Source organism: Nothobranchius furzeri, chromosome 3, assembly GCF_043380555.1.
Source record: "Nothobranchius furzeri strain GRZ-AD chromosome 3, NfurGRZ-RIMD1, whole genome shotgun sequence".
Lineage (NCBI taxonomy): Eukaryota > Metazoa > Chordata > Actinopteri > Cyprinodontiformes > Nothobranchiidae > Nothobranchius > Nothobranchius furzeri.
In genome coordinates, this window is record NC_091743.1 from 49,193,766 (window position 1) to 49,264,310 (window position 70,545).

Here is a 70,545-nt window from a genome sequence, read left to right on the forward strand (position 1 = left end):
ATGGTCCACAATCCAAACTCAAAACCAGATATGGTTGAGTCTTTGCAGTGCTGCATTCATTCTGTGGATTACTTTACTAATTCGTAATATTAGAGCTCAAAATACATCAAAATAGATCCAAGTCTTTTCATGGATGTTCTTGTGGAGCTAGAACTGCATTTTTGAGTTTTTTTTTAAGGGTTAACGCTTCAAGCTCACCAGGGATGTGTGGAAGGATGAGCTGGTCATCTGAATAAAAGAATAATTTCCATTTTGGCATTATGATGCCCCTAAAACCCATCCATCTCCACATGAATGAGCATTGTGTTGCACTTTTATATACATTAACATGCAAATTCACCAAGTATACAATCACAAATAGCAGAGGGACAGTGTGTGAAAGGCTTTATTGTTCAACCATCTTGCTAAAATTCAGCATCCTGATGTAAATGTAAAGTCAATGAGTTCATCACATTAAAATGTTTCATGTGGCACTTATGAAGAGCATTGTTTGATTCAAAGCCAGTCTCACAACTTGGTTGAGCCATAATAACACAAGAGTTATCTTCATGTGTCACTGTGTTGGGTCAGTTTGCTCTTTTGCTTGGTTAACGGTTGCTGGAATGATATTCTTGGGTGTAGTTATGTTTCGCTGACCTGTTTTGCATTGATCATCTGATCTTTTGGGTAAATATGTTTCTGATAAGATCATTTTCTGTGCTTTATTTACTGAACAGCTAGTCCCGATCACTGATGACTTTCTTATGAAAAAACACTAATATAATTAAGGTTTATAAGCTCCATTTAATACAATAATCACTTTATGGCTTTGTGAGTGTGTACTGCTCCAGTTTGACTAAAATGTGTTTCTGTACAAAAGAAATAAAAAAAATCACATGAGACGAATCTTATGATAGCAATTCTATAAAAATACAGTGCAACGTTTAAAGGCTTTATCCTTTGCAGCATAGGATTCATACATTATTTTAATATTAATTCAAAATAATCAGTATTTCTTTCAGATTTTTCCACAGTTTTCTACAACATACGCAAGTTTTAGAGTTTGTGTGTAAACAAAATAAAGTAGGAATAATATTAACAAGTGGAGCAGAAAAGAAGATGAGTGGATCTGAAATGTTGTGATGTTGAGAAAAATAAAAATTCCATCAAAGAGCTGAAACAAGACCTCAGAGGTCCATTGGTCGACCCTAACAGGGCATGTTTTCAGTTACTATCTCTTTGGGAATCACCTTTTGATCTGAAATAATGTGTCATATTTGTATATTTAATTTTTTTTAGTCATCACTAATTTTAGTTATTAACACACAGTTCTAATGCTACATTTAGTGGCACCATTTGTAGCAGGTTCAAATCCCGACTGTGGCCTTTCTGCATGGATCTAGCATGGTCTCCTAGTGCATGAATAGGTTTACCCGGGTACATTTTTCCCCTCCTCCAGACCAAAAACGTACATGTTTTTACTTGTGAGTTGCTTAAAAAGTGTCTGCTGAATAATCATAAATAAAACATGTTAATGGCGTAGTTATTCCTAGCTAAAAAAATCCTTTAAAAATAAATTATTTGCCAAGTTTTCTCCGCGGTGTCAGTGCAATACCGGTTTATCTCTCAATTTGGGAGCCTGCTTATTGTGTGAATCAAAAGATAGCGTTAACAAAATTAAAACACCCCTTTGATTCGGGACCCAAACTGAAGTTGTATCATTTTTTTTTTTTTTTTGCAAGACCATCAGAAAGCATGAAGATCTGTTGCCTAAAACAACTTTAAAAGAAGAAAAAAAAATCTAAAGAAGTGGACCACTTCAGACGTGTGACCAAGAGCTGAAGCCCTCCAAAGTAGCAGAGCATTTTTAAGATTTTACAGAACCAAAAACCTTCATAAGGGATAAAAAAAAAAAAAAAACAGAATCAAACAAGAACCAGAAGACAACTGGTTAGGTATTATACCAAACTTTAAATTAGCCTCACAAGAACACATACTGTAAAAAGTAAAGAAACATTCCTTAAAGTCAGACTTCCTCCAGCTGTGATTTCGACGACGGAAGGAGGCAAAGGGAGAACGGAATTAGCTCTACTGGAAAAGTCGCTGGTAAGAATGTGTTGGAACTTGAGGAGTAAAGTGACATCATGGTGATATGATTATGTAATGATAACAGCAGGCAGCTGCCCCTATCAGCTCATTCAGAGGGATTAACCTTTGACCCCAGGAACACTTTTTGACATCCAGATGTAAGGAATTCTCCACGCTGAGCCACGTCCACACCATCTTGTTAGGTTTGCCTCTGACTCTCCTGCAGGGCTTTTTGTTCTAATTAAGTTACATCACCTGTTTCTATTGTTTCGGATGGATTAGGGAGATTTGTAGTGATATAAAACATAACGGGTCAATGCACAGCTGCAAAAAGGGGTAAATTGTTGAATTTGAATTCATAATAAACTCCAAAATAGAATATTAAAAAAAGGATAAAACATTGGATTTGTGAGTTTTTCTTCATTTATTCACCAGCAGAAATGAACTTTGTTTTATTATTTGATGCCGTTTTTCAAACTTTGTTCACGTAAATTCACAGAAAGCAGATTCCTAAAAATCTGCAGAGATCTTCGATCAGAGCAGAAACTGGACACATTCAAAGGGTGTTCAGGTGTTATTTGGGTTCAGTGGGGTGACAGGTAGGATGCTTGTTGCAACACATCCTCTGGATGCTTGCTCGGACTGAAATCTGGAGAATTTTGAGGCCAGGTCAGTGCCTGCTGCTGTGTCCCTGGAGTGTTTTGTTTCTCGAGTGTGTCAGAGAGCACTGCTCTGCTGCCATCTGGGATATGGTTTCCATGGGAGCAGAGTGTTATTCCATCACCTGTCAGGTGTTTAAATCCTGTGAATGTTCTGATTAAGATTTGTAGAAAGTAGGAGCTTAGTCATGCGCTGGAAGTAATTTTACTAGCTGAAGTAAATTCAAACACACAAAAAAACCAAACATATCTGTAAATAGTAAAATTATTTTATAGTGAAACAAAACGACCAAATCTCAAGGGAGTCAGATGAAATTATTGGTAATTGTTACATGTCCCAGCGCTCCCGATACTCCTGTGCTCATCGTTTCCAGCGTCTGGGTTTCCACCATTAAGGCATGTGCTGTCCTGTTGATAATCCCTACAGCCTGAAGCTCTACCAGGGGTTCAGACCTGCGCCGTCCCGCTCCCAAACTCCTGACAGACCCAAAAATACCAGCTCCCCTCACACAATCAACACTGAAGCTACTGTTCCTGCTGCTTTGATTTGAACTTGACAAAGATAGTCTGACAGATAAAAGATAATTGTTCATCTCATTATGTTTGACAGATGCACTGCCTCTCAAAACAAACAGCATGTGACTGGTAAGCCTTTCCTTTATTTGGTGCTTTGTAGAAACAAAATGAATTCTCCAGCAAAGTTTCATCAGCAAACTTTCAAACTATTTAAAAAAACACCAAATTCTCAAATAAAAAAAAATATTTTCACCAGTGAGCTAAATAATAAAATGCATAATAAAAAAAGACTCAAAAGAAATCTTTTAGTTGATTAATACAAATTAAAGACAATAAGTGTTGCAGCTGGGTGAAAAACACTCATTTATGTACAAATGAATTTAATCTGAGTTTGAATCTTCAATCCTTCTGAAGACTGCGAGGTAATTCTTCCCACCGTTCCTCTGCACCTTCTTTCCTTCTTCAGTACAGGTGCCTAAACGACTTATAATGACATCATCAACCTGTAAAAAGAATGAAACCCAGCATGAACAAAACATGCAGACACTATAAAAACATGTATTCAAACATCATATTTCACTTCAGGTTCTTGAAGCTGACAAATGAGAGCCAAACTGGGCAAATAAGACAAAATATATAAAGATTTGTTTCTATTATTTTTCCTAAATCTGAGGTAGAGATGAGATGAACCAGGATCCAACCAGGTGACACACACACGTTATTTTGAAGAGCTCAGATATCTATGTTATAAAGGCCATCTAGAAAATGTTTAAACTTCACCAAATAACTGTACACACAAACAATGTGCAAGTACAGAAGACATGGGTGTGAGTGAACGTGGCGATATTTACTAAACCCGCTGCGAAGCACGGCGGTGCTACTATCATGGTTTGGACAAGATTGGGCTCAGAACAAGATGGCTACGCCACAAAAGTTTCCACTTGATGTCAAAATAATTCATATTTTCACAATAAATCCCCTAATAAAGCGACAAAGACTAAGCCTTGGCACAACTATTATGCATCTATTGGCCAGTTAAAATATTTTGATGACCAGTGAGCTCCTGTCTCATTTGTCACCTCACAAATGATTCGGGTGATTGTGTGTTTTGTTGTATATAATCCACAGTCCTGGGTCATGAGGAGGCCTACGATTATCAGAGCTGCAACTAGACTTCCTCAGTAAGCCGAAACTTTGACACAGCTGTTGACGAAGGCTGCATCCTATTTACAAGACGTTCTGCCCTTTTACTATTTATTATTACAGAAACAGAAGCAGAATGCAGCCCATTGAAAAATAACCATCCATGTATCTTGGTACCATTTATTTAAAGTTCATTTCACCATTTTTTAATAATGTGTAAGAGTGCTGGATTATGGGTAAATCTGACACGGTTCCCAAACTTGCCGAGAATGTGCAGAAAACTCTAGGGCAGGGTTGTCACCAACCTTTGTGAAGCTGTGAGCTACTTCTTTGGTACCGTGCCATATGAAGGGTTAGCAGTTTGATGCGCCAAGCCCAATGCCTAGACTCATGTATAATGGTGGTGACCCCAGATCTAGGGGTGTAAGTGCTAAAGATCTGAAGTGACATCCATTTGTGACTAAAAATGGATTCCGTTCATATCAGAAAAATAATGAAATACTATCGGTAAAAACACTTAGGATAAATTCTCCTTTTTAAAAATAAATATGATGTAGAAGAAGAAAGTTTCATTTCTATAGCGCCTCTCAAGATAAAGGAGGCGCTTCGCAAAAACAAAAAATGTAAAAATATAAAAAAGAATTTAGAAAATGTTTAAAAATATATTTAAAATGAGCAAAAATAGACAATTGTGATAAAAAGATGTTAAGAAAGAGAGAGAGTGAACAGGAAAGAGGGAAATCAGTGGATCCTGAGGAAGGTGGAATAGGTGGCGAGAGCAGAATAAAGAGAGAGAGGTTTGGAAGGTCACACAAAACAACAAGTGAGTCTTCAGCTGCTTTTTAAAGGAGACCACTGAGTCCACTGATCTCAGGCTCAGGGGGAGAGAGTTCCTGAGTCTGGGGGCCACAGCAGCAGATGATCTGTCACCTTTGGTCTTTAGCCTGGTCCTGCACAACCAGTAGGCTTTGATCACTGGACCTCAGGGACCTGCTGGGGGTGTAGGGACTAAGAAGATCACCAATGTAAGATGGTGCTTGTCCATGTAAGGTCCTATAGACCAGAACCAGGATATTGAAATGAACCCTGAAGTTGACTGGCAGCCAGTGAAGCTGGAGGAGAAGCGGGGTGAAGTGGATGTGTTTGGAGGACTTGGTCAGAAGCCGAGCACAGGCATTCTGAACCACCTGTAGACGGTTCAGGGAGGTTCTGCTCAGACACGTGAAAAGAGAGTTGCAGTAGTCTAAGCGTGAGGAGATGAAGGTGTGGAGAACTGTCTCAAGTTCAGAGCGGGACAGAATGGAACTCAGCTTAGCAACGTTCCTGAGATGGAAGAAAGAAGAGCGAACAAGAGAACTGACATGAGAATCCAGGGTGAGATCTGGGTCAAAGGTCACGCCAAGATTCCTGACAGAAGGTTTGGTGTTAGGAGCAAGCTGACCAAGAGAGTCTCTGACTTTAGGAACCAGCTTGTCTGGGGCACAGATGAGGATCTCAGTCTTATCTTCATTCAGCTGAAGAAAGCTCCCAGCCATCCAGGTTTTGATAGAGTCTAAGCAGGTGTGTAATAGGGGTTGCATGACTTAAATTTTTTTAAAGCCGACAGTCAAGTAATGAAAATCGAGTCGACCTCAACTAGTCGTTGATGTCATACACCAGAAGCGGCACGGGGGGGGGGTTGTTCCGCTGGAGTTTTTGACAATTAAAATTGCGCCCACATTTTAACACATTTCTTTTAACAACAGTAGTTTCTGCTTCAGCCCTCTCCCCCCTCCCCCCGCGCAGCGGCCGCAAACTCACTGATGCGCCTGCAGCCTCTCAGAGTTCCTGCTGCTCTAAACATTAAAATAATTATTTCACTTTCTGTTCCTCACTTCTGATCACCTTCAGTGGTGTTTGTTTGTTGCAACCAGGTACAAAAACTAACTTGTTTTTATTTGAATATTTTTCTGTCCTGCCTGTTTATTATCTTCCTGCATCTCCTCTCAATCCTAAAGAAAAACTGCTACCTGGGTTCATTCATATTCACCTTATGAGTTACCTTTGAACTGCAGTTCTAAAAGATCTACCGACCACAAAAACAGCGGAGTGCTGCTGCTCGCCGGCCGACTACAACGGGACCGTTTTTGCTGCGGAGTTCGTGCCGGAGCGCAGATAGTGGAATCTTGGGGGTGCGTCACCGGAGGACAAAACAGGTGATGCGCCTCGCTCCGCAGCAGCAAAACGCATCAGGCACAAATAACAGACAGAAAACATGAAAGGAAATGAGCCGACATGAACGATTGCGTGTTTAATTTGTTTTTGAGGTGGTGACACCTGATTTGGCGGTGCTCAGGACGCAGATGTCTGGAGCGCGTCAACGATTAGAGCTTTGCATGCGCAAACTGGTTAACATTAGGATGGGGGTGAGGGGAAGGTAAAATTGCAACAGGGAAAAGGTCACAGTTTGGTTAAATGTCCGTTTTACCGTCGGTGTCAGTACCGACGCTCTGGCACAGCGCGTCGCCTCCGCCTCCCGACGCAGGGGCTCATCACCTGCTGTCTTTTCAGAGGACTGCATCTTGTCAGTCATTATCACGTGACAGCGACTAGTCGATGACAGGCATAAAAAGTCACTACAGAGCAGTAAAGTCGACTAGTCGACTAGTTCATACAACCCCTAGTGTGTAACAGCTGCATGTAAAGCTGCTAAGACTTTTTTCTGTTCATATTTACTTCATTTTTAGTGATCAGATCAGCAGAAAAGGCTTTTTTCAGAGAAGTGTAAACACAAGTTGTGAAAAGCTCCACGTCAACGTACCAGTTCTTCATCCGAGACACGTGTAAACAATGGATGTTCGCTGAAGTGCTTCACCATCCAGAGGTGGACCTCCTCCACGTCTGTGATGGTATAAACCAAACCCTGATGGGACCAGACAAATACAGTTTAAGGAAAACGTTTTCATCAATATGGTTATTCTTTTCCAGAATTATTCTCTATTCAGATCAATCTTTCACCATCTTTTTGGTGGCGAGAGGTAAAAATAGACAGCAGACAGCACAGGGGTGAATCACCCGGGTCAATATAGTTGACTTTAGATACGGGAAAGATAAAATTACTAGAATGCCGAATTCTTAGAAAACGTGGCATTGGCACAGTGTTCCAGTGCGATTTATCACGTACGGCAGCTTTTTTTCTTTCACCATACAGGGGCAGGGCTACGATGAGAGGTCGTGTTAATCAGCACCTAATTCACATTTGGGATGCTGCCTGACCACATTTTGAAATCAAATAATAGTGAGGACCAATGACGCGCTGTGTAGCAGACTCCTGACAGCCTTCACACCAGCAGCGATGTCGTGGCTGAATGCCAGAGCTTTCACACACAAATCCATCAGACGAAAAAAAATCATAAAGGGAAATTTAAACACAAGCTCTCCATTGTTCTCAACCCCCCCCATCCCCATTCCCTACACAAACACATGCACACATGCATTTACAACCCCCTCATCAGTGCTCACACTCCATTCAAGTGTCCCTGAGCTGCACTGACAGCTCGGGGTGGGTAAACATGTCAACCAGCTGCAGGCCACACCAGTTACTCAGTTTTATTTCAGTGAATTTAAAGATTCCTTCAAAGTGCAATCCACTGATGAAATAGGAAATGAGCTGCCATCTCAGCTCCAACTACTACTACTCATAAATTAAATGTGTTTACTGCGACTGTGTTGAGACAAGAGGTACAAATCTACAGATATGATCTCAAACTTTTTACAAACGTTCCAATCGCCAGTTCCTCATTTTAGTCTAATAAAAGGTCATGTGCATTTTCCACAAATCAATAAAGCAAACTAAAAATAAACTAATAAAACATAAAGATGAAAAACATCACACAACAGCCAAAATGAGCAATTCGATCCTTGAGTTGTGTTTAAAACTTCAGTGGAGTCCAGCTGTGGCTAATTTAATGAACTGGACAGATCAGGACAAAGACATGTCCCCATGCTTGCAGGTGAGTCAAAAAGAATCAATGTAGGCCCAGTTCTGTTCACACAGCAGTTAAGTGGACCAATCACAGCGCTCAATCAGTTTGGTGGGCCAATCACAACTCTCTATCAGTTTGGTGGGACAATCACAACTCTCTATCAGTTTGGTGGGCCAATCACAACTCTCTATCAGTTTGGTGAGCCAATCACAACTCTCTATCAGTTTGGTGGGCCAATCACAACTCTCTATCAGTTTAGTGGGTATATCTCAGCGCTCAATCGGTTTGGTGGGCCAGTCACAGATCTCTATCGGTTTGGTGGGCCAATCATAGCGCTTAATCTGTTTGGTGGGCCAATCACATTGCTTAATTGGTTTGGTGGGCCAATCACAACTCTCTATCGGTTTGGTGGGACAATCACAACTCTCTATCAGTTTGGTGGGCCAATCACAACTCTCTATCAGTTTGGTGGGCCAATCACAACTCTCTATCAGTTTGGTGGGCCAATCACAACTCTCTATCAGTTTGGTGGGTATATCTCAGCGCTCAATCGGTTTGGTGGGCCAGTCACAGATCTCTATCGGTTTGGTGGGCCAATCATAGCGCTTAATCTGTTTGGTGGGCCAATCACATTGCTTAATTGGTTTGGTGGGCCAATCACAACTCTCTATCGGTTTGGTGGGTATATCTCAGCGCTCAATCGGTTTGGTGGGCCAATCACAGCTCTCTATCGGTTTGGTGGGCCAGTCATAGATCTCTATCGGTTTGGTGGGCCAATCATAGCGCTTAATCTGTTTGGTGGGCCAATCACATTGCTTAATTGGTTTGGTGGGCCAATCACAACACTCTATCGGTTTGGTGGGCCAATCACAGATCTCTATCGGTTTGGTGGGCCAATCTCAGCGCTCAATCGGTTTGGTGGGCCAATCACAGCTCTCTATTGGGTTGGAGGGCCAATCACAGCGCTCAATCGGTTTGGAGGGCCAATCACAGCGCTGAATTGGTTTGGTGGGCCAATCACAGCACTCTATCGGTTTGGAGGGCCAATTGCATGCCTCAGTTTGATGGGCCAATCCCAGCTCTCTATCGGTCTGGTGGGCCAATCACAGAGCTTTATCGGTTTGGTGTGTGGGATGATGCAACAGAGTGGCACGGCTAAAATGGCAGCAGCTCATTTGAAACGGATTTGGGATCAACTTTGGCCCACTTAGACTTGGGCTTTTCTTTGCGTTAAGAGCAGATAGAGGTACTTAGAAAAAAGGACGTATTTGCGTCTTCTTCAGCAGTGTATGGCAGACTGCCCCACTGACTGACATCCATAGAGGTGAGTATGTCACGTTGTTCGTTGTCAAATAGCATGCAGACATTTTGAAAGACAACTGCAGATTCTGCCCCTCGGCTGAGCTCTGGCAGTAGGTCGTGGCTAGACTATATATTCACATACAGGACATAGGATGGCTTGCCAGGCTAGCATTTTCCTGTCTCAGCTGCAAATCATGCTGGTCAGCCCAGTAGCTTACATCATTCAGCCACACTCCTCCCCATTCAGCGAGTCTTGAATCCAGATCCCTCCTACCCTGGGACCTCATTTATAAAGCTTGCTTACTCGTCTGAAAACTGCGTAACTGAATTTCCATGCAAAATTTGTGATTTATAAACAAGAACCGGACAGCAAAATGTACTAGAATTTCAGCAAACTTTGGACCTGGCATAAGCACATTTTGTAGACGGAAAACCAGGCAGCACAGCCGGTGAGACAGTAACGTTTAATTTAGGACACATTTAGACTTGTAGACGCTCAAACACACATAGCTAGCAGGGAAGTTTATCCCCATGGTTGTGAAGAAGGGATTTTTTTCTTATCTAGTCTGCACTTAAAATAAAGCCTAGAACCCAAACACAATTTTTGTCTGATACAGCATCTCTGTCCAGTCTGCTTGAGAAGAGTTTAATATGCAATTATGTAGGTGAGAATGATAAGTGTCACACCTCAGATCGTTCGAGATTCAATGCCTTCTGTAAAGACTGAACAATTTTAATCTGTGCAGGTCAAAGTTCACCTGGGTGACTTCAGATGGAGCAGAAGGAGAGTACATATGAAGGGAGCTACTGAACATCACTATCTCACTAATGACCCATGGGATATAAACAGAAGAACACTCTGCAGAGACAATTTTCTCTGATTGGAGCTGAGAAGACTAATTCATAATGCTGAAAAATACAGAGGCAACATTTTCATCCTTCCATGAAAAAAAACCAGAGAACCCCAACATAAAAACACAGGAGCTGCTTCAGTAAGTTCTGGTAAAGTCCCGAGGAGAACAAGCAAGAGTCTGGACCTCAGGATGCGGATGTGTTTCTAGAAAGACCTGAAAAGTCCTCAGCGCGAATCCTTCAAGGAAAGGAGCTGAAGACTTACGGCTGCCTCAGCTGCACAGCTAAATTACTGACAAGTATCACACCTTGTTAAAATATTCTCATACAGATAACTAGGAAAACTATCACAACTAATTGTACAAGTTTTTAGGTAAATTGTGATAAATCTCAGATTATAAAGACTGACATGCTCAAATGTACATCTACATGCATCAAGTACTCCAACTCCACAACGTACTACAGGAGAACCCAGAGGTGTGGACTCCAGTCACATGTTTTAGACTCGAGACAGACTTGAGTCATTATTTCAGTGACTTTTGACTTGACTTGATAAAATCGACTTGACTGGGACTTGAACGCCAATGACTTGCAACTTGAATCGACTTGCATCTGTTGACTTGAGCATATCTGATATTTTAGCACAAAAGTGGCACGACATGGACAAAAATCATAAATCATTCTTGGTTCTGGGTGTGATCTTGTTCTGCTAAATGCAGCAGCACTTTGTTTGAAATAACTTTCAGTTGCTCTTTCTGCTTGTTTGAGCAAACAAATGAAGCTTTGAGAAGCTTTATTTCTGGAATTTATTTATTATCATTGTCATTAAATTGAAGTTGGACACATGACTTGATTATGACTTGAAAATTCAAAGTTAAGGACTTGGACTTGAGTTGGCCTTCCACATCATTGACTTTGGACTCGACTTGGACTTGATTGTCTTTGACTTGGACTTGACTGGAAAGACTTGTGACTCACTTGTGACTCGCAAAGCAGTAACTTGGTCACACCTCTGGGAGAACCTTAGGGCTCCTTGGACAAACATCTGCTACGGTACTAGTTAGCCTGTAGCATGTAGCTAACCAGTTTCTCGAAAAATTAATTAATTAGATTAACATAGACTAGAGATCATCTAAAGGCTCAGGAACCCTTTGCAGGTGTTCTGGACCCATTAGCTGATTAGAGTGTGACACTTTGGGTCTAGAAAATTGAACCTTTTCACAAACCCTAAATGCTCCTCCCCCCTATCCACACTGAGGATGCAGCCACGATAAAGCGCTGTTTCATCGTGGCTGCAGGAGCTGAAGCTGGGATAGTCCCAACCTACCACCCCTCCTAGTGGACACTTATGTTGTGCTGTCTGAAGTCTGTTGCATATCTCTGCCTGAGGTGTTTTTTTGCAAAGCAAAGCTGCCCTCCTGCTGGAGAGTAGCTCTGAAGTGCCTCTTTTTTCCCTCCACCTGAACCAATCCTCATGTTACCCCTTATCTCTATTAAGGTAGCGCGACTCAGGGTTGCGAATGACCACAGTCACCAATTCTTGTCATGTGTCTTGCCCATGTATGTCTGATCTCTGAATTGTGTGTACTGAAACTCTAATTTCCCACTGGGATTAATAAAGTATCTTTGATTGATTGATTGAATACTCTAATTGTTTGAGATTTTGACATTGGGGTTTTCCGCAGCTTTAAGCCATAATCGTCACAATTATAACAAATAAAGGGTTGGGATATCTGGCTTTGCACGTAATGAGTCTATCTCATTATCTAGTTTCACCTTTCAGGTAGAATTACTGAACTAAATGAACTCATGCATCCTATTCTAACTTTCGAGTTTGCACCTACCTTTCTCCCACGCACTGCATCACAATGAGCCGATCAAAGCCTCAGTTGTTTATTTAGGGCACTGCTTTACAGCCAGTATTGTTTTTGCAGTTTTGTGATACTATAATCTGGTTTCAAGAAAATTCTAATTGGCAGATGCTATAAATAACTTTTATCAAATCCGCTTCCTGGAAACAATTTTATACAAATAAATCGGTACGGTTCTCCAATTGTTTTAAAATTTCCTGAAAGTGATGCTTCAAGGTTTGGTTCAATGAAAAACCATCTTAAAAATGTTTTTTTCTGATTATAATTGGTCACTCAGAGTTTTTCGTGCAGGCTGAACATGAAAACAGTCTGCTACACCTATCTGCTGCATTAGCTTCTGATGGAAAACTGATGCTGTACTCTAGGATTAGAAAATCCTGACAGATCTATGTCACAATGTGAATTAGTGTTCCCGTTATCCAATCTGGAGCGAGATGTCCAAATATCAGGAAATGACTAAAACCTGCCGTCTGAAGCTCAGCTGTGATGTGGGCAACTTTTAGGTCCGAGAAATGTTGCAGAGCGACTTAAAGGCATTCATTCCTGCTAGAGACCACTGCAAATGTACTAATTAAAGGAGTCAACAACTCCTTTAAGCCAGGCATTCACTGTGTGACTTTTCCAATTGAGCTCCATCTCAAACTGTGCAATTTCATTACAGGGCACAGCTCATGAAAGATGTTCTCACACCGTGAGTGTGGCATGCATCACATCAGATCTTCAAAACCCAAAATGCAAGGAATAAAAGGAAAAGAGGACATTTTTGTGCTGTCATTAACGTCTTGTCCTTGAGGGTTACCGTAGTTGTAGAAGGACGTGCAGTTTATGGGGGTTGGGGTGTGTGTGAATGAACGAGGTTTGGGGATCCGTTTTTATTTGACACAAGCAGCAAACATTACAGAAACACTCGCTCAAGAATGAGAGGTGCTCCAACAAAAGGAAACGTGCTTTCTTGACCATCCTGGTTATTGTGTGCAAACGAGATGACGTGTGTGGACAAGGAAAGGGCTGGGCAGACGCAAGGGGTGGCGTGAGCCGTTCTGGTACATTTGGTTCATGGCGTCAGAAGTGCGAGACCCTCACGAGGGACGGGCAGAATCTTAAACATGCTGGACTTTCGTGCAACTGCACGACTGCTGATCGTGAGGTGTTGATCTCACGACTAGCTCAAAATGGCTGGAAACTTGCACAGTATGCCCGGGTTTAATGAAGCCCCAAATAATCCTATGGTGGGATGACATTAATCTCGACCAATAGTGATGAAGATATCAGCCCTGCTGTGACCCAGGGGTTCCCTGAGTTGTCAGAGGCAGCGAGAAATGCACTTTCAGAGCCAAAATGATAAAAATGCGTTAACAAGCAGTAAAATACTCGTGAAGTAAATATCCAGTTAACAGAATAATACTGGGTTAACTTTTTCAGCCCTATATTAAACACAATAATACAAACTCCATTGCTCTGAGATGTTTTGCTAACAAGCACTCACAGGCAAAAACATTAGGTCCTGTCTTGCTAGCTAACCAGCAGCTCTCATACGTACCCCGACTCTCAGCGCATAGGCGTACTCTGCTAACAACGTGGGACTGATGATCCTCCATTTATGTTTGGTCTTCTTAAAGTGCGGGTCAGGAAACAGGAAGAACATCTTACTGAGCTGAAAGACAAGATCAAATGCTTGCAGTCAAGAGAACACACACTTATTCATCATACTGAAAACAGTTTAGGGATGTTCTTTAAGGTCATCGAAGGATGAAAGCGGCCCATTTCGTTTATTTAGCGTACACCTAACAGTGCGGTTTTCAGAGCATCCTGTGGTTGGCTGTTAAACACCGTGGATCTCAGGACTGGAATTTCCCTCCTTTATGTTTTGTTTCTGTAAATTTCCCTAAAGTTTCAGTCTTTGACTTGTGTCTGTGTGCAGGCTCTGTGGATGCCAGTGTGGCTGATTTATTAAAGAAAAGAGAATCACAGCAGTCACATTTTATTAGTTAATATAAATAACATCTGGTTATGGACAGAGATGGGGGGGTAATCATCGGGAACAGCTGCAGCCTCAGGGGCTCCTTAGCTGCTGATGGAAAAACTTCAATACGTTAAATTATTTTTAGTTTGCAAAACGAACCAGAGCGCCAGTAGAATGTGCTGAGTCATGTCTCCTGATTCTGATTATAAGCTGCTCAGAAAAGTAGTCATGAACCACAACAAAGCAGACGTCCACCAGAATCAAACGGTTTATGATCGATTCTGAGCCACTTTAGTCGTTGTAAGTTGACTTTTCCCCTCAAGTTTCATCCTAACAACCCAAATCTCAGTTTGGCAAAAGGCCTGGTCTCGACACGCTCAATTAACACTTTTATTATCTTAATTCAACCTAAACAGAGCAGTAAAACTTTAAAAGGATGCCACACTTAGAGGCTTCGTTTTCCATAAATGTTTCACTCTAACAGCTGCTCTTTTTCTGTGTTGGTTTCCATAACTTTTTTCCCACTCAGAACATTTTAGTTTGTTTTTATTAAATCGAGGAAAGCTAAATTTCCCCTGATACAACAACCAAACTGTGACATTTAAGACGAGTTTAAACAAGTGTTTGCCAGGAATTCTGCTTAGATGATGTTTTGTGTGTCAGCCAGTGGATCTATCATTATACAACCTGTAGATTTATTGAGGATCTATAAATCCAATAAATTCACCATCTATAACACAAATTACCTATTTCTAACAAGACACATAAGGCCTGTGTGTGTGAATATACATATATATATATATATATATATATATATATATATATATATATATATATAGATAGATAGATAGATAGATACAGTAGGTATACATTTATATATACATACATAATACATACATACATATATACATACATAAACCCAAAATTCCTATCTCAAAACATTAGTATATTTCAGCTGACCAATAAAAGAAAAGTGTTTTTAATTAAAAAAAAGTCAACCTTCAAATAATTATGTTCAGTTATGCACTCAATACTTGGTCGGGAATCATTTTACACACACACGTGTATATATATATATATATATATATACCTCAGGAATGATGTTGTGAGTAAATAAGCCATTGGGTCATACGTAATATACTGATATTTCTCTCAGTTGAGATGCGTCTGTCTCTCCCCTCCCTCGCTCGCTCTCACGGATATTGTGCGGGACATTAAGGCATTTCAACATGGCTTAGGGGGGCGATCAGCCAAAAATGGTAGAGCAAATTTGATCAAATTATTTAAAATGTTTCCTGGTTTTATCCATTTGTTTTTATTACTGGTGAATCGGAGCAACACTTACCCCTACTGCACACTGGAAGCATCAGCGGTGCAGAACGGTTTACTCGAGACAATCACAGCACTCCACTGCACACCAGAAGAGTCTCAGCAGTGAAGCAGCTTCTCTGCCATGCTCCTAGCTGGACCCGTGAGATCACAAGATCCCTCAGGACTTCAAAGGCTATGGTTTGTTTATGCAATCTGCCATTAAACCAAAAATCACATTATCGCTGTTTGATGTCATATGTGATGTTGTTCCTCTCCACTGCCAGGATTAAAGCCACGAAAACACACCGCTGCACCTCAGAAATGATGTTGTGAGTAAATAAGCCATTGGGTCACACGTAAGCTTCATATATATGAAATTGCATCACTGCAGTACTTTTATTTTGAAAATAATTGGGGATTTTACACTGAAACCGAGTTTGATTTCCTATCTAGCCCTATGTTAACTGCAGAAATTGATGCATCCTAGAAGCGGTTCGCAGAAAAAATTGAACCCGATCCTATCTTTATCGGATGTGCCTGAAAATGTCCGCGTTGCGGCTGGTTTGAAACACTCCATAGACTATAATGGATTCTTTTTGAAGCAGCGACGTTCCGCACCGCTGATGCTTCCAGTGTGCAGTAGGGGTAACACGTGTGACAAAATGCAAGACAGTTTATAGAAATAAGGGGAAAAAGGAGGTCCAAAAATAAGTATTGACATGCAGGTTTGTGGATCAGAGAGTAACTATTAGGTGACTGATTGTTTAAGTAGTGATCCAATAGAATCTGCCAAACTCATCGACTGGGCAAAGACGCCGTCCGTGATGATTCATGAATCAACTCTGAATGAGAAACTTCAGTTCTGGGCTGAAACATGGACCGGTATGGATTGTGAGTCACAAAAACAATTCACTATGTTCACATTTCACAACAGCAAACCTCGACCTGCTGAGGCTCTGTTTACAAAGATCTGCTGGCGCATAAACACTCAAATATCTTTTGTGTTACACACAAACACACACATATGCACGCACAGAAACTTACCTGCCCTTTCAAAAAGAAGTTGGGGAGGTACTTCATTGCGTTGCTGCGAAGGCAGGCAATGTTCTGGTAGCTCCCTGGGTTACCGCTACGCAGCGAACAGATGCGGTCCTGGACGTAGTCGGACACTTTGACTCGGATCTCCAAACCCAAAATAAGTTTATCTGGGAAGAGTGGAGACAATTCCACTGGACAAAGTGAAGAGAAAAAAAAACACAAGCATGTGGTCAACGCGGAGCTGTGCTCTGAGAAAAGTTCAGACAGACGCATCGGTGACCTGGTTACCTAAAAGCCCCCCGTAGCCACATCCAATGTCTGCAAACTCAACCCGAGGGGTCTCCTCCTCGGACAAGTTGCTGCTTATTAAATCTGGATACAGCTTGGACCAGTCCATTTCCTCAGGACACACCGGACTGAGGAAAGGAAACAGACATTTAGGGTCATTTTTGCAGCCTTAGCAACAGAAATGTTGCTTCTATAAGAGTCAAGTGAGTCAAGATTAAAAATATCTCACTGAAAAATGCTCCCAAGGGCTATTGGAGCTGAACTCATTCAGTGTGATTCTTAGTGACTCACATGCAGATTTGATCAGTGAGATCTTTAAAGCTGCTAAAGAAGGGGCTCACTATCTCTGACAATTGCACTAGAATTCAATATTTTTGAGGAGCAAGTCCAACGTTGTGTAAAAGAGATCGCTAGCATTGGATTCTTTCTCAGATGGATTCGTTGCGAGCTGACCCAATCTGGTGATTACATTTACTTTAGAGCAGGGGTCCTCAATTATAATGGCTCGAGGGCCACGCACAAAAAAGAGCACAAAAGAGCAAGAGGGCCGGACGGGGTGGGGGTGCTGGATCGCTGGCTGTACTGCACGTAACACACAAGCTTGCAATATAAAGGACAACACCTGTCCCCCTGCACTAACCTGTCCTGTGTGACCCTCACCATGTAACCCTCATGTCCATGCTGTCTCTGGAGGAGCAGATAGGAGACAAGATCTCCTGTAACCTAAAATGAACCAAAGCTTCCTCCCAGTTTTTTAAATTGAATTTAACATCAGTTTATCTCCATGAAACAAAAGAATAAATTGGAATAAAAACTTCTATCTTCTATTTCTCTCCCCTTTTAACATCTCCGTGTCCCTGGACAGATGATTACGCTGCAGTCGCCGTCACTGACCTCGCTCCCTCCCCAAGACCGGATCTCCCGACATCACAACACTCAGTCTGACTGAGCGCTTCGAGGAGAAATAATAATGAAATTATGAAAATAATAACGCGTGTTTGGAGGTGCATCCTCCGATCCTCTCTCTCTCTCTCTGTCGCTGATCGAGCGAGCAGAGCTCACCACGCGACAACCTGCTCAATTAACATAATTCACGACCCAAATCCAACAGAACCAATCAGGCTGATTCGGTTCGGGCTCGGTATATGTAACGGAATGAAATTACTGTGTTTTTTCCCCTCCTCTGCACAAGACTAGTCTGCATGAGATATGGTCTCAAGGTCTCATGCATCCCTTCTAACCTGCTTATTTTCAGCTCAACAGAAGAATGAAGAATGAACTATTTTCTTTTAATTAATCAGAGAATTCTATGTTAATAAAGCTAATCCATCCAAGTGTTAGTCAATGAATAAGATGTGACCGGCCTGTGAAATCAAAATATGAATTACTTTATTATAATCCTATAGAATATAAAGGTACTGTGACTTTAAGTGTTCCAACAGGACTGATTTCACGTAGCGTTAAAAGACATAACACATTACTTTCACTGTTCCAATCAGAATCTTACAGATCTGATGGAGGCGTGGTTCTGATGGTGTTTGGTAATTTTTCATTTGACAATAAACCATAACATCCGAAGTATAAAACTACGCCACGTCAGCTCTAACGCCAGTTCAAAGCGTTCCAGAGAAAGTGACGGAGTGGCCAATCCTGATCTATACTCTTTAACCGAAAGAACAACGACAAGCTGAAAAATTTGTTGCTATTCCAACAGCGGCAACAGTTCCTTTCAGAATAAAAGCTGAACCATCAAGACCCAGGCTTGGGTCTCACCAGACGCCAACAAAATTGCCGTGTACCCGGAAGTAACTCACAGACTGGACTAGTCGGCACCGCTGCTTTTCCTACCGGCTCGGTTCCAGAGAAGGTCAAGCTAGACCTCGACATTCCTGACCTAAAGGGGACTTCCACGAAGGGTAGGTAGACCGGCAAATGGTGTCTCATGTGTTTATGAACCTCCTAGCCAAAGCTTAATGTGAAGACATCACCTTCAGTTCCCGTCAGAACTAATCGCTTCTTCGCATTTGCTGGTTCTGATTAACATCACACGTCATCCATTCACCGTCTCATCCACTTTAGTTACACCACACATTTAGTTTTAAAATCAGTCTAGTTTAATTTGTTAGTAATAACATTCTTAACTTTTAAACTTGACTCGCTCTCTTCTGTTGTTTCTGAGTGAATACGAAGCGGTTATCTAATCCCTGCAATAAAAAGATCCAATGTTCTGGTTTAAATAACCTCACAGATCCGTAAGGTGAATTTCATATTTCCTATGGAATCCCACGCCTTATGGCTTATTAAATAACATGTAATCTAATTCATTACACAGGTTACAACTCCAGCGCTCAGCCCTGCAGTACCACATAAAGGCAGATCAAAGTTTCCTACCCGGTAAATGTGGACAACACCGCTCTGACAGATGTGGATGCTACGCTGGTGCCGCCGTAAAAATAACAAAACCACACTCCACTATAATTGATTATGGTACTCTTCTATGATGCAGAATCGTTTATGCCCGCATCTCATGCATTGATTATTTGATTAGTTTCCTCAGCTTTATCTATCATACACCTCCCGGTCGAGTGGGGGTGGGGGGTGTGGGGAGGGGGGGGGCACAAAGAGAGGGCTTGTGGTCCGGACGTGGCCCGCGGGCCGCCTATTGAGTATCGCTGCTTTAGAGGGTAAAATAGACAAAGGCAGCTCTCTTGTTAACCAGAATGGATGGAAAATGGGAAAAAAATGACTAAATAATTTTTAGTTGCCAGAAAAATTTAATATTTTTTGAGACTGAGGAAAAAACAGTTTTATTACTGCTGTTGAAGGGTTTAGTGTTTGAAACGTTTTAAACCATCCTAATTTATTTACAATATACTTTCGGTTAGTGAAGCACCGATATGACATATTTGGGCTGATACCGATATTAAGATAACTCTTATGGCTGATTACCGATATTTGCCGATACCGATATACCAACGTTAATGCTTCTAAAATCAGCCGGTTTTGTATAAAATGAAAATTATTAAAGCTGAATTTACATTATTATGTTTACACACCCACAGACATTTACGTTTCTGAGATGATTACATTCACTGTCACATGACTAAACAATTACACATCACCCCCCTCACCCTCTGAAATAGGCAAAGAAATGGAAACAAGATGGAAAAAATGTCGGTTGTTAATAACGGCCCGGTTTTATTTATCGGACCGATACCGATATGTTAAACAATGACTAACATTGGCCGATACCGATATTGATGCCGATATATTGTCCATCCCTACTTTCTGTTCTTTTAAATTTGCCCTGATCAATAGTTTTCCATGCTTTTTGAAGATCTTGCGTATTTACTATGCCGTTTTTGGACCTATTCTGTGTGTGTGCTTAAACAAAGAAGACAGAGGATAGCTGGGGGCAAGAGAAGAAGGGTTGTCTCCAGTTGATGAAAGTTCTGTCTTTGCAAAATAAGAAACTCGAATAAGATGATGACGAGATGAGCATCATTTTTTAGTTGATCACTGACTGTATTAAACGTTTTCAGGTAATATAAGTCCTTGGCAATCCCCTTGTTGGTGTTAAATTACAACTTTAAAAGTTATAAACTGAGCTATCTTTGGTATTTTCACCAGCTAAAAAAAAGAAATTGGAACAACGTGAATGAAATCCACTGAAACCTTAAAATAATTGAAGCATTACTGATTAACACCACCTTGAGTGATTGCCATAAAGTCTGGCTGTTAGCAATAAAAAAAATCTTAAAATGTAATTTACAAAGTTCTTAAACATTTGTCAAAATTCAAATTGCAGCACATTTTAAAACATTTCCACCAGAAAAGATGACTTTCACATAGGAGATGACTGGAACATACATGTTTAAAAACACAACTGAAGTTGTATTAACCTCTGTTCTAACTTTTAACTTATTTTTAAATCCAGGGACTTTTAAAAACTCTACTTAGATGGCAGATAAGTTTAGTTTTCGGAAGCAGAGGTGCACATCACTGGGAAGACAAAATAAGGCCCTCCCTCCAAAGCTGGATATGAACAATTGTTCTTTTGTTCATAACACAGTTTGTGTAATATTATTATACTTATTAGAGACAGAAAGTAAATGGCCCAAATCTATACATCTAAATTAGAACTGTACAAGAATCAAAAATTGATATTGGCCCATAAAATCAGAATCGGTGCAGGGTGCACAGATGGTGACATTTTAACACTTCAGAGGAAGTAACTACACTAATAAAGTTAAATAATGTCTGTCTGACACGCGCGCACGCACACACACACTGATGAAGATAAAGATGCCATATATATATATACACTTAATTTTAAAGCGCTGCATCACTTGACATTACCATTAATGTATCATAATAACAGAATTTCGTAGCTAGATGACCACAAAGTTTGCGGTGTGTGTGTGTGTGTGTAACTCACTAATCAAACGTGTGATGCGCCATCGGGTTTGAATGGGCTCTCTGTCTGTAAAAACGCTTCTGAGGCATTAACGAAGTCATGTCGGATTGAATTCTGACACCCAGCTCCTTACGATATTAACAGTGTTCCTGAAATTATTCAAGGATTACAAAAATACGCTTCTGAACTTTCAGATGTTTGCTTCCCGTTGAGTCGCGGGAAGTTTACGTCATCACCAAGCGTTTTGGGTTGCCAGATGTGTTGAAATCAGCACCAGAGACGGAAAGAGTGGAGAAAAGCGCGTTTCATTAGAATTTAGGGAGACCTTTTAATATATTTCACCTCCTCTAACTTGGAAAAAGTTGGTGTTTAGATACTTGAATTATTTTCTCAGATTCTCATGAATTGAGTGCAAAATACACTTAAGAGGGATTTGTTCTGAAGTTAATTATATTTATAAGTGTAATTTATGGTCCTGTTGAGCTGTTGCTTAGTATTAAAGTAGAAAGTTTCACCCCTCCTTGTGTTTTATCTCACCAGGCACCAATTTTGGCCCATTCCAATACTTAAGTCAATACGGGGAGCAAATTATTATTTTAAAGACAGACAATACTATGTTGATGTCCCTTTGAAAAGCACAGCTTTTTACTTTTTGAATTGATTTGATTTACTAAACCTATGAAGAAATTAAGTTACTATTATGGCCTAAATACACGATTATAATTAAAGGTCCTCTACTATGGTTATGAGAATTAGATCATGACTTAAAGAATGAGATCCTGGAGGAAGCTGAAAGGAAATTCCTTGTAGTCAGGCTCAACCTACAAGGAGGAGCTCCATTGTCTGAAGGGAGCTTGTATTAGAGACGACTCTCTTCAGCATCAAAAGGAGATTGCCGAGATGGTCCTGGCATGTGATTAAGATGCCTCCTGCCATCCCAGTGCGGAGAGGACCAGGACCCAGATCTTACTGGGATGATTCTTTTGTCTCGCCGAACTCTTTGGTATGTCTCAGAAGGAGCTGGAGAGTGTTGCTATTGAGAGGGATGTCCTGGACCTGCTATCTCTACGACCCAACCCTACATCAAACTTGGTTGCAAAATCACTAACAGCTAATTTCACTTTTGAGAATTAACAAACCCCTTAAAGTTGAACATATTTTTAAAGCTGTGCTTTAAAAGAAATTCTGTCAATCTTCATGACACTGGGAAGAGCAAGCAATTGCACCAGAGGGTTTGCACAAGAGAATTGCAAGTTTTCTTACACTTGCAAAAGTAGGTGTAAAATAAGCTCATTTCATATTTAAATAGGGGACCCAAAGGCTTTAACAAGGTAAAAAAATAAAATGGATTCTTGGTATTACTTCATTAGATGAAATTTAGTAGCCATGTTGCAGTGATGTGCAACACCTCTAGGTCACCAGTCTAAAACTAAATATTTGGGTTTGTGAGAAACATGTACACATAAAAACGTCCTTTGAACAATAAACTTAGATCCTTCTGGATCTATTTATTACAACAAGACACAACAAGCTGTTCTAAATCAACACACACTTTATTATAAATTATATTCTTATGTGTTTTAGCAGTTTTGTTATGTTCAAAACGTATTATTAGGCTCTCAAAAGACGGATCATAGTGTGCTCTTGTGTAAGTGTGTGTGTGTGTGTGTGTGGGGGGGGGGGGGTTGCCATGAGGTGGAAAGGAGAAGTACATCTACACAATAATTGTCATTTTTGAGTTTTTTCATGTTGATATAATGACAATTTTTATATAAAAATGAAGTAGAAACCACTCAGCTACATTTGGAAATGTTTGTCATGGTGATAAAAATAATGATAAAATTAATAATAACAGTTTTCCCCAGAACATTTTAAATACAATTGTAATGATCATTCACTCACTCAGAAGTACGTAGCTCCTCATAGCTCATGGACGATCCACGAACTAAATGAGTGTAACTATAGTTCCAGACACTTTTAATATGGCACGTGTGTGTGTGTGTGTGTGTGTGTGTGTGTGTGTGTGTGTGTGTGTGTGTGTGTGTGTGTGTGTGTGTGTGTGTGTGTGTATTAGCACTTTTGTATCCTCTTCAAGGACAGTAGCACTCAGTGTGTCTGACCAGGCTTCAAACGGTGGTCACTCTCATCACCACCTCCTGGTTGGTGCCTCTCAGGCTGGACGGCCTCAGCTGGCTGAGGATGTGCAGGATGGTGTAGCCACAGTGGTGGTTGAGAATAGTCCTGACGTACCGACTCGTTCTGCGGCTGCCGTTTGTGACGGAGTTAGAGAAGTTCCTCTCAACTTGAGCAGCGGCTTTTCCGCTGGAACTGTTGACGTCTCCTAAATCCTTGGCTTTCTCATAATTCAGCACTTTCCATTGCTGGTTCACTGCCCGCCAGCGCTTAAAGATCTGGTAAACAGATGATCCTTCGTGGATTATAAGGCCTGGGCGTTAAGGACAAAGGATTGGGGAGGTTTAGGCAGGAAATGGTTTTACAAAAAAGACAAACAGTTGTTTGTTCAACAAGAAGTCAGAAGGTACAGTGTGTACTCGGGCTTTTTGGAATTGAAAACAAGATCTAAAGGTGCTAGCATTAGCGATTAGCTTTGCTGCTTTGAAAAATAGACCCAAATGTAATTATTAAATAAATGTATTAAAAATATGTTTTTAAAACTAAAACCTCCTCAACCACATAACATGGCAGGGATTGAAAACAGCAGGTGGTTTAATAAATGCTCAAGGTGGGAAAAATAATCTGGATTTGAAGATTAAAACAAAAAGTACATGAAAAACACGTTCAAATGGAAGCTCAGCTCTTTAGAAGATGAGTTCTGTTGCAAAATAGAAAAAGTTTCCTCTCTTTTCCTCTCAATTTTAAGGAATTCTACAACAGACATTACTAATAACATCAGCATACTAACCCTCTCAGGCTCAAATTAAGTTTTGATAAAAAGCCGATCAACTAAGTCCTTCAGGGTCCTTCTGAGTTAAAAAAAATGCTCATGAAATACGTGTGTGGAGTAACCGGGTAGGTAGGTTTTAACTGCAAATCTGCAACGCCTGCCTCCAGAGGGTTAAATGCTCAAAATGGTGCACAAAGTTAAGATTTAACAGTTGGTTAAATTCAGAGCCCTGAAACTGATTCAGCTTCGGGAACCAATGTTATTAGTGACATTTAACATGAAAATATGGTGGAAAATGTCTAGATATCGGCCCAAAAAATCGGCAGTGCATATCGGGACTGAGAGTGAACTGTGATTAAAGAGGAGACAACACACAAAATGAAATGTACATCCCAGTCAAAGTGTGTTTTACCTATACAAACGATGTCCATAAACCCGTACATGCTGTAGCAAATCTGAAACAGAAGGTCCTGCCGCTGCCATTTGGCTGAGGGGCTGAGAGACGACCACACCAACCAAGAAATACTGGCAACAAGGAACAGGGAGCCCAGGATGATGGCTGCAATCTGCACCTTCTCTATGACAGTCAGGGAGATGGTCTGCCACTGGAAACACGCACGCACACATGCGCACACACACATGCATGCACAAACACACAAATATATACACACACACACACACGCACACATGCATGCACAAACACACAAATATATAGACACACGCACGCACACATGCATGCACAAACACGCAAATATATACACACACACGCACGCACACATGCATGCACAAACACGCAAATATATACACGCACGCACGCACACATGCATGCACAAACACAAAAATATATACACGCACACACGCACACATGCATGCACAAACACAAAAATATATACACACACACGCACGCACACATGCATGCACAAACACGCAAATATATACACACACACGCACGCACACATGCATGCACAAACACGCAAATATATACACGCACGCACGCACACATGCATGCACAAACACAAAAATATATACACGCACACACGCACACATGCATGCACAAACACGCAAATATATACACGCACGCACACATGCATGCACAAACACGCAAATATATACACGCACGCACGCACACATGCATGCACAAACACACAAAAATATACACGCACACACGCACGCACACATGCATGCACAAACACACAAATATATACACGCACGCACGCACACATGCACGCACAAACACACAAATATATACACGCACGCACGCATACATGCACACAAACCCATGTGCACACACACACACACACACACACACACACACACACACACACACACACACACACACACACACACACACACACACACACACACACACACACACACACACACACACACACACTTTAACACATGTTCAAATCACAGTACTCAATACTAAAGATGTTTACAATCAAAACGTCAGACTCAAGACTTCAAAATAAAAGCCCACAAACTAAAAGGAGATGTGGCACATTTCTCATTTCCTTCATTTATATTCAGTCTATGGTCATTTTAGGTTTATTGCTGAAAACCTTCTATTTTGTATGAGTCGATTTTGCTCAGTTTCTTCAAAGCTGAAACAAGTATAACTCTGCAAACCCTTATGTGAAGCTCTTGTGCTTCCTCCTTGGGATCAGTGCTTGAATCTTGCACACAAATCACACTTTATTGCTGTTTTTGGTTCATATAGCTCCTTTAAGTCTGAGTTTTTCCCAAACTGTAACCACTGAACACCGTGAGCGTACCTGAAGTGGGTTTTTGGTGCTGATGGCCAACACCTGGTACTTGAAGTAGCAGAGCTCACAGCTCCAGGAACCCCTCTCACTGATCCAGCGGATCAGGCAGGACTGGTGTGAGCATCGAACAGAGCCATCACAGCGACAAGGGCTCAACAGCTCCCCCTGCAGGACGATAACAAGAATGGATGTTTGCTTACAGTTTCTCTACATAAAACACTATTTGTCTGCATTAAGCTCCTCAGTTTCGTACTAACAGTTCTGAACCTAAAACTCTCTTTTTTCTATTTAATTAAATTTAAATACATTGAAATGATATAAATGGATACATATGTGTGCGTGTGTTGTGTTTAGTTAAAAATGTGCTACTTAACAGTTTTCACTTTGCATCTCATAAATATGCATCATGCCATTTCAGATCAACTATCTCCACCATGAAAGAGCAGGATCATGTAATTCCTGTCTCTATTTCCAGAATCCTTCGATATTGTCGACCCTTCATCTTCTCTCTGACAGTTTTTCATCCAACGCTTTGGAATCGTCCTCTTTTCTACAGATATGCTGTCACTTTAAACCACTTTGATCATCACTTGTTTTTCTGTGCTGTTTCTCAGACAGTTTCTGATGCTTTGCTGCTCCTGTTTGAAGTTATCTCATGTTTAGTTTTTTTTAAAGATGGTTTGAATAAATTAATTAAGATGCATAAATCAGTGAAGTGTAACTCCTCAGCACACGGCAGCACTGTTCTATATCGGACACGTATGCCTGTCTGTTAGCAAAATAATGAGCAAATCCTTTCTTGCATTTATTTTTCCCCCTTTTCTTTGTTCATGTAAATGACGGTAAAATGTAGGATGTTTTTGTTGCCAGTGATGTGCTTCAGTGTCTGTTTACTGAGCATCAAAGATACAGCAGAGTAAGATGTGTTTGTAACACAGTAGAGCTGTGTGCCAGCTGAAATCTGGACTCATCAGACCAGGGGAGGTTTCTCTGTTCTCTCTCTGGCTCTGGTTCAGTTCTGGTGATCTTGTGAGAACTGCAGCGTCCGTTTCCTGTTCTTGGCTGACAGGAGAGACACGTGGTGTGGTCTTCTGGAACATCTGTTGTAATTCAGAGATGCTATTCTGCAGATCTTGGAAGAACCAGTGGTTATTTGAGCCACTTTTGTCCTTCATGTGTGACATATTGGATGATAATATTGGTCGTGTCTGAAAATCCACCCCTCCAGCACCAATAACAACACCATGATCTTAAATCTTGCTCCGTTCCTGGTTTGAACTTCAGTGAGACACCTCTGCTAGAGTTCGTCGCTGCATGATTGGCCGATTGGCTCTTTGTGTTAATGAGAAACTGAACACGCATAAAGTGGCTAAACAGGGTGTATATAATTCACACCATTACCAGTTGGTTTTAATCATTAATGAACAAATATTAGCAAAAAGACACACTCTCTGCTGACACGCGTTTTAACATCTAATGAGGATTTTGGACACTGATCCCTTTTAATTAGATATTTCACTCAAGTAAATACTTAAAGAATGATAAAACACACAGTTGTGCGTTCAGTTAAAACAAAAACCATTTCCTCCTTAACCAATCAAATGAAACATCCTGCGCTGGAGAGGTGAAGACACATCTTTTTGCTGAAATACTACATCCCGAACACATCTGCAGCCTGATACCTTAATCTAAACACAGTTTGCACATCTTGTTCTACTTTTCTGCAGTCTCTAAAGAAATCACAGGACATCTGGTGCAGGTTTTAGCTGTCAGCTTGACTCCCTGAGGCTCTCTGTCTTTAACTCTTCTCTGTCTGCCTCTAAGCGACGTGCAAGGGCTTTAATTAGTTAGATACCTGTAGGGGAAAGAAAACTTTCTGAGACCAACAGCAGTCTGAATTTGGCTCTCTTAGATTAACTTGGTTTTTTTTTTGTGGAAAAAGTATAAGTAAAGGTTTGATTCCAGCAGATTCCTTTCCCATGAAAGACTCCCCTGTTTTCTATCAAATGCATTCATTTCTTTCCTGCATTGCTTTTAGGATTGTCGATTTTTAAAAAATAAACATTTTGTTGTGTTTGTATTACTGAGAGTTTAACATTGGTTGGTATAAAGCTGCATCTTCTCCTCAGACTATTCTTAACCGGTGCCCTTTGTGAGCCCACTGATATTTTTAGATCATTACTCACTTCACAACTTCACTTTGGAACCTGAGCCGACGTGATGGATTCCTACAGACAGCTCTGATTTTAATGATGCTATAAATTACTCCAGAGGTTCCCAAATGTTTCAGAATCCGACCCTTAAAGGAACAGAGACGGTGACTTCACAGTAATGGTTTCCTCTACCTTTATAATGAAAACAAAATAATAATTAGAAATCATTTTTGGAGATTACAACTTGGTGTTTAATGGTTTCTGCTGAGGTCTCGGCCCCATGAGGAGCCACTTAAAGAGCAAGTCACCCCCAAATCAACTATTTTTTCCTGATAAACTATATAAATGTGTGTCTAATCGTGCTGCAGACACGTGTAGCCAATAGTTTTGCACTTTAGTGCATTTTAGTTCAAATTTAAATTTTCTGTCTGAAACTGTCAGTGTTGTGCCGTTGTCAGGTAAAAACTCTGCACTGCATTTGAATTTAAATCTGCCACCGCTATTGGCTAAGAGGTATGCTATGATGTAAACTGGTACATTATGATGTCACAATGTCATGAGTGTGTGTATTTGTTAGTGGCTCCACCCTCTCGGTCTGCTAGGCAACAGCATTTGTTGCATTTTTCAAACATGAAGCGGGAGTGAAGTACGCTTCTTGTAGGGGGTGACTTGCTCTTTAAAGCAACAGGAAGAATCAGGATCTTTCTGCATGTATGAATTTTGACCCAATTGGGGCCTGCAATCAATAAAAAACAAACAAGTTTGTATTCTCTGTTGTTTTGGTTATTTTTCTGGTCATTTTTGGTGGTTTAGTAATCCTTTCTTGAAGTTTGAGACTTCTAGTCAGGAAGCTCAAACAAATACCCACTCCATCGCTGTTTAGACACAGAAAACATTCACATCAGGTCTTGAAATTCTGAAGTTCACCTTTTCTGGGCCCTGGAAGCAGATCCGGCACTGCGGCGTCCTCGTCCCGCTCTCAGAGAGACTTGGTAGGGATGCTGCATCCAGACATCCTTCCTGGGCTTTGGATGTTTCTTTATCCTCAAAAGCCAGACTGCGCGGCCGAGGTTCAGACCCATAATATTCCTCCTCATCATCCCGACGAGAGCATCTCATCTGCGGCCAACCACAGCCTCCGATGGTGAACCCTCTCATGCTTGGCCGTGTGTCTGTGTCTGTCCTCCTGCTTGAATCAGAATGCATCAGCAGCAGAACCTTGAGTTCATTGAAAAACATCTGGATCCGATACTTGAGCATGCTTCAGCAGCTTTACTACACAGCTGGGAACAAAGAAGCCTCCAGCCTTGGCTCTGATAGCTCCTTCTTCACCACATCATCACCACCATAATTGCCATCACCGTCATCATCATCATCATTGTGCACTTGCACCTTTTCATTCAAGCTCACAGATCACATCTTGTTAAAAAATACAACTATGGTGTTGAAAAGCATGCTGCAACATGATAGGCTGTTAGATCAGCCCACAGCTCTTTGCATATCCTGTTGTTATAGCATGTGCACTGCTGTCCAACCAATGGGGAAGGATTATTATTTTTTTATGCACAGAGGCGTTTTCTGACCAGATTCAATGGAGGCTCAAAACCAAAAACACTGATCCATCAAAGGGTGAAGTCGGAAGGGTCCAGCAGCTGAGGTACTGGGTCCAAACTGGTCCTTTTACTGGTTTAAATAAAGAACTGGAGCTGTCAGTGGTTTTACTCACTGTTTTCAGCCTCAAAGCCAAATTGAGGGAGGTGGAAGTGAAATCCTTTAAATATCCGACTCATGTAGGAGTTTTTTTATTTACCATTTAGCCACTGAGGAAATGAAACCAGGAGGTGAGGAGCAGGCTGCTCCTTTGTTGTCTCCTCTCAGAATGAACGCTCTTTGTCCCGCACCTCCTCCTCCTCCTCCTGAAGTAGCTTCTCGACCCAAACTTATATTTTACATAAGCGATGGGGAACTATTTATATAAATAAATCAATTTTACTTGCAATACCACTTTTCCATCAAACATCCCTGCGCTGCGCCACGAAACGGGAAGAGGAGATTCCTTCACACCTTTCCAGAATCCCTGCAGAAATTTCACAACAGAAGTCCCGTTTGTGATCTGCTCGGTTCGGGTGGTCCCAGGTCCGGTTTTCTCCGGGATGGAGCCAAAATCCTCCCCATCATCTTTATTCTAGTCCGTTTTTCCAGCCTCCACTCCAAGCTGCTGAGCAGGAATGTGCTCCGTGATCCACAGCGGGCGGTGTGCGGGATGGAGCCGCTGTCCAACGTGCTGATGCTCACGTGACGCGAGGCCACGTGCTCGTTCACCTGCCGATCGACAAGATCAGTAAAATCAGGAGAGTGTGTATGTGTGTGAATTCAAGAGACCAGGGTTTATTAGAATTTATTACATTTTCGGAAATCACTAATTGATTTTCTTTTTGTTGTTTGGTTGATAGGACTGCACAGTCTCTCTCTCTCTCTCTCTCTCTCTCTCTCTCTCTCTCTCTCTCTCTCTCTCTCTCTCTCTCTCTCTCTCTCTCTCTCTCTCTCTGTGTGTGTGTGTGTGTGTGTGTAAGTCTAATCAACTGACTGGATCCACTAGAGAACAGAATACTTATCCAAATTGTCCTAAAAAGTTAAACAATGTTTAAATAAACAATTTCTCCTCTTTGATGATATAAATTGTTTTTTATTTTTTTAGAAAGCCTGATTGCTCACGTTGACAACCAGGTCTAGTGTAAGGATGGTGTATTGTTCCACAGGAAGGCTTCAAATACAAAACTCAAACACAATGGGGTGAGATAAACTCTTTTAATAACTGAATCCAATCAGAAGCATCAAGACAGAGACATGACCCAAACACAGTCCATGATCAAAATCACAATAAAACAAGACAAACGGTTGCAGATTTAAATCTAAAATAAGAGGAGACAGACTGAGTAAGCATCTTTTGCAGCTAAATATCATTGTCCAAAAGATGTGCGGTTTGTTTTTAACCTTTTGAAATGCTAGAAGCGCACATCCTAAAAATAATCATGCATGCTCCAGTGATGCTTTTAACCAGAGGCGTGACCAAGTCACTGCTTTGCAAGTCACAAGTCTTTCAAGTCAAGTCTATATCAAAGACAACCACGTCCAAGTCGAGTCCAAAGTCAATGATGTGGAAGTCCAAGTCAAGTCCAAGTCCTTAACTTTTAATTTTCAAGTCATAATCAAGTCATCTGTCCAACTTTAATTTAATGACAATGATAATAAATTCCAGAAATAAAACTTCTTAAAGCTTCATTTATTTGCTCAAACAAGCAGAAAGAGCAACTGAAACTGTAGTGGTCTGTGTCTGTGTCTTCCCTTCTGTGTCTCATAGCGCCCTCATGTGTCTTTTGTCTGCGTCTCAGTTAAGTGTCATGTTGTTACCCTTTTTAATCATTCCTCCCATCAGCTCCAGCTTCTTTGTCCCCAGCTCGGTGTGTGTGTGTGGTTATGTGTGCTATGTCCTTCTCCAGCTAGTTTGTGGGAGCCCTTCCCGCTGTCTTTAGATAATTGTTGTTTAGTTTTGTGTTTAGGTATCTGCCCTCCTCTGTTTCTGCTTCCCCATTTAGAGAAACTGTTGTCACCTGTCTTCCCGCCAGCCCTCACTCCACACACCTGCTGCCTGTTTCCCTAATTGTTCCTCCCAGTCTATTTAAGCCCTGTCTTGTCTCTGTGTTGTTGTCGGTCCATTGTATTTCTTGGTCAGCGTTGTTTTGTCGCCAGTCTCAGTTCTCTGCTCAGAAGGTGAGCTTTTTGGATTTTTGTCTTTGTTTAGTTATTTGGTTTTTTGCCTTCGCCCCCTTGGAGTTTTGGTTCTCCTCCTGAATAAAGGAATTTTACTTTATACCAACTCCTGCCTCTTGTCGTCTGGGGTTATCTGCAACTTGGGTCCTAACCACCTCTGTGCTCTCGTGACATGAAACTGATTCTAAACCAAGTGCTGCTGCAATTAGCAGAACAAGATCAAGCCCAGAACCTAGAAAGATTCATGATTTTTGTCCATGTCGTGCCACTTTTGTGCTAAAATATCAAATATGCTCAAGTCATCAAGTCAACTGATGCAAGCCAATTCAAGTCGCAAGTCATTGGCGTTTAAGTCAGAGTCAAGTCGTTAGTCTTTATAGATTTTTGTCAAGTCAGTCATTAAAATAATGACTTGAGTCCAAGTCATGTGACTCGAGTCCACACCTGTGCTTTTAACCTCTACAGAAATCCTTAGATGCCACAGAAAAAGGAAACAAAACATTGCCAAGAGTGAAAACAGCAAGATCAGATGGTTCCCAGTTTTATTTTTTAATACTTAATCCCCTGTTTCTTCACTAATCTGGATGTGGCGAGTCCTCTTGTGAGCATTTGAAGGGTCTCGGGCCAGATTTTGCTGCCCTGATGGCAAAAGACCAACGTCCAAGGTTTGGTAGTGAGCTGTGCTTCATTACAGTTTGTAATATTCATACACTTTCCAGTTAAACAGACGTTAAAAGCAACACCACAGTATTAAATGTACACATTTTGAGCTGAATTTTTAAATTAAGTCAAGATGCTTCGGTTAAATCAGCCGACCGTGACGGTTATGGTGCACTCAGACGACCACACAGAGCTCAGGGGAGTGTTTGTGGTCATCTTGTTCATTAAGCTTGAATTTCATATCAATTAAAAACCAACAAAATGAAGTAAATTAAGCTGAAAGCTGCTTCAGTAATGTCTCTCCAGCAGCCGAACTAAAAGTCTTAAGTCCAAAACAAATGATGCTGAGATGTGGACGCTGCGAAAGTCTGAGAAGCTTGAATCGGAGGTACCATTAATTATTGATCAGTGAACTCAAACAAACCTTTCCTCTGCAGCGGAGGTTGTCTGAGGCCAAGCCTTGTGAGAGCCAGTTTCATCATGGTGTTTGGTGGCTTTTGGCCTTCATCAACCATCACATGCTGTCTTTTTTTAATTAGTTATGGTATGTTTATGGTAAATGTAGAGGATGAACATAAACAACAAAGTGTTTAATTTAGCTCTTGGCGCTTTCTGTTATGTAACGTCCAGCAGCAGATGGAGCAACCATTAAAAGCTGCCTTCAATGAAGTGAAAAGGGTCTGAAATGTCCCTAAAAGGGCTTGAAGTCTCGTTCTCAGAAACACCCCGGTCTGTAAGTGCTCGGTCAGCAGGGATAAAAGCTGTGTGGAAGTTTAACTTTAGAGAAGCTGTCTTGTCTCAGCTATCCAGACAGAAAGTGGAACCACTGTCAATGCTATAAGCTCCCATTATTTTTGCTCTAGTTCTTCCAGACGGCAGGAAGCTTGAGGCCCAGCTGGAGAGGAAACTGTAAAACAACTCAAAGACTGTAAATGGATTTTATGTGCAGGACTTGGACTATAACTCTACAAGTGTGATTTTATTTTTAGACGACTGAAAGTCCAACACAAAGATGTTCTGTGATCATATGAAAGCAGGTAGACTGTTCCTTCTGTGAACCTCACAGGGCTGCGAAACGTCCTTAAGAAACCAAAGTTGCCTTCATTTGAACACTTTTGGATTAATTGATTCTCTTGCGTTTGTCTAAAAATCTCCACCAATAACACGTTTCCGACTAAAAGCAACTACTATTATTGACCACCTCTGAAAAAGAGAGAAATCCTCATCCAATTATTGTGAATCACAATACATCCACCAAACCGTCATCTGACCACCCACCCCATGAACATGAGGCTCTATGTGCATGCTTGGTGTGTTCTTGGCTTGGAGCAGCAGAACAGGAAGTAAAACCAAAGCCAGGCTAGCTGGTATAACATACAAAATGCTTCCTCTTGCAAGTTGTTTTACATATTCTGTTTAGTCTGGCTTTGTTCTTGTTGGGAAACATTTATCCCCGGGTTTTGATTGTCAGTGAGGGAAGGAGAGATCTGGATGAACTGGGATAGCATATGCAGTGATCTGGTCTGTTGTGGTAAAGAAGGAGAATCAGAATCAGAAGTTTTATTGCCATATGTGTGCCAAGTCACAACATTAGGAGATTGCTGCGGTATTTTGGTGCAGAAGGTAAGATAGAAAAAATAATAATTAAGAGATAAGCAAATATAAGAACTAATAAAACACTCATGATAAAATTATTAATGTAAAAAGTGGCAAGAATTAGAGAAGCAGCTATCTACTCCGTGTAGGTATTAATCTGAGTATTTGTTGAATGGTTCAAGCACAGCGTCGGGTCACGTGACTGGGACCAATCAACTTGAGTGGGCTGCCCTAGGATGTTCATTCAAAAGTCCAACTGCAGAGGGGAAGAAACAGTTTTTGTGGCGAGAGGTTCTGGTCCGAATGGATCTGAGCCTTCTGCCAGATGGGAGCGAGTCGAAGAGACTGTGTCCAGGGTGACACGAGTCAGCTATTATCTGACCTGCACGCCTCAATGTCCTAGAGATGTACATATCTTGAATGGAGGGGAGTTTGCAGCCAATGACCTTCTCTGCAGAGCGCATGACACGCTGCAGCCTCTTCTTGTCCCTGGTGGTAGCTCCAGCGTACCACACGGTGATGGAGGAGGTGAGGATGGACTCGATGACAGCGGTGTAGAAATGCCTCGTTGACTGTGGTGATAGGTTGAATTTCTTCAACTGCCTCAGGAAGTGCATCCTCTGCTGGGCCTTTTTTCTGATGTTGGTGATGGTGGGTTCCCATTTGAGGTCCTGGGTGATGGTGGTGCCCAGGAAGCGACATGAGTCCACCATCGTGATGGGAGTGTCAGACAGGTTTAAGGGGGGGATGGGGTGTGTGTGTTTCCTAAAGTCCACAACAACCTCCGCTGTCTTCTGGGTGTTTAGCACCAGGTTGTTGTGGCTGCACCAGTACACCAGCCGTTCAGCCTCCATTCTGTAAGCGGACTCATCCCCATTAGAGATGAGTCCGATGACGGTGGTGTCGTCAGCAAACTTAATTAGTTTGACAGACTCATGCTTGGAGGTGCAGCTGTTGGTGTACAGGGAGAAGAGCAGAGGGGAAAGAACACAGCCCTGTGGTGAGCCGGTGCTGATGGTCCGTTGGTCCGAGACATTCTTCCCCAGCCTGACTTGTTGTTTCCTGTCTGTCAGGAAGTCAGTGATCCACATGCAGATGGGGTCAGGCACGTTCATCTGGGACATTTTGTCTTGGAGGAGGTCTGGCAGGATTGTGTTGAGTGCAGAGCTGAAGTCCACGAACAATATCCTGGCGTAGGTACCTGGGGAGTCCAGATGCTGCAGGATGAATTGTAGAGCCATGTTGATTGCATCATCTACAGACCTGTTTGGTCTGTATGCAAACTGCAGGGGGTCCAGGAGGGGGGCTGTGAGGGTCTTGAGGTGGGGGAGAACTAGGTGCTCAAATCAAATCAATTTCCCTCTGGGATTAATAAAGTATTTTTGAATTGAATTGAAATGACTTCATGACCACAGATGCAGTCCTTTAGTCCAGTGATTCTTGGTTTCTTGGGGACAGGGACTATGGTGGAGATCTTGAAGCAGGCAGGCACATGAGATTCCTCCAGTAAGGAGTTGAAGATGCTCGTAAACACTGGGGCCAGCTCTTCAGCACAGTGCTTTAGAGTGGCAGGAGCCACGCCATCAGGGCCCGGGGCTTTTCGTGTGTTAAGAGACCTGAACTGCTTCTTTACATCTGCTTCATGAACGAGTAGATTTGTGGTGGAGGTGTGTGATGTGAACACCTCGTGAGTGGGGGGGGGGGGGGGGGGGGGTGATGAAGGTGCTGGTGATGGCTCTGTAACGGGGAGTGGCTGACCAATGAGCTCAGCCAGAAACCAAAGCTCTTATAAGCCATTCTTAATCCCATTCATCACTCATGGTCATGAGCTTTGGGTAATGACCAAAAGACCAAGACCATGAATGCAAGCAACTGAAATGACTTTCATCTGTAGGGTGGCTGATCTCAGCCTTGAGATATGATGCCGAGCTCAGACAACTGAGTAGAGCCACGGCTCCTCCACAGAGAGGAACGAGCTGAGGTGGTCTGGGCATTTCATCAGAATGCCTCCTACAACGTCACAGGCGAGGAATTCCAGGAATGTGATACTGACAGAAGGTTCCCAGGTTAACTAAGTAAATTGTAATTTCTCATCCCTTGTCCGTTTTATCATTTTGGTGTATTTTGCAGTGTATCTGTAAAGTGCTTTGGTCAGCTGTCATGCTGTTTTTAAATGTGCTATGGAAATAAAGCTAGTATGGTATGGATTAGGGATGCGCCAATACCGTTATCGATACCAGGAATCAATGCCAATGCAGTTGCCTGAAAGTGGCTTCACTGTAACTTGTCATTTCTGTTCACCTAATATTTTAGTTTTGTGATCATTTCCATTAATATATTTTATTTTTTAATCTACCTCACACACTTTTCCTGTTGAAAGAAAAGAAAATAAAACCTGTATTCCAATTCATTGCATTTTATTGTGTGGTAGAAGTATCGGTGTAGGCGAGTACTCAGATCCAAGAATCGGTATCGTATCTGTTTGGGAAAAAGTATTGGTGCAACCCTAGTAAGGATCCCACCAGTGGAAATAGCTGGACAGAGGATAATTTGGACCTCTCTTCAATCCCAGCGACCCAAATCTAACTAAGAATAAACTATTTATAAACACTGACCTAAACTATAGTGCTCAGATGCTGATCTTGATTCCTTCACCCTTGAATTTCCTCACGGGACACCACTAACTTTAGAATTTAAAAACACACCTAAACATACTTAAACCATTAAGCTGTTATAATAAATCTGCAAACATGCTAGGTTTCGAACCCAAACACAGTCACAGAACACTCACCCCTTCCCTCGGGTATCTTCCCTGAGACGCAACCTGCGATACCATACCACTTTAATTATAGAGCGCTTTTAACACGGCATTACAACCGACCAAAAGCTGCACATGTTAATGCCGCACGAAACGAGACATGGCCAAACACCAGTAACCGTTTTCTAGGTCCAAACAGCTTTTGTCTGTGACATAAAATGGAGGGTTTTTTTTAGGCTCTGGCAGTTTGTCCAAAAGTTGAAGTGGTAGCAGCCGGCCGTTTCTCCTCCTCTGATACTACTGAGCCGCGAACCTCTCACACCAGCGGTGTTCTGTTGCCAAATATGCGAGTGCGTAACGAATAGAGGCCCCATGGTCGTGCAGGAGTTCAGCGGTTTGGAGACCAACAACTGATGGTTCAATAGTTGCTTCTGGTCCTAAATGTGTTATTTGCTGAGGTTTTTAGACAAATGTGAAAGAACCACTTTATTTATTTATTTCATCTCCACAGTTTCTTTATTTCTTTAACATATCAGAACTTGTTAAGAGGCATGAAAAAAGGTTTTAGACACATTTGTTTGTTTGTTTTAATGTAACTTTAAGTCTGGTGAAACCACATTTACAGTTTCCCCACTCTTCCTTTGATGATGTGTAACAAAGTTAAATGTTGGAAACGTTTAAAGTAAAGATGACTGCTTCTTGGAAGCTGAAACAGGTATTTTACATCAGCAGAGGCTTTAGAGGAGATGATGCGCTAAAGTTTGCGTTGCTGCTTTAGGCTGTAGCCCCGCCCCCTGAGCAAAAGGAAGACAGGCGGAAAAAAAAGTGCGACGAGAGGCCGAAATCAAACCGACTGACTTGGTTTCCCCACATCACAAGCACCCGTGGGCAAAGAGTCTGGGTCTGGACCCGGCCCTGTCCACCTCTGACCCGGTTCTGAACGAGTTAGAGACGTGGCAGGAGAAGAAGCATGCCTCGCTGAAGTGATCTCACCTGCCGCTGAAACACGGAGAGGAGAAACGGGCGAGGTAGGTTCGTGTTTCTGGACTCTCGGATACAGGAAACTACAGCTGGGTCGTGTTGGTCACCTTAACTCTGGACATCTGGAGTTTGGGCTGGACAGATGCGTTAAATAAAAGTTGCAGTCGGTGGTTTGTCCTCCGCCAGCGGCCGTAGTTGTCAGCTATCCCTCCGCCACGTTGGGGCACATGTCTGAGGAGGAGAAACTAGCCGTCGGCCTGCTGTTGCTCCACTTTTCTTTTAGTTTAATCAACAAAGAAGAGTCGTGGAGTAGCACCACGTGTCTGTCCTGGCCTGGACCGGCCTGCTGACTCTGCCCACGGGCCTGCTTCTCCGTGGGTCGGTCTGATAGATCCGTAAAAATGAATGGAGGTCAGCTTCTGTTGATCATTTAATTACTGATTTGCTGTTATCGGTATGCTGCCAGTTCAATTAAACTCCCAGCTGGGCTGAAGCTGGTCAGATGTTATTGAAAGAAGGGGAAACATAAATGTTTAAATTAAAGGTGCAACATGGAAGAAGGAAGTAGGAATGACATCCTATGGTCAAAATTGGTTACTGCAGCCCATTTTCAAGACACACTGGTCTGGTATGGCGTCGTCACATCTGGCCTGTAGAGCCCTGCACGGGCCTAAAATCTGAGCCCGTGTCCGGCCCGTGGAGCCCCAGCCCGACCCGGTCCGAAAAGGTTTTCAGGATTCTCTGGCCTGAGCCCAATTTTGTTTTTTAACCTTTCATAATGTTTTAGCGTGATAGAATGCTCAGCATTCTAATTATCTGTGAGAAGCATTCTGCAGTAAAAAAAATAAATAAATAAAAAGAAAAGAACAAAAAAACAGCATTCAATGCAGCTTTTTTTTCTAACAGAGCGTATTTTTTGAGCGGCAGATGAAATTTACGAACACTATATTAATTGGATGCGTTTGTAAATTTAATCTGCTCTGAAAATGCGCCCTTGTGCAATTAGAAAAAAAAGCAGCATTCTAATTTTCTAACTGCAGAGCGCATTTTCAGAGCGGCAGATTAAATAAACACCCCCAATTAATATAGTGTTTGTAAATTTAATCTGCCGCTCTGAAAATGCGCTCGCCAGTTAGAAAAAACAACAACAATGAATGCTGTATTTTTTTAACTGCAGAGCGAATTTATTCACAGAAAAATAGAATGCTGTCATTTTCTTGAGAATAAACAAATGGTTTCTGACATATCAAAGTGGACATAAAATGGCATATTAGAATAGGGGCACATGTTTCAGTCAGCCGTTTATATAGGCGCATTAATAAACCACACAGACCTTAACTGAGCTAACGGTGCCGGTGCGTGAGAAGCAGGCAGGTGCTGCTGCATTCAAGTGTTTCAATTTTTTTTATGAATTTGATTAAAAATAAAGGCGCCTGGCCCGGCCCGTGTCCGAGGTAATTACGCAGTCGTTGGCCCGAAGCCCGGCCCTCGGGCCGTCGGACCGGGCCGACCTGAGGGCCTAGGGCTTCATTGCAGGGCTCTACTGGCCTGGTCCGGTCTCGGTAGAGTCGGCCCACCCCTGCATGGCCAGTTTTTGTTCACATAGCCTTCTCAGAGCGAATGCCTCAGAGCACGTGGGCCAGGTGGGTGTTTTACTCACGTTGGTAAGCAAAAGTAGCCGTGAGCAGTGATATGAAGCACACCGTTTCCTACTCTCACGCCGATACTGCTGCGTGCTCCTCACAGCAGTCTGTCTGACCAGCAGTCAGAGATGTTTACAAATATGGGAAGCCTCTGCTGGCTAATTCTACCAACCAATCAGAGGCTCCCTCTATAGGTAGGTGTGAACTTCAGCTGGCCAATCAGTCGTATTTGGTGTGTTGGCTCAGTTTTCCATGAAATAGACTACTGGGGAGAAGCTCCAAAAAAAAAAAGCTGAGCATGGAAAACGACTACCCAGATGTGCCTATCAAGATGTGAAAGCCCAATTGCTCAGGGTCAGAGTTCACCCTAACCCATTCTCCTGCCAGAGAAAGAATGCTGCTGTTGTGTATTTACTTAAACCACCTCTCCTGCTGGTGGTGGTTGGAGGAACTGGTGGCGCCTAGACTCAGCAGCCCCTCCTGTCAGTAGCTACGTTGATTTTACAGACGTTGCGCTACAATTTCAGGTGTTGGCGCTCTTTTGCTCCGCCCACATGCTTATAGATGCGCTCATGACATCACAGGCCCCAGACCGCCTATGTTCTCAATCACATCTATATTCTCAAGGCAGTGTGGGACGAACACAGCCAGGCTGGGGTGGGCGGAGTGGAGTGGAGCTGATGCTAGTGTGTAAGTGGCACAAGTCCAACAGGTGGCAGCCCACCACACTGAAGTTGCAAGTGCGGTATTGACCCTGTGCACGTGACGTCACGCCACTCATGTGACCGCCCCCTTCACCATGATGGACGGCAAAAAGACCGTTTACACCCGTAGAAACTCCAGTGAAGCTAGTCAAAACAAGCCAGTTTGTAGCCTTTTATAGCTTTTATTTAGTTGATTCGACAGTAAAATGGTTTTAGCTTGCTGCGTGGTCGGCTGCACTAACAGACAAGGATGTAAAGTCAACTTGTTTTGTTTTTTTATTAACTTTGATGGAGACTGAGGACGGAGATGAACTGCAGCGATCAATCAAGCGGACTAGCAGGTCTCAGATTTGCAGCGAACATGTTTTTACCGGGTAAGATTAACGTTCATTTATTTGACGAGGAAGACGGGGACAGGGGTAAATGTGATGTGTTTATACAAGTTATTGATAATCCTGATGGACGGGTATTTCACCACGGAGGCTGCGCTCCGTCCACTGTAGTGTAAAGCGAGACGATTATTAACAATATTAAAGCTCCGATGTATGATTACGTGTGTTAAAATTACGTTATTTATTTATATGAGCGTCGGCGTTCAGAGATCTTCTCATTCCGGTGTGAAAGCAGCAGCTGAACCCGGTAACACCACCAGCAACAGAAGCTGGTAGGGATCCGGACTTTTTAAAAATCAGCTTTGGTGTAAAGTGAAACGCTGTTTATAACATAATTTTATAAATCCAGAGGGGTGAATTTAGGCAAAGTCAGCAACATGTTTACATCGGTGAACAGCTGCAGAGAGAACGTAAGCTAACGTTGGTAAGCTTGTTAACACACCGCTCTCTATGAGCCCCCGCTAGATGCGCTACTTCTTCTGATAACTGAACTGGGCCTGAACTAGTTGAAGGAATGCTGGAGGAGTTTTGTTTTTGTTTTGATCGCTAAAACAATTTCAGGCTCTACTTTTCCCTTTGTTTTGTAATCGTGTCGCTCACTGTTTACATGCTTTTGCCGTCCACGTGATTAGGTGGCGTCGGTGCAAAGGGTCAATTCTTGCCAGAGGGGGCAGTGGGGGTCTGAGTGACATTTAATGAACCTTGTAAAGGGTCTTTTAGCACATACTGGCTCAAGAAAATAATTTAAAAATATGATAAAGTTGCATAGTATCCTAACAAAGATCCACCTGTAAAAAGATTGTGAACTATCATACACCGTGATTTAGTATTCTTGTCATTAATAATAAAACAAAAATCGGCTAAAAAAACACAACATGTTTTACTTTGTTTACTTTGAAAAATACTGGATGCAACTTGCTGAAACAAGGCTCACTTCCTGTCTGGCTCCTGTCATTTATTTAACTTCATGACACTCTGCATGCAGTGTGCAGAAGAAAAAAAAAACGCCATGCAGAAACTTTCAGGAGCTCCACATCTGGACCGCACCACAGCCAGTGTGAACGTTCTGATTGGGCTCAATGATTTTTGGACTTTAAGGAAACTGGACCGTATCCGTTCATCCTTCGGTGTGAATGAGGCTTCACTGACTTGCAAGAATCTTCTTACATGTTTAATCTCATCTGTTTGTAACAAATATCTGTAAAGATGATCCAGACGGGACACAGTTGATCTGATTTGACTTTTATAGATGCATTAAGACATCCTGTGATCAGAATGGCCACTATTGAGCATGATCAGCTCCACCAGTGACTTGTCTATAAATACATCCCTGCCAAGCAGCAACCTGACGGCTAATAATCTCAACACTTGTCCTGGTCTGTGAATCCACCGTCACTAAATGCTACGTAAAGCTAGCAATAACAGAGCTGTGGGGGAGTTTTTACTTCTAAAATGCTAACTTTCAAGTACATTTCAAGTAAATAAGAACCCACCGACCCACAGAACCAGAATAAATGAATCTCTTATTAGATACTGCTGCAGCAGGTTAAATTCTCATCAGGTAAAATAGTTTAAATAAGCATTTTCTGCTCTTTGCAACATGGAGCAGAGAGCTAAAGAGAGTTTATCAACCAAATGATTGTTTTTTTTCTTTAAAGCAGCATGCCAGCCCCTCTAATTGTTCACACACACACACACACACACACACACACACACACACACACACACACACACACACACACACACACACACACACACACACACACACACACACACACACACACGCACACACACACACACACACACACATCAACCCCTCCTTTCTTTCCTTATTTGTGTTTCCTTATTTGTGTCCGTGTGCGCGCATGGTCAACAGACTGTATCATGAGATGCTGCTGCCTGGGAAAAAGCTCCCACACCCTGAAAGCACTTTTCTGCATAAAACATGAACCATCTCCTGGTTTGGGTCCCACACTTGTAGTGGGATTTGTTTTTCCTAATGGTTTTTCAGATGTTGGCAGATAGAAATGCTGTCAGACGTCTGTGCAGACGCTCTGACCCAACAGTCTTTGCATAAGAGGAAGACATTCGGTGTCTTCATGCATCCTTCCTCTCCAGCCACAAGTTTATATAAACGTCTTCAAGACTTGTGGTTCCGCTAAGTGTTATCACTAGCATGTGATCTTCTGTTGAAGCCACACATTCATGCAACAGATCTTCACTGTCAGATTTGTAGTAATGTTTTAGTTTTGCTCTAAGGAGCAATCAAAAACGGCTGATTAATTTGGGTATTGCTGTGCCTGATCAATATAGGTTATCGTTGTCAAGTTCACATATTATTACCTCAAATGACTGATTTATTTTATTAATTTTATAAAATCGTGACTTACTAATTTAGATTTTAGCTCATTTATTTGAACATTTGATGGCTCTTGAATGAGCAGCTCCCTTCAAAGAGCCCATCACTAGCACATTAGTGCATTTTTGTTAAATATTTTTTAAATTAGTTGTTTAAAAACACACAAAAATTAGAAAACTTTTAAGTAACATGTTTCCTCTTATTAAGCTCATTCTGATTTATAAGCGTTAACGTTTTAAAAAGTCTCACCTTTATGTTTCAAATAGCTCTTATCTAAAAGCTTCAGTATCTGAAACGTTTAGGTGCCCAATCCTGGTCCTGGAGGGCTGGTATCCAGCAGGTTTTGTGGTTTTTCTGCACCACCACACTTGATTCAATGGCTGAATTACCTGTGCTGAAGCTCATCAGGCTCTGCAGAAGCCTGTTAATCACCTGCTGATTGAAATCAGGTGTGTTGAAGCAGGGTTAAATTAAAACATGCTAGATACCGGCAGAAGAAGGATGGGTTACATGTATCCCATCAGCTTTTAAAGGACTTGTACAAATATCATAGGGTGGTGAAAGACTCTAAAAGTAATTACCTGTCTAACCTGGTGGCAACAAACAAGCATAATCCTCGAGTACTTTTTAAAACGGTTAACTCTGTTCTTCAACTTCCCCAGACTGATGATATAGAACCATCTATTGAACTATGCAATGACTTTCTGAATTATTTTGTCCAAAAGGTGGCTGATATTAGGACAGCTATCCCAGTGCCGAATTTGGATCTTCCAGAACCAGTGATTCCTATGGGGGTATTTGACAAGTTTACACCGCTTAGCTTGTCCTTATTGGAAAGGCTTGTCAATGACATGAAACCTTCTGGTTCTCCTTTGGATGCTGTTCCTCCTCACCTTTTACAGCAGGTTTCCCCTAGTATTGGGGTACTTATACTGGCTATTATTAATACTAGCCTGTCTGCTGGGGTGGTCCCTACGACTTTTAAGCATGCTGTTGTCCGACCCATGTTAAAGGGAAATAACTTGGATAAGTCGGTACTGGCCACCTACAGGCCGATTTCTAGGTTTGCCGTTCCTATCTAAAATTTTAGAAAAGATTGTTAACACACAATTAACTAGCTCTTTGGTGAGTAATAATATGCTTGAGGTATTTCAGTCCATTTTAAAAACTTACATAGTACAGAGTCTGCATTGTTAAGGGTTTCAAATGATATCCTCAGAGCAACAGATGAAGGGGCATACGTCATCCTCATCCTGTTGGACTTGTCCGCAGCATTTGACACCGTTGATCATGGCATTCTATTGAATAGACTTAAAGAGTCTGGTGTCTGTAGCACTGCTTTAAATTGGTTCTCGTCCTACCTTTGATAGATCCATGTGTGTGAGCCTTGCAGGTTTTAGCTCTGCTTCGTCTTTATTGACATGGGGGTTCCCCAGGGTTCAATTCTTGGGCCCATCCTGTTTTCAATTTATCTTTGTTCTTTGGGTACCATGTTGCGTAAGCATGGAGTGGCTTTCCACTGCTACACAGACGACACGCAAATATACTTACCTGTGAGAAAGGGTCAGTCAGTATCCACTCTCTTGACCTGCCTCCAAGACATCAAAAATTGGATGGCGCAGAGCTTTTTAAGCTTTAATGATAAGAAGATGGAGGTAATGGTTTTTGGCCCCATTAATAGTTGCTCACCTAGTGATACTGATTTAGGACCGATGGCATCACATGTGAAAAACTGCACTTCAATTCTGGGTTTTAAGATGGACAGCGATTATAAACTGGAACACCAAATTAGCTCTGTGGTGAAGTCTGGGTTTTTCCACCTGAGGCAGCTGGTGAAGGTGAGGTCTTTCCTGTCGAGGCAACACTTTGAAACAGTGATCCATGTTTTTATTACTTCTCGGCTGGATTACTGTAATTCGCTGTACTCTGGGGTGACCCAGTCTGCCCTCAAGCATCTCCAAATGGTGCAGAACGCTGCTGCCAGACTGCTGACCCGATCACGAAAGCGGGATCACATAACACTTATCTTGGCCTCCCTTCACTGGCTGCCAGTGACTTTCAGAGTGAAATTTAAGATTTTAATTTTTGTTTTTAAATCACTGAATGGTCTTGCCCCACCATATCTCTCTGAGCTTCTGTCCTTTTATAAACCGGCCTGGAACCTCAGGTCAGCGGACCAACTACTGTTAGAGGTTCTAACAGAGGTAGAGCATTCTAAATATGTGGACCTGCACTGTGGAACACCCTACCACTGAGTGTGCATCAGACAACTTTGCTGTCATCGTTTAAATCCGTCCTGAAAACACACTTTTATCGGCAAGCTTTTGACACGGTCTGAGACTCTGTCTTGTGTGGGTTATTTTTAGGGATGCACCGGTATCGGTATAGATACCGATATTGGTATCGGTATCGGTAAAAGTTAACCGATACCAGGAACTGATACAAATGCAGTTGTTTGAAAATGGCTTCACTGTAACTTGTCATTTCTGTTCACCTAATATTTTAGTTTTCCTGTTGAAAGCAGAGAAGAAAATAAAATCTGTATTCCAAATCATAGCATTTTTTGTGTGGTAGAAGTATAGGTATCGGTAATCGGTATCGGCGAATATTCAGATCCAAGTATAGGTATCGTATCGGTTTGTAAAAAAGTGGTATTGTTGCATCCCTAGTTATTTTATTTTATTTAAATTTTTAATTCTGTTTTGATCTTTTCTGTCTTAAGGATTTTAAATGGTTTTATGTAAATATTATGGTCTGTGTTGTCAGTGCTTTGACTCCTCATCATATAAAATGTGCTTTACAAATAAAATTGATCTGATCTGATCTCCAGGACCAGGATTGAGCACCCCTGCACATTCTGGAACGTAAACCACTTTTACGATTATAACTGTGGACGCCCTTTTAAAGAGTGTTGGATTGGTGCCAAGACGCGCTTCTTTTTACACCAAACTGACCTCAAATAGCCTCGGTCAGTTTTTGTTGCTACCCAACAGGATGGGTGGATCTGCTTTTATCTGTGCTAGGTTTACTCAGCAGAAATGCTCCTCAGTGATTAGATGAGTGAAAAAGGCAGGAACAAACCTGCAGAGTCACAAATCATGAGACTCGTTTTGAACAAAGCGGGAGGACGTGTGGCGCTGCATGCTGCTCGGGGTGAGTGAACGACTCTTCGTGCTGGATCCTTTTGCTGCTAAGCCTGAGTAGGTGGAAGATGTGCGACTGGATGGAAGTAGGTTAGAAGTTTGTCTGAACGGGGGAAGCCTACCAAACTGGTCTGACTTAAACTTTTTCAGTTTGAGCCTGTTTCCTGCCTAGAGACGTCAGGATGGAGGTCAGTTCAGAGAATGTGGGGTGGGGGTGGGGGGGGGGGGTCACACAAATCTAAGAGCTCTTAAGCACAGTGTTATGTTCAGAAGATGTCTCCACTTCTGAACTTTAACGGATTCTTTTATTTAGAAGGTAACTTGTGAATTTGGACACAAAGAAGAATGAGTGAACTGATGTGGAATTTGGTGAAGTTTTAAACAGCTGTCCTGCTATCTGATCTGAGGGTATTCTCATTCAGAAAGCATCTAAATTGTTGTTACTGTTCTGCTTTGCCTCTTAGTGTGATTGAATGTGGTCATGGCCCACTGCACCAGTTTCCCGTATGAGCCGGTGGCAGAGATCGGCGGTGGCGCTTACGGGACAGTCTACAAGGCCCGGGACACGGAGAGCGGGAAGTTTGTTGCTCTGAAGAATGTGCGTGTCCAGACAGACCAGAACGGCCTCCCGGTCTCCACGGTCAGAGAGGTGGCGCTGTTGAAGCGTCTGGAGCAGTTCGACCACCCCAACGTGGTCCGGTAAGTGGGTCAAAGACCTGCTTCTGGGTCGTAACATCTACTCTGCAGCCTGACAGGAAACATGTCGTTCTGTTGTCTGAAACCAGGCTGATGGACGTCTGTGCCACCCCAAGGTCGGACCAGGAAACCAAAGTCACTCTAGTGTTTGAGCACGTGGACCAAGACCTGAAGACATATTTGGAGAAAGCTCCGGCTCCAGGACTATCTTCAGACCGCATCAAAGTAAGACCCAAGCAGTACGTTAATCGGTGGGCGCCAAACGAACACATCTGATTCTTTTATGGTGGCTTTTGCAGGATCTGATGAGGCAGCTTCTGTGTGGCCTTGCATTCCTTCACTCAAACCAGGTGATGCACAGAGACCTGAAACCAGAGAATATCCTTGTGACCAGCCAGGGTCAGGTGAAGCTGGCTGACTTTGGCCTCGCTAAGATCTACAGCTGCCACATGGCCCTCACCCCCGTGGTGAGAAATGCGTTCGTTTGGGTTTCTCTCTCTGAACCTGTGTTTTTACAGCCAAGGTTGAAACTGAGGAAGACACTTTTCGAAGAACAAAACTGAATAAAGATGTGATTAGTGTCAGGCCAAAGCACACAAGACAACTGCCATGTGTCAACATAAATATTGTTGCATAACCAAAGTATGAGTAAAATAAGTTATCATTTATACATCATCAAGTGTGCAGCGGCTGGGATAAAGATCTTCACCTCCAGCTCTGTAGCCATAATTCTTATGTGGAGGGCCAACTCCAGGTCAAGGCAGAGGTCACGAGTGTAGGAAGGAGATCGAATGGTGGATCAGGGCAGCATCTGCAGTGATGTGGACGTTAAACCAGCCACTTGTGAAGAGGGAGCTAAGCCAGAAAGCAAAGCTCTAAATTAGGGGTGCACAATATATCGGTATCGGCCATTTTTTAACATATCTGTATCGGTCCGATAAATAAAACTAGGTCGATATTAACTGGTATTTTTTTCCATCTTGTTTCCATTTGTTTATCAGTTTCAGAGGGTGAGGGGGTGCTGTGTATTTTAGTCAAGTGACAGTGATTGCAATCATCTCAGTAGAGTAAGTGTGTGTGTGTGTGTGTGTGTGTGTGTACATAATAATGTAAATTCAGCTTTAATAATATTCAGTCTTTACAAAATCTGCTGATTTTAGAAGCATTAATGTCAGTATATCGATATCGGCCCTAACAGTGATATTAATATCGGTATCGGCCCAAAAATGTCACATCAGTGCATCTCTACTCTCAGTTTACCTGCCGGTCTTGATCCCAGTCCTCACCTGTAGTCATGAGCTTTGGGTAATGACAGAAAAAACAAGATGGCGAATACAGGGCGTACACTGTGCGACTTTTTCGTTGGTTGTTCGTCATCTGACACTGTTCACAGGGCACAGCCACGAGTCATGTTCTCACGCTCTGACCGCTCGCACTGTTGTGGTAGTAACACGCCGGTCCAAAGAATGTGTTTTAAGAGTTTTTTTCTCAACGGGTCGAACCTGTGAATCCAGAAACCTGAAAGAGAGGAGACTGTTGTGCCGTCATTGATGTCTGTTGTCCTTGAGGCCTGCCGTAGTTGTGGGAGGACACGCAGGGGTTTATGGGGAATAGAAGTAGAGGAAGAATGAAAGGCATGTAGGAACTAAACCGAGGTTTTGGGATCTGCTTTTACTTGACATGAATACAAAAGGTGCTTTCTTAACATTAACATGTGCAGAGAAAACTGTAAGTAAAAGGTGGAAACGTGTGTGGAGATGAATATGGCTGGCCAGACATTTTGGCGCGTGCGCTGTGTGAGCGGTTCTGGTACATTTGGGTCGCGGTGCAGCTTCAGCGGTGTCATACCCTCACAAGGGATCAGCAGAAATTTAAATATGCTTGATTCTCGTGCGATTGGGAGCTGGTCGGGGGGTCTTAACCGCCTCTCGTAACCCCTTCTATACTACACGACACAAAACTCGACCTGACCTCAAAGACTGTTGCATGGGTGGAAAATTGGCTCAAAATGAGCAGAAAATCACACAGCAGGCCTGGCTTTACAGAGTTTTAGGGATTATAGATTATAACAAAAGTAGCAGCATGAAACAAAAGAACAATCAAATGTCTAGTATAACATCTATTCTGGTTTATGTAGGAAGGCTCATCAGGAAGGTGTTTAACACAGTGGGCTGTTTCTACTCAGGATCTATTTAGTTTTTCACTTTCAACCAACACATCCTGCTGAAATGTGCTCACTTCTGCATCTTTACGTTTCTGGCCTGCTAGCATCATTTTTTAGTGAATTTTAACCGGTTGCTTAGTAATACTGTCACAGAGCACTATCAACTACATCTTACATTGTTGTCAGTGAACGCTGCTTTTTCTCGTAAGGGTTTGATGAATGACTGTAAACAGCCACATCTGCAGCCCAGTGAGGCACCGGCGTGCTCTCCTCAGGAGTTCAGCGTTCAGATTCATCAGCTGACGTTTACCAGGCTCACATCGAAAGCAAAACTCTGCTTCATGCGTACACACCGTGTGTTTAGCTCGAGTATGTGAAGGTTGGCTTAGATGAAGCGAAGCTTGTGCTGTTACTAATGCCAGTCTTGCGTTTGGCTCTCTTGGAGGTGGTGACGCTGTGGTACCGACCTCCTGAAGTTCTGCTGCAGTCCACGTACGCCACTCCGGTGGATATATGGAGCACCGGCTGCATCTTTGCTGAGATGTTCAGACGCAAGTGAGTCAACATAACGTTCAGATCACCGGTATCTGATCTTCTGTCAACTCGGGTTTAGCGGTTTGCTACGACTGGGATGTTTCCAGCTGATAGATGAGCGGTCTGGAAATCCGATAGAATGATTATCTGTGAAACCCGTTTGTTTTTAAAGACTTAGTTCTAGTTTATAACCCAACTTCTGATGATGATTTGCCTTTTAGACTAAATTTAGAATTTAAAAAAAAAGGGAAGGAAAAAAGCTCTGCATCCTCTTCCAAACAAGCCCGGAGATCAACGTTTTCTAGGATGTCAGCATTTGATTTCAGGCTGATGATTTTCAGGGACATAGTTTTACAGATTTTGACAGCTGGAGTTTAGTCTGGGAGCAGCCTGGGTGGACGTACCTAGAAGATATGAAGTTTATGTGTGATGTGTGCAGAGTGGCTCCATCTAGTGGTGGAAAACAGCATGACATCAGCAGCCAACAGGGTTGAAGAACTGTATTTGTTTTAGATGATTAAAATAAAAATTACGTAACTAATTTTACATGTATCGTTTTGTTTTTTAAGACCTTTATTCTGTGGAGAATCAGAAATGGACCAGCTTGGGAAAATATTTGAGTGAGTAACAAAGACTTAGCGGAACATCAGCAACCAGAACGACCAAGCAAATCATTCATTTCACTCATCTGCTTTCAGAGTTATCGGCTTGCCGCAGGAGGAGGAGTGGCCGACCGGCGTCACCGTGTCGAGGAAAAACTTTCCCGCTGTCAAAGCTCGCCCGATCACCGACTTTGTCCCAGAGATAAACGAGCAGGGGGCCAAACTGTTGATGGTAAGACTTGAGTTAACAACTGAAGGCCGATTCTTTTCTCACCTGCCAACGCCCCGGACCCCCGGGCTTTCCTGAACTAAAGCAGAATCGTACAGATGCATGACTTTTCAGCACATTATTAAAGAAATATGAAAATATAATGTAGAAAAGAAATCACACAGAAATATTTTCCTGCAGAAAGTGTCACAGCTAACCATGTGTGGGGGGAATGTTGTCAACCAAATGACTGTAAAAAAAAAAAATAAAATCTATTTTTTGCCTGTTCTCTTTCCTCCACAGCAAATGCTGACCTTTGACCCTTTGAAGCGAATATCAGCGCTGAACGCTCTAGAACATCTGTATTTCCAGGATGAGGAGACGTCGCCTCAGACAACCAGTTGAAATCATGCAGTAGAAAAAGAACCAACAGGATCCAGCGCCCTCTGAGTACAGATTATGTTTAGGGAATATTTCTTAGTTGATCCTGCTTCAGAAATCAGGATGAAACTCTGTGAGGATGAATTTGATGAGCACTGCCATGTTTTTGAGCTTGTACAAGTCACATGTAAAGATGTTATAGCAGCAGTTAAAGGGCAGCACTAGTGATTTTGATGTTTAGTCTTGGAGTCAACATGCAGAAATGTCTCGTTTAAATGCTGCTTTTGTTGCCGTACATTCTCCAGATAGGTTAGTGATGTTTGTCTTACACAGCTGTAACCCGTGTTGAAGCTGCTCGCTGTCTATAATGTGAGTGGCTGTATCTGAATCATGAACATTTTAAATGAAGTTTCAAACAGTTACAGATAAACGCACAAAAGCTTAAAAAATTGGAATTTCTTTTGAGTTATTGCACAAAAGTTTTTTGTGGAATGAATTTCACACCTTCAAATGTCACTAAACACCACACACTGAAATCTGAAATGAATAAAAGAAAGTATTCAATAATTCTGGGTCAGTTTGTTGTGTTTTACAGATGACTGTCTATAAAAATAAAACATCCTCTATCTGAACAGATGAAATATACTTTGTTCTCTAACCCATGTAAGTTTGTATTTGGAGCCACAATCAGAATTAAAGTGTAAAAACACTACAGGCAAATCCAACTTTGATGTAATGTCCTTAAAACAAGTCAAAATGAGGTTCAGTAGTGTGTGTGTGGCCTCCACGTGGTGAGGTGGTGGATGGTCTGAGGGATCTCCTCTCAGATCTGGACTAAAGCATCCTCCACTGCCTGGGCAGTCCGTGTATGATGATGTCCCACATGTGCTCAATTGGATTCAGGTTTGGCGAACAGGCAGGCCAGTCCATAGCATCATGCAGGAACTGCTGACACACTCCAGCCACATGAGGTCTAGCGTTGTCTTATATTAGAAGGAACCCAGGGCCAGCCGCATCTGCATGTTATAGCATGTTGAGGGCCGTGCCACCCCCCACCATTGCTGCCAAATCGGTCCTGCTGGAAGATGTTGCAGGCAGCAGGAGCACGGTGTTGGGCTAAAACACAACCCCAGCTTGTGGATGTCAGGCCCTCATTCCACCCTCTTGGAGTCTGTTTCTGACCGTTTGAGCACACACACGTGGCAAGGTGGAGAATTGTGGGCTGGTTAGAGCTGTAGCAACTCTAACCAGTCAGCCAAAGGAACAACTCCTTGGTCAAGAAGCCAGGGCGCATGATCAATCGGGTCACAGTGACGGGACGCCCACACTGTCACACACATGCACATTGAGGCCTGCTGGAGGTCATGTTGCAGGGCTCTGGCAGTGCACAAAGGCAGCAGTAGCAGTCCTGTTGCTGGGTTGTTGCCCTCCTACAGCCTCCTCCATGTCTCCTGATGTTCTGGCCTGTCTCCTGATAGCGCATCCATGCTCTGGACACTACGCTGACAGACACAGCGAACCTTCTTGCCACAGCTTACATTGATGTTTCGTCCTGGATGAGCTGCAGTACCTGAGCCACTTGTGTGGGCTGAAGACTCCATCTCATGCTATCACTAGAGCGAAAGCACCACCATCATTCAACAGTGGCCAAAACATCAGCCGGAAAGCAGGAACTGAGAAGTGGTCTGTGGTCTCCACTCACAGAACCACTCCTTTATTGGGGATGTCTTGCTAATTGCCTATAATTCCCACCTGTTGTCTTTTCCATTGACACAGTAGCATGTGAAACACAGTATTTCCACACAACCCAGTTCTATTGGACCACTTATTGATAACTTTTGAGTTCATCATAACCGAGTTCTCCTGACGGGAAATTAAATTTCACTATAGTCGATCTCTAAATGACAAAGCTGTAGCAACTCTTCCGTCTGTCTTCAGCATCGCAGAGCAACTTAGCAGAGGGCATCACTTTCATTTCTAGCCCTTCACAAATTGATGGTCTAGTTCATAGTGTTACTATACGTGTTGCGTTAGGTAACGTTGGAGGTAATTAAGCACGGGAAGTTGGCTCCCTGGTTTATTTCTGAACTGTGGACTTTAAAGCAGAACTCTAGGAAACTGGAGAGAACATGATGCTACACACACTGGGAGGAGTCCTACTTATCCTGGAAAAAATGTCTAGTTCTTTATAATAATAGGCGTTGACAAGCTAGAACCCCATGCTCTTTATTTCAAATTGAGGATAATATGAATAATCCTAAATTTATTTTCAGTACAGTTGCCAAACTTATACAGAATCATAGCTCTGAACCATCTATTCCCTTAGCCCTCAGCAGCAACAACTTTATTTCACAATTAAAATTGATTCTATTAGAAACAAAATCATTAGCATCCTTCCTAAGGCAATTTCCTCTCTCAAGTCAGCTTTTACGGACAGGATTTCTAGCAGCAGCCAAAGGTGTTGAGGAGATCCTTTTTGGTGGCCCGAGGATCGGTTCTCTGCTTTTTGTAGATGATGTGGTCCTGTTGGCTTCATCGGAATATGATCTTCGACTTCCCAGCTGAGTGTGAAGCAGTTGGGATGAGAATCAGCTCATCTAAATCAGAGACCATGGTCAATATTCAGAAAAGGGTAGAATGTCTTCTCCAGGTCAGGTACGAGGTTCCCCCCCAAGTGGAGGAGTTGAAGTATCTCGGGGTCTTGTTCACGAGTGAGGGAAAGATGGAGCGTGAGATAGATAGGCGGATCGGTGTTGCATCTGCAGTGATGCGAGTGTTGTGCCAGAAGGCGAAGCTCTAGATTTACCGGTCGATCTACGTTCCTACCCTCACCTCTGGTCATGAGCTTTCGGTAGTGACCGAAAAAACGAGATTGTAGATACAAGCGGCCGAAATGAGTTTTCTCCGAAGAGCGGCTGGGCTCTCCCTTAGAGATAGGGCGAGAAGCTCGGTCATTCAGGAGGGGCTCGGAGTAGACCCGCTGCTCCTCCATATCGAGAGGAGCCAGTTGAGATGGCTCGGGAATCTGGTCAGGATGCCTCCTGGACGCCTCCCTGGTGAGGTTTTCTGGGCACGTCCAACAGGGAGGAGACCTAACGGTAGACCCAGGACACGGTGGAGGGACTATGTCTCTCTCCTGCCCAGGGAACGCCTTGGGATTCCCCTGGAAGAGCTGGCCCTAGTGGCTGGGGAGAGGGAAGTCTGGGTCTCTCGCCTTAGGCTGCTGCCCCCGTGACCCGACTCCGGATAAGAGGAAGAAAATGGATTGACTAATTTACAAATGAGTTTAGATAAAGCTGATCTGGTGACACGTCCAAATTCATTTGAATCAATATTTTGAAAAATAGTGAATAAAATGTAATTATTTATCCATCGAAAACACATTCTTGACAGCTAAGAGTTAATATTTTTTGGTTGAAACTGTTTATTTAATGAGTTGATGCACTTTCTCTTCCTTAGTTGATCCTCACCTCCTCTTTACATGCTTTTGTATCCCTAATCCTCGTTAGTATTTGCTCTGTTCCCTTCGATTATCTATTTACGGACCTTATTCTGAAGGAACATGTAGAACATAACATTGGGGGTGCAGGAGGTACCTTCAAAGAATGAGGCAAGAGAGAGAGAGAGAGAGAGAGAGAGAGAGAGAGAGAGAGAGAGAGAGAGAGAGAGAGAGAACAGATGCTCTGGCAGGAACAGAGCTCAGGGTTTCTCTCTCTCTCTCTCTCTCTCTCTCTCTCTCCCTCCCTCCTCCCTCCTGCTTCGTTTGTTGTGTCGGCTCAGATAAGAATCTGACAAACGTGGGCAGGGACCACCACCACCATTGCCACCTCACGGTGAGCCCCTGGCTCCTGGTCTGACTGCTGGAGCTGCATCCTGTGCAGAGCTGGTTGTGCAGCAGTGTAACGGTGGGATAGAGGAGAGCTGCAAGGCTCAGAGACAGCGAGAAGAAGAGGAGGGGGAAAAAGGAGGAGGGGCAGGCTTTGGTGAGCTACTGGGCTTCCTCTGCCTCACAGACACATTTTATTGACTTGCTAATTGGATGAGGCTATCGGAGGAGAGGATGCAGTGACCGAGAGGAGCTGCTCTCCAGAGGAGGGACACAGGCATCGCTCAGATCCCTAAATCTGGGTACTTGATCTTCTTTTCTCGTTTTTTCTTCTGCAGACAGAACAACAGATGTTTTTGAGCATCTCTCAGTGACCCTCTCGCCGTGCGCACAATTTTGTGCATGACATTGTCGAATGGAGGCTCCACTTGCCAGACGCTTCGTGACAATTGAATGAATCCCATTTTTGTTCCATTCCCTTTCCTCCTTTTCTGTTTAAATCAGAGCCTCATCAGCTGGAGCTATTTTTGTCATCCGTCTTTGATGTGAATGGCAGCCTGAGGGAAGGATAGATTCTTCATCAGATCAAACAGTCGAGGAGCTGTGAATGGATATTCTGCTGGGGACAAAAAAATGAAGGTATGGTATGAGCGAAAGCCCAGACACATCCTGCCTTAAAGTGGCAAAATTCAACCTGCATGAATACAAATGGAGTCTGGAAATGGACCAGCCGAAGGTACAGACTGTTGCATAATTCCTGGCTGAAATCTGAGTCACAGACACCTACTCTGAGTAAAACAAAATGTCTTTTCTATCAGTCTGCACGGTAGATTTCTGCAGAATTAAAGATGGAAAGCTCATGAATGAATCAGAGGTGGAGAGCAGTAGTAGCAGCGTGCACCGAGGAGGATTAATGAAGGCATCTTAAAAAACAGTCTAGACTTATTTGAGCACCGGGTCTGCTCTCTGAATATATTCTGGAAATTTGCAATTCAGTGTTGCCTCGTTTTCCCTCCAGTTCATGCAGCCTGATATCCCAGAATCAGTGTGATGGAGCATGTTTGATCCTGATGTCAGGTTCTGTTTTTCCTCCACTTCAGCCTTGTTGCCATGACTGAGGTGTGCAGATCCTGTGAGGTCAGAGAGCAGGTGCCACCACTCCGAGGTCTGCTGTCCCAATGAGCACGGCAGGCAACACGCAGAGACGCACCACCTACCTCATCTCCCTCACTCTGGTGAAGGTTGAGGCCGTGCCAGAGGATGTTGCAGGGAACCAGACGGAGGGCCTTCCAGAGGGGGAAGGGAGCCCTACGAAAGAAGAGGAGGAGAGGAGGAAGGATGTGAGCATTGTCCATGAAAAGAAGGAAGAGCCTGTGTGTGTGGAGGTGGGAGAAAAAGAAAACACACAGGTGGATGAGGAAGTGGAACAGGTGCATCTCCAGTATGGAAGCCCTGCTCAGAGGAAGGAGGTGGTCCAAAGGGACGCTGGACAGGTTGGCAGGAGCAAAGACACATCTTTTGTCCATCCGCCTGTCAGGCAAATGGTCAAAGTGTACGGAGGAACATCATCTGAGGGACCCGTGCGTAGAGAGGGCCCCCGCTCAGAGGCCTTACGCCCTAAGACGGAGCGGTTCCGGGAGCCTCCCAACATGTTCCTGAAGGGTGAAAATGGAGCAGAGCTCAACAGTTGCTCACGCTCCAGCCTCCCCTTCTCCGCCCCGCAGCAGCCTCCTCCTGTTGTGATGAGGCCACATGCAGGAGGGAACGCCTCATGTTGGCGGGAGCTCAGAGAGACCAACACAGGCTTGTATCACTTTGCTAAGACTTTGGATCGAAGGGACAACCAGCCTCCGTTAATGGCAGCTACGTCTCTGGGGCCTTACAGGGCATCCTGGGCCGACAGCGACGGCAGAGGAACGCTCATCCGGCCTGGCGCGCCCATCAGTGGAGGCTTTTCTGGCGTGAAGACCCGAGACAGCCCTCAAGGGGAGAGATATAAGGCGGTTTCTGTGTCTTTACCTGCACCTCCTGCCTCCGATGTAACCAGGCCTCCGAGGAAAGGTACAAGTTGTACCCTTGACAACAGTGACTTGCACTCTTTCTCTGAGGACCTGAAGAAGGGGAAAGAGGGTCAGGGAGGATCCATCCAGCGAGCTCCTCCTCGTGATCGCAAGATGCTCAAGTTCATCAGCGGGATTTTTACCAAAAGTACAGCCGGCTCGCCGAGCAGCAGCTCCGCACCTCCATTCTATCCTGCTATGGAGAGGGGCTCGAGTGAGGAGGAAGGTAAGAACATCTCACGCATGCATATCAGGAGCGCTACTGGCGCGTCCTCCTAAAGAGCTGCAGACGTCATCACACTTCCTCCACAGGAGCCATGTATGAACCCCCTCTGTCACACATGCATGTGGTATGAAAATATATGATCACGTGTGAGGGTCTGGCTCCATAAAAGCTGTTTTTGTGTTTGTTAGAATTTTATTTTCTGCTTCTGGGGTTTAGTCAACTCAAACCTATTAATGTGCTGAAGAGTCTCGTGAGTCATGAGTCTGTTTTATGACCGGGGAGATCCGTATTTCTAAAGCAAATTTATATGTATTGTTGCAAAATGAAAAGAAGCATCATCAGAGCTTATTGTTTAGAGAACACTGTGATAATTCTATAGATAAGTATAAAACTCTGTAACCTTCACTTTCTCCACCCTGATCTCTATTTTTTCACTTCTTCGTCAGATTAAACAAACTCTTGACGTAAATCTAATCAGAGATGCTCGTCTTTAAGGTTCGTTAACAATAACGAAGCTGAACTATTTGCTCATGACAGGAAAACGGATCAGTGATAAGAACTTATTTATTTGCTTCTCGTTTTCAGCTATTTTTTGTGCAAATATCAAACACTGTCGAGTTTAAGGAGCTTATTTGTGTTGATTTGCCCTTCATGTTGTTGCTCTGTAATGTTAATTTACAAATTTCCCAGATGCTAATTGCTTCGGAAAGTAAGAGAAGATGGATGACGCTGAATCAGAGATCCAGGTCTAGAGATATTTAAAAATAAAAGCAGTCAGATATGAACGTACTTGAAACAGGGAATGCAACGTCATTCTATTTGAATTCCAAAAACAACGATAATAAAGTTAATAGTTTTACTCCTAGATGATCTTTTGACACGGCGTAAGATTTGGGGGAGCTCTGAATGATTTGTCAGGAGAAAGTGGGACGTGAATAATTAAGGTTGGGGATACACAGAGCTGTGTTCATGGCAGGGCGAGGGGAGCGGGAACCTGCCACTTCCTGCTCTGTGCGTGGAGTTAATCACTCTCCCAATGGGCTCTATTCATTTGTCAGAATCACATTGTGTTTAAGGGTTTAAGCGTGTTTCTGGGAGCAGCAGCTCGGCCAGATCCGCGCTACGCCGAAGCCGTGCTCATACGGTAAAATTCAGGCGACGGTTATCAAGCATCAGGTTTGTGTCTCAGAAAGTGGGTCAGCTCTGAGACAGAGAAAAGAAAATGTGTCAAAGCGTGATGTGTGCACAGGTGGACGTCGTGTCTCAGCGCCTCCCTCACACATCGCTGTATCCATGAGAGACCGTTTCATTGTATAGAGACCCAGGCTGGAGACTTCTGGAAAATGAAGTTGCCATGGCAACAGCAAGCTGTGAGAGATGCTGCTTGGTCTTCAGCATGACGACAGAGGGGATCTGGGTGTGGGGATTGCCCGAAGATGGGGATTAAGGGGGTGAAGATGGTGTTGGTGTGAGGGGCGATGGTGGTGGGGATGTTAAAGGAAGAACCTGCATCCCTCACCACTGAAGCTCCGCCAAAAACAACATGACCCAACAGTGACTACGCACACTGGGTCTGTCAATTTGTGTATGTGTGTGTGTGTGTTACATACTTGTTTTAATAAATCTGAATTCACCAACGGCAACCATGAAGTGTTCCTGACTTCTGAGGTTTTAAGGAAGGAAAAACATGGAAGAACAGAACACATCCAGAAGAATCTGGACAAAATCCACGTGTGGATAAAAGAAAGAAGTAAAAATCAATGATTAGAATCTGAAAAGCTGTTTTTAGTTTGTAATTCAGTGGATAAATCTGTCTTGCTTCACATTTTCAGCAGAGATTATTCTTTGTAACAGCCTGGCCGCAGATTTCATTTTCTTGAAGTAAAAAGTTAGAGCTGAAGATGAAAGTGAGTCATGATTAAAAATTTAAAGACTTCAGAAAAGAAACATGTCCAGTCCTTGACATTTAAATTTAAAAGTGAGGAAGAGGGTAATAGAAAACAAGGACAATGGTGGGTTAAAAAGATGCTGTAGCTCTTTCACAGCGACTAATCAAAGATTTTTTGCAACAGAAAAAATCAAATAAAAGTATCTTATTTATGTTATCTAATTTAAATCTGTCAGTGAAAAACACAGAAAATCATCTTCCTCCAAATGTTAACTCTAGATGATGCAACTGGGTTGTCATAGTTGCAGCTGACCAGCTTAATTTAATCTGTGTTTATTTTCTCACTATTTATGTTTGCTTTGATGTCAAACGGCGTTTTTATCATTAACGCTCATGCATCCTCGAGCCAACTCAGGCTAAAGGAGAATTTTATTTAATTAGCAGAAACTCTACACACACACACACACACACACACACACACACACACACACACACACACACACACACACACACACACACACACACACACACACACACACACACACACACACATGTTTCTCCAAACATATTTTAGGGTATTTAAATCTCACTGGATCAGTGGTTTAAGATGAACTTTTAGTTTACTCGAAAATTAAAGCTCATCATAACATCTTTGTTAATGCAAATGATGCTTTTGCATGTCCTCTAACAGATGCACACCAATTCGTTTGCTTCGTTGACTCTTCTGTTGGCTCTCGGTGCAGGAAGCTGCAGCCTCTCGGAGACCTTCAGGGCAGATTTGGACACCCCCCTCCTCATTCTGCTGAGTCCACAAGCAAACAGAGAGTCAGCAAATATCTCTGCTAAACATTTGGGACATTCTTCGTGCTTGGCACGATTCACACGAGCACTTTGGGTGTTTCGGTCCACTTTATCACAAATGGGAAGTTTATGACTAAGAGGAAATGCAACGTGTTTAATTCCTGTCGGTTTTTAATGAACAACTTTGGGACAATTTTGGCTTTCCGTAGTGGGGACTCACTTCGGCTCATATGATGACAGGAAGCAGTCTTTTGGTTTATTTGCATGTTTCCATTCTCATAAAGAGATTGTCTTTTGAGTGCCTCCAGGAAATCTGATGACCTTGAAACAAATATCCACATGGGCTCAAGGGTGAACTCAGGATTTTAAAGTCAAAAGTCAAATTCAGAGTTACTTCTGATCCATCCAGCTGCTTTTAAAGTAAAAAACAGGAATGACTGAAGTAAATTTCCACCCTTTTGTTGATTTTGTAATATAGGTTAAATCATAAAACAAATTATTTATCTGCATGTATAGAATAAACCTAAGCTTGGCTAGACTAGAAGAAAAAAGATAACAACACTTTTTTATGCTGAACCAGAACCTCCACATTTTTTAAATTTGTTCTTTATTTCTTATAAAGACAGAGCTACAAATGCAGAACTTCCATAGTCCTTTATTCTAAACGATGCCCATGTTTGTCTCCAGTTGCATGCACCAGCAATCCAGAATGGACCATGAGTCAAACTGTGCAGGAACTTCATCTGGTGAGTAGGTGTGCAAAACAACAATAATAACGAATGTTTGTGCTGGATTTTAGAGTGATGCTCTCTCTCTCTCTCTCTCTCTCTCTCTCTCTCTCTCTCTCTCTCTCTCTCTCTCTCTCTCTCTCTCTCTCTCTCTCTCTCTCTCTCTCACTCTCTCACTCCAGGGTGTTTTGGGAGGTCTGTGCAGTGGGAAGTCTGCGCTTGTCCACAGGCACCTAACAGGAAGTTATCTTCCAGCGGAGAACGCAGAAGGTTGGTTTTACATCTTCTGTTTGTTTCATTCATCTTTTTAGCTGTTACAATTTAAAAAGAGTTGCTTAGTAAGTCTTTTTGTCCAAACAGGACGGCAGTACATCAAGGATGTGTTGGTGGACGGACAGAGCCACCTGCTGATAATCAGAGAGGAGACTGAACTCCCAGCGGCTATGGTTGGTTGGCAGTTCAACACAGACTGGTTTAATCAGAGAGGCTCATTTGCTTTGTGTTTAAATTGCATTTTTATTTTGTTTAGTTTGCAAGCTGGGTAGATGCTGTCATCCTGGTTTTTAGTTTGGAAAATGAGTCCAGCTTCCAGGAAGTTTACAAATTCTACCACCAGCTGGCTATGCACCGGCCCATCATTGAGATTCCGTTCGTCGTCGTTGGCACTCAAGGTTGGACTCATACCTAACAAGCTCCTTTGTCCAGATATTTGCAGATGTGACTTCCTGTTTTTAAAAACCTTTTTCTCTTTGTAGATAAGATCAGCAGCACCAACCCCAGGGTGATAGATGACGCCAAGGCCAGGCAGCTCTGCTCAGACGTGCGCCGTTGCACTTACTACGAAACCTGCGCCACATACGGCCTCAATGTCAACAGAGTCTTCAATGATGGTGTGTGTTCCTGTCAAAGAAAAAAAGACAAGCTGAAGAGATGCTTAACTTGGATTGGTCTTTGTTTTCAAAGAGTATATTTTTTCTTCATCAGCTGCTCAGAAGATCATGGCAGCCAAGAAGCAGGCTGCTTTACTGGCCTCCTGTAAATCTCTTCCCAACTCTCCCAGTCACTCTGGAGGCTCCACTCCAGTGTCTGGGGTCTTTCCTGGCCAGGTATGACTTACATACCTTCCTGTTTTTGAATATCTGTTACTTGATGTTGCCTGCATGTCTGACGTTTCCCTCTCCTCTCTGCAGGCCAGTAACGGAGGTCAGAGCAGCGATTACTCCTCGTCACTTCCCTCCACGCCTGTGATCAGTCATAAAGAGATCAGCAGAACTTTGAGAGGAGAAAAACCCGATGGTGGTGGGCCTGGGTCTGTGCGGGGAGTCCGAAGGCGCACCCCCAGGTTTGCTGTAAGTGATTTCCTTAAAGGCGTTCTTGAATCCAAATTTATCCTGTTGTTGTTGATTACGGACAGTGTTGGGAAAGTTCTTTTAAAAAAACGAACTAGTTTGTTTCTTAGTTCATAATTTAAAAATGTTTGAATAGTTGGCACCCATTCAGTCCACACTCATGCCCAGCTGCAGTTTTTACCCTACAGTATATTCTCAATAACGAGGGGGAAACATTTTTTGGGAAATAATTACGCAATCTTAGGAAGCAGGCTGAGGTAGCAAACTCAAAGTGCAATATAAAAAGTGCAAAACATAAAAAATGTATAAACTTTCATTTAAGTCCCTTTTCAGTTTTTCTGAATGAACTTTGACTCCTGCACACAGCATAGACGTAGAAGAGTAGACGCCGCACCAACTGCTACTGCCTATGTTTGGCCGCATTTGCGGGTTCTACTTTTTATAAACTCTATGGTTAACAGGATATCTTAGCTAGGCTTTAGCGCCGGAAAAGCTCCGTGGAGATTTGGAGCTAGAACGGCGACAGAACGCGTTCATGAACCCGCTCACGCACGCCAGGACAAACGCACTCACTTTTACGTTTGTCAGGCAAAATACGAACGAGTTCAGTTCACATTCACGAAAAAAAGGAACAAATTCACGAATGATCATTCAATGAACTCATTCGGGCACAACACTGATTATAGGTAGCTTGGGGTATGTAGCATATCAGACGGTTAGTTCTGAGAAAAACTGTTTCAACACATCAAAACCCAAGACACACCTCCTTACATTTGCATGTCCCAGCTCACTTCAGTGTTGGCATTGTTTAACATTGATAGCAGTAATGCTAACTGCAGAACAATGCTAGCTTCTAACTCTAGCCTACGCTGCTAACAGTGGATGAGAGGAATACAATAAAGAAGAATGTGCCATGATATTTTGGGAATATCCAGATTATGAATGAATGCCAGGCAAATCCACAGCTTCTGGTCCGTGTCCTCCTCCTAATCTGTCTGCATCAGAAGACAAAGTCAGTCATGGCCTGGCCAAGTGGGCGAGGAAAGCCAGAGTTTTCATTATAGGGCTTCATTAAGGGTTTTGTTGGCCATTTATCAGGGCTCCAGGGTCATTGTGAGCCCCAACAAAGTTTCATATGCTTCACAGAGGCTCAAAGAAAAGTTTCTAAAAAAAAAAAAACTCATTCTAGGACACCTTTAAATTCTTCCTCTTTTTTCACGTTTAGTCTCATGAGCTCCTATGCTTTTAGATTTTGTTATCAGTAGAGGAACATCTTTGTGGTTCAATTCAACAGCTTTGACTATCTTTGTAATCACAAAACTCAAACCATCTTTAAAAACATATTAAACACGTACAAACACACCATGATCCAAATATCCAGATGGGGTTGTCATGAAGCCAAATGAGGGCTCCAGGTAAACCAAATCTGTGAGGGCAAAGAGAATGTTATACTACCTAAAACCCAGGAAGCTATAGCATTTGCACTAAACCCAGACACTTCTAGTTGGTGCTTTAACTGATTTCTGCTGTAACAACGTTTGTTCTCCTCTTGTAACAACTCCAGTCTTGAAAACAGTTCATGCAAACACTATTTTATAAACTTCTACAGCACCTCCAGTGCAGCATCACACAGGTTTCCCAGAATCATTTGCAGCATGAATACCAGCAGCTGTCTACATTTCTGGACTTCCTGCAGGATTAATAATAAGGCTAGCAGATCAGGTAAATGGTGTGCAAGTTCATACAATCATGTTTACATGAATTGTTGTGATATTTATAACATAGATACTTTTTAAAAGAGCAGCAATCCTCTTTGTGACCTGGCTCTGGCTCACAGGCTAACAGAATGAAACCGTTCCTCCAACATTGAAGCAATCTTGAACCTAGTATTTTATAGATAAATGCACAGAATGTACTATTAACTACAAAATTGTTATTATTAAATTCTCGTTTTTATAGTCCAACACAATGTGTGGGTGGGTTTAGCATGATGTAATCAAGTTCCTTCTGATTTGTGGCGTTTCTTTGCCTTTTTATAACTTTTCCAGACTAAAAGCTTTTCAATGTGATCTAATCTGCAGAGACAAAGTCTTTTATCTATTTACATCGATGCCTATCATAAAGGAGAGGAAAGCAAATGTAGACATTTGCTCACTACAGAGACTCAAATCTGTTTTTGTTGTGCTGGTTTAGCAACTGAAAGATGCTGCAGTTGCTACCTTTGGAAGTTGCCTGTCGTCATCAGCTGTGGACAAAAATGCAGAAATGTGAAAAAGGTCAAATAAAACAAGACTGAAGCAAAAATGACACGCAGATCTACAGATTTTACACACAAAAGAAGACAACAAACACAAGAACCATGTGTGATGACGAGATGAAATAAGATCAAGTGTGAAAGATGAGTAGTAGAAAAGGGCCTTTTCAAAATCAAACAGGAAGTGAAGGTGAAAAAATTACCAACAAACATGGATTCTAAACTTAAACCTATGATAAAAAAATTATGCTGAAACTCATTTTTATCTAAATGGCCTGCTAGAGTCCTGGAACCCCCCCCCCCCAATCAGCCATTTATTCATGCATACACACATTTACGTCCTGGTAAGGGCGGCCACAGCTGCCCTGGGGCACACTGGCGGAGGCAAGGCTGTCAAGCATGGGCTTCACTGATCCCTCTGACCACCACCAGCAGGCAAGGTGGGTTTAGTGTCTTGCTCAAGGACACAACAGCAGCATTCTCATCCGGGATCCATTGGACAGCCCCTTTTCCCTCCTGAGCTACTGCTACCCCAGAATCTAATTAAAACTAGTAAAAGATAGTAAATTAAATATAGAAAATAATCCTAAATTTCTGGTTTGTGCACCCGAGCAGCTTCCCAGTTCATTTAAAGCTTGATTTAAAGAGATAATGTGCAATTAACCTCTGGAAATATCCAACGAAATGTTGTTGAAGATGGCTTAAACAATGGCAGCTTTGTCACATATAACCATAAAAATCAGGTCTAAAACACATGGCAGCAGGTCTAAGGGTGTTTCTCAACGTCAAGGCGACTGGCCTGGCAAGGCGCCATGAGGACACTGTCCTTCCTTGGCCAAGAAAATGGTTAACTGGAACAGACTCACTTCACGTGATTGCGGCTCCTGCGGTGGTCACGTCACGTGACACGTGAGGTAAAGTTAGATTTCACACGTGTAAGTTTCAACATAAATATCTCCTGAGCCACCATCCTTTTGAAAATAGCACACTCTGATATTGAGGAACAAGTCTGTGGGTGGCGCCATATTAGACTCCATTGTTCCTCCTATGGGACAAAACACATTTACTGGTTTGTTACAAAACATTTTCCATTAATAAACATTGTTTTACACATTTACCTCTTCACTCACTGCCACTGATGAAAGAGAGTCTGCTATGCTCGTCATTTTGCTGGAGGTTGTGCTCCCAGGGATTTATGACCCTAATGGCCATCCGTTGGTTAGGTACAGAAAGAGCGCCTCAAACACAAAAATACTGCTTGCTTGTAATGATTTAGGTATGAACTGCTCCCCATCGCCAAGGAAAATACACATTGTCACTTTAAAATGATCTTTATCAATAATCTGCTTTAAGACTTTTCGGTTTAAATCAGAACATGATGACTGCTGTAGCACTCAGGACAACTGAATTTTTTTTTTGATAGATTAATTATTTTCTAACCTCTGCTCATAGACACAATAGATTGGAAATATATTTAAAGGCTGACTGATTGTAACTAAGTGCTTGAATCTGATGCTCTGACGTCTTTAGGGTCGGAGAGGCAGCGACTCAAACAGACGGAGTGCCGACTGTAAGGGAGACTTTGGCAGCGGACGCTTCATCCCTGTCAAACAGGTAAGGACACGGATCTGTACTGGATGCAGAAACAGATATGATGTATCTGATGACCCTCGGCCGAGGACGTCACACCAGCAGCCACTTCACAAATGTGGAGCCACTTTCATCATGTTGAGTGATGAAGTGCTGCCTTCCTCCTCACTGGCCTGATGAAGGGCTGGTGGGTGTTTTTGGCAGCTGGCGCTCTTTACGCCACCACAACGTGTGAAATTAACACATGAGACGTTCACTGCCAACACTCATTTTTCTGTATTTTTTTTTAAACAAACGTTTATTTACCATTAGGGCATCTTGCTGAAGCGCAGTGGGAACTCGCTCAACAAAGAGTGGAAAAAGAAATATGTCACTCTGTCCAACGATGGCATACTGTCCTACCACTCCAGTGTTAACGTGAGTCGGCGCGTTGACGCGGGGCCGCCGCACAATCTGCCGCTTCAGGCGCCACTGGTGTTTGATCAGTGATGGTGCTTTGGTGTTTGCTTTTGGCAGGACTACATGCTGAACGCCCCAGGGAAAGAGATGGACCTGCTGAGAGTCACGGTGAAGGTGCCGGGAAAGCGACCCCCCCGTGCTGTGCCCACAAGCGGCCCCCCAGCTGGACTTAACGGACGGGTCAAAGATGCTCTGGGACCTGAGGGTAAAGACTCTAAATTTGTCTTCATCCTGTGGGATGTTTTTTCTGTTTGGTTTGTTTTTTAGCTGCATCATAAAATACCATCACAACAAATAAATGTTTTATTCACAAAATGACTGATTCAAGTCAAGTTCTGCCTTTCATTCAACAATCTGTCGAGGAGACTTGACCCTCTGCCCGAGGGAAGGAGGCATTTGATGAAAGACCAAAATGCATTTCAGTTCACACCAAACAGATTCCTTTTGCATGACTGATGGATTTAAAGATTGTTTCAGAATTTTTGACTCCATGTTCCTGAAAAAGTTCCACACCTATTAACAGTTAAAGGTGTGCGGACATTTCTACCAACTCTGTTTTGACATTAGCTGAATTTAATGTCAGATGAATCATTTTTGAACATCTTTCCCCTTGTTATTAACCGTTTAGCAAAAGTCAGGAAAAACCTGTGTGCTCCATGATCCATCAGCTTGTAGAAGCACCTTTAGCTGCAGTAACTTATATGAGTTGTGTCTCACTACACTCTCACTCATGACTTTACTTCAGGTCATTAAGGTTTGTGGGTATTTTTTTCTGCACAGCTCTCTTAAAGTCATGCATCAGGTGAGCAGAGGCCTGGACTTTTATTGATTTTTCTCCTTTTTCTGCCATTCTGTTGTTCTGCTTTATGACCCAGTTTGGTCCGAGCTTTAGCTGTCAGGCAGACACGTTTGACTCATAAACACGTTGGTGTGCAGAGGAGTTCATGTTTGGATCAGAAACGGCAGATCCTCAGGCAAACCATCGCTCTTCCACCACCATGCTTACAGCTGGTGCTTTTATTTTGATGCTGGTGTGCATTCTGGACCTTTGACGGTTGTTTCAAAAGTTGTGTGTATTTGTTCAACCTTAGAAAAAAAGTTTAAACAGATGTTTACATCAATGTTGTGAATTATGGAGATGACGGGTTTTTCAGTCGTGGTGTTGGCGCTTTAGCAGACCTCCTAACTGAATCCTTCTCATACTACATCAACTCTTCTTACTTCAAATTTTAGCTCAGGCCAAATCTGCAATGAGGAAATACATTTAACTCTACTGGAACTAAATCATTTGGATTGTGTTGACAACAAAGTGTTAAAAATAACTGTCTCTCCCTATAAGAGATTTTACTGGTAAAAAATAGCACATGACATAACTGATATTTAAAAAAGATAAAAAGAAAGCTGGTATGTGTGTGTGTGTGTGTGTGTGTGTGTGTGTGTGTGTGTGTGTGTGTGTGTGTGTGTGTGTGTGTGTGTTTGCTATTAACACAAAAGGGGTAAAGAGGCCAAAGTGACCACATCTGAAGAAATGTAGATTGTGAGCAGATTTTTTGTCACACCAAGTTAAGCAAAGACAGAAGAAGAAAATATGAGTATTGTTGGAGAAAGTGCAGAGAACCTCTAGCCTGGCAAGCCAGACTAAATAAATGTATTATTTATATAATATATTTATATTATATAATATATTCTTTGCAAAGCAAGAATTTGGTCTAGTTCACTAGGCTAGAGAACCTCTGCTCATGGTGGGATTTTCCATTTTCCAGCTTTCTAACTAAAGAGTACATACAGGTGAAACATTAGAATCTGGCGCAAAAGTTCTTTTTTTCCCAGTGTTTCAGCCTAAAAGGTCGAACTGATACACAAAACAGACTCAGTACATGCAAAGGAAAAAAATTTCAAGCATTTATTTAGTATAATTTTGATGTTTAGAGCTTAACAGCAGGGAACCTCAAATGGTGGCCCACGCCAGACCTTTCCACCCACATGGGCCCTAAAGTCCCCCAGTTGAAGTTTAGCAGCAAAATTTATGTCCTAAATATGAATAATTGTTTATGTTTTCCAAACAAAACAAAAACTAGAATCACAACAGTTTAGATGGAAAACAAAGTGGTTTTAAATTGTAATTAATTAAGACACAACAGTACTTGAACTTTGTTTTAGATGAGCATGGTGTCTGCTGGAAAAAACTCCAGCCCTTGAACACATTTAGCTGAAGACCCCCTGGCGTACAGCTTGTGTAAACTAGTCAGCTAATGAATCCTAAACACCTGCAAAGGGTTCCAGAGCCTTTAGATGGTCTCTCAGTCTAAGTTGGATTATTGCAATAAATGGAATTAATTATTTTGGTGCTCAGAATGAATACATTTGTTACACTTTTTTTTGGGGGGGGGGGATTTCCTGTATTAGATTCAAATGAGTGTTATCATTCAAAATACATATAAAACACAGACATTGGCAAACAAAACACCATGACCTGCCTCACACATGAAAATCTGGGTGAGTGTGTTTTATATGCGGCTGCTGTTATCTCTGCAGTCCCAGTCAGTGCCAGTAGCCTCCTACATGTGGAGGAGATGGAGGAACTGGGAGGTGCGTTGTTCCTCAAGAGTAATGCAGGAGTGCAGCGTTGTCCGTCAACACTCTCTAACCACGGTCAAGGCATCGGTAAGCATGCCAGAGGACTGTTGGGTCAAACTTGGTGTTGGTGGATGAAGAGCCATTGATGCTTGTTGATTTCCTGTGCTTTAGATTCTGCTGTTGAAGGCGTCTCCAGCTCTTCCTCCACTAAAGATGTGGGCTCTGCCTCCCCCCTGACAGACAGGAAGAAGCATCGCAGGAAGAAGAGCACCAATGGGAAAGGAGATGCCACCTTGGGTCAAGCAGATGGTACAGGAAAAAAATTCTATTGCACTTTTTAACCCTCTGGAGGCAGGCGTTGCAGATTTGCAACGTTCAAACCTACCTACCTGGTTACTCCACATACATATTTCATGAGCATTTTTTAAATCAGAAGTACCCCTGAAGGACTTAGTTGTTCGTCCTTTTATCAAAATTTATTTTGAGCCTGAGAGGGTTAAATAAAGACAGTAGCTACACTCCCACTTCAGACTTTTTAAGAGACACAATAATCGATAAAGTAATTATATATTTATACATTCCATATGCAAAATTTATTATGTGACATATTTCTAATAGTTTACTTGTTTGTTTTTCTCTTGCAGCCAAACGCAAAATGTGGAAACTCAAAAGTTTTGGTAGCTTAAGAAACGTAAGCAAGACAGGTAATACCCTCTAGCGTTTTATTTTGTTTCATGAACAACTCCTGTAGTGCAACGTGATTTTTAGGGAATAAAAATAAGGATTAAATGTGAAAAAAATAACAATTAAATAATATAAAAGTTTAAAAAAATCTTTATTTCATATAAAAATTTATAAAAATAAGTAAAGGACATTATATTTTAACAAACACATTTTTAAAACGTTATTTTACATTTTGGTTTAAATGCAGAGAAAGTGTCAGAGATGTAAAAGCCCCTAAAGTTCTGCTAGTGGTACAAAAATAAACAAATGTTTATAAAATAATTTTTAAGGTAATTTTATGACGCCAGCCTGTCATGCCTTCTAAACAAACTTCCTTAACCCGCTATTTTGTCTAGATTATACGTGTGACATCTAAAATATGTAATTATATTAGCTCATAAATGTAGACTTTGGTTGTGACTGATTATGCTGGTAAACTTAAATGAGGCTTTGAGTTGATTAAAACCTAATTAGTGATGGCTAATGAGCCCTACATGATGCTTTGTGCCTGTTTCAGATGAGGAGAACTTTGACTTCCTGGTGGTGTCCAGCACCGGTCAGACGTGGCACTTTGAGGCTCAGAGCGTGGAGGAGAGGGACTCCTGGGTCCAGGCCATCGAGAGCCAGATCCTGGCCAGCCTGCAGCTGTGTGAGAGCAGCAAGAACAAAGTAGAGACACACACATCTCTGCACAAAACACAGCAGCTCACACAGATCAGAGTTATTTAAAATCACATTTCTTGGATGTTTGTCCTGCAGGATCGTAAGAACAGCCAGAGCGAAGCCGTGGCGCTGCAGGCCATCCGTAACGCAAAGGGAAACAACTTCTGTGTCGACTGCGACGCTCCGAGTCAGTGACGCTTCAGTCCTCTGTGTGTTCGTACGGTCGATGTTTCTGTCCAGCTGTGATGATAAATAGATGTGTCTGTGCCATCCAGCTGCTAAATGAAGCAAACAACTCCATCAAATCTTCTCGGTGTTTTGCAGTGTTGCACTTTTCCTTTTGGTCTTAGAGCAAATGCTGTGATGAGACACCTTTACACTTTATTAAATGTGCTCAGTCGCTGTAAAAAAACAGATGATTTTTCTGTCTTATCTTAGGCCAAGGCTTTGCAACCTGTGGTTCTAGGGCCACATGCAGATCCTTGGTGGTGCTGCAGTGGCTTTTTGTAGCTAAAACCCTAAAATAATTACATCTTTGCTGGTTATAGCTCATTTTCTACCCATTTTCACACAAAGATGTGATTTAAATATGA

General features: G+C 42.5%; 4 protein-coding genes across 10 annotated transcripts in view; 2 read left to right on the forward strand and 2 right to left on the reverse strand.

Moving 5' to 3' along the window:
• Nucleotides 1–3,365: 3,365 nt before the first annotated feature.
• Nucleotides 3,366–21,627, reverse strand: mettl1 (methyltransferase 1, tRNA methylguanosine). Its single transcript, XM_015959691.3, has 6 exons — nt 21,414–21,627; nt 16,976–17,103; nt 16,694–16,878; nt 13,916–14,029; nt 7,186–7,287; nt 3,366–3,745 (listed from the first exon to the last, which is right to left on the reverse strand). The coding sequence occupies exons 1-6, from the start codon at nt 21,491–21,493 to the stop codon at nt 3,623–3,625; spliced, it is 732 nt and encodes a 243-aa protein (XP_015815177.1). The 5' UTR covers nt 21,494–21,627; the 3' UTR covers nt 3,366–3,622.
• A 1,297-nt stretch (nt 21,628–22,924) lies between these two features.
• LOC107385650 (E3 ubiquitin-protein ligase MARCHF9) lies at nt 22,925–30,500 on the reverse strand. 5 transcript variants are annotated; one of them, XM_015959690.3, is made up of 5 exons: nt 30,281–30,500; nt 29,144–29,402; nt 26,073–26,228; nt 24,710–24,902; nt 22,925–23,838 (listed from the first exon to the last, which is right to left on the reverse strand). In XM_015959690.3, the coding sequence occupies exons 2-5, from the start codon at nt 29,372–29,374 to the stop codon at nt 23,519–23,521; spliced, it is 900 nt and encodes a 299-aa protein (XP_015815176.1). In that variant the 5' UTR covers nt 29,375–29,402; nt 30,281–30,500; the 3' UTR covers nt 22,925–23,518. The 5 variants fall into 5 exon arrangements, with proteins under 5 accessions (XP_015815176.1, XP_054605638.1, XP_070405969.1 ...); XM_054749663.2 differs by having other exon boundaries at nt 29,144–29,405; XM_070549868.1 differs by having other exon boundaries at nt 30,027–30,500.
• Nucleotides 30,501–37,818: 7,318 nt separating this feature from the next.
• cdk4 (cyclin dependent kinase 4) lies at nt 37,819–51,375 on the forward strand. 2 transcript variants are annotated; one of them, XM_015959687.3, is made up of 8 exons: nt 37,819–38,029; nt 46,688–46,922; nt 47,009–47,144; nt 47,219–47,386; nt 49,529–49,638; nt 50,187–50,237; nt 50,316–50,451; nt 50,731–51,375. In XM_015959687.3, exons 2-8 carry the CDS (start codon nt 46,705–46,707, stop codon nt 50,830–50,832), a joined length of 921 nt encoding a protein of 306 aa, XP_015815173.3. In that variant the 5' UTR covers nt 37,819–38,029; nt 46,688–46,704; the 3' UTR covers nt 50,833–51,375. The 2 variants fall into 2 exon arrangements, with proteins under 2 accessions (XP_015815173.3, XP_015815174.3); XM_015959688.3 differs by having other exon boundaries at nt 47,219–47,269.
• Nucleotides 51,376–54,516: 3,141 nt separating this feature from the next.
• LOC107385648 (arf-GAP with GTPase, ANK repeat and PH domain-containing protein 1) overlaps nt 54,517–70,545 on the forward strand; it is an 18,407-nt gene continuing 2,378 nt past the window's right edge. Inside the window, exons 1-18 of one of the 2 annotated variants that reach the window (XM_070549869.1) lie at nt 54,517–54,936; nt 55,139–55,273; nt 55,735–56,920; nt 60,297–60,355; nt 60,520–60,607; nt 60,698–60,783; nt 60,867–61,008; nt 61,093–61,227; nt 61,322–61,443; nt 61,528–61,686; nt 65,471–65,554; nt 65,843–65,947; nt 66,047–66,194; nt 68,525–68,653; nt 68,738–68,875; nt 69,211–69,270; nt 69,807–69,958; nt 70,049–70,139. In XM_070549869.1, coding sequence (XP_070405970.1) covers nt 55,813–56,920; nt 60,297–60,355; nt 60,520–60,607; nt 60,698–60,783; nt 60,867–61,008; nt 61,093–61,227; nt 61,322–61,443; nt 61,528–61,686; nt 65,471–65,554; nt 65,843–65,947; nt 66,047–66,194; nt 68,525–68,653; nt 68,738–68,875; nt 69,211–69,270; nt 69,807–69,958; nt 70,049–70,139 — 2,806 coding nt within the window. In that variant the 5' untranslated portion in view covers nt 54,517–54,936; nt 55,139–55,273; nt 55,735–55,812. Of the gene's footprint in view, nt 55,274–55,734; nt 56,921–60,296; nt 60,356–60,519; nt 60,608–60,697; nt 60,784–60,866; nt 61,009–61,092; nt 61,228–61,321; nt 61,444–61,527; nt 61,687–65,470; nt 65,555–65,842; nt 65,948–66,046; nt 66,195–68,524; nt 68,654–68,737; nt 68,876–69,210; nt 69,271–69,806; nt 69,959–70,048; nt 70,140–70,545 lie in introns of both variants that reach the window. The other variant, XM_015959686.3, reaches the window with a different exon arrangement.

Coding starts and splice junctions, on each gene's coding strand:
- mettl1 (XM_015959691.3), bottom strand. CDS start 21,493: ATGACTTCGTTAATGCCTCAGAAGCGTTTTTACAGACAGAGAGCCCAT. Junction 14,030..16,693: donor ACTTCTTTTTGAAAGGGCAG/GTAAGTTTCTGT, acceptor CTTGTCTTTCAG/CTCAGTAAGATGTTCTTCCT. Junction 3,746..7,185: donor GTGTCTCGGATGAAGAACTG/GTACGTTGACGT, acceptor TTCTTTTTACAG/GTTGATGATGTCATTATAAG.
- LOC107385650 (XM_015959689.3), bottom strand. CDS start 29,476: ATGCTCAAGTATCGGATCCAGATGTTTTTCAATGAACTCAAGGTTCTG. Junction 26,229..29,143: donor GCTTCCAGGGCCCAGAAAAG/GTGAACTTCAGA, acceptor ATCGTCCTGCAG/GGGGAGCTGTTGAGCCCTTG. Junction 24,903..26,072: donor GCACCAAAAACCCACTTCAG/GTACGCTCACGG, acceptor GCGTGTTTCCAG/TGGCAGACCATCTCCCTGAC.
- cdk4 (XM_015959687.3), top strand. CDS start 46,705: ATGGCCCACTGCACCAGTTTCCCGTATGAGCCGGTGGCAGAGATCGGC. Junction 46,923..47,008: donor GACCACCCCAACGTGGTCCG/GTAAGTGGGTCA, acceptor GTCTGAAACCAG/GCTGATGGACGTCTGTGCCA. Junction 50,452..50,730: donor AGGGGGCCAAACTGTTGATG/GTAAGACTTGAG, acceptor TTTCCTCCACAG/CAAATGCTGACCTTTGACCC.